The following is a 72089-nucleotide window of genomic DNA, read 5'->3' as shown; positions in this document are numbered from 1 at the left end:
CCACATTATCCAGGAACCAGGTAGAGGCCATCAAGCAGCTCTGGCAGGGGCCTGGAATCGAGGAGTGTTATGACCGGAGGAGGGCACACCAGCTATTGGATTCTGCCAAATATCAGCTGACTGACATTGTCCGAAATGCCATGCCATTGTCTGTGCCAATGCAGCAAGATGTGCTTCATGTCCGAGTGCCCACCACTCACATCATCGAGTATCCTTTTGATTTAGAAAACATCATATTTGGTGTTATCAATGTTTGTGGCCAGCGGTCTGAAAGGTGAAAATGGGTTGATTGCTTTGAAAGTGTCACTTTCATTATTTTTTGGTTGCTCTGCGTGAATATGACCAGATCCTGGCTGAAGGTGACAATGAGAATCTCATGGAAGAAAGCAAGGCCTTATTTAAAACCATTATAACCTATCCCTGGTTTCTGAACTCTTCTGTAATTTTGTTCTTAAGCAGGATATTTAGAAGAAATAATCATGTGCTGTCATCTAATTAGCTATTTCCCAGAATACACAGAACCAGTGCAGATGTCAAACCTGCAAGACACTTTATCCTGAAGCTTTATCAAGACCAGAGTCCTGACAAAGAGAAAATCATCTCTTCCCATTTCACATGTGCCACAGGTACAGAGAATGTGCACTTTGTGTACACAACTCTTCAACGAAACCTGAGGGTATTCAACCTAGTTTAAAAGCTGCTCTGCACTCATCCTTCCCAGTCTGTAATAACAGAAGGCATTACTTACAAACTTTCCTTATCTGAAAATGCTTCTGACATCACCTAGTTTGGCCCATTGTACCAGGTACCAAATGTATGATGCAAACCACAGGGACTGAGAGGGAAGATATTTGAGTTAACCAAAACTTTCTTAAAGCCTTTATTCTCAGACTGTTTTTATAGTTCTTTTATTGACTTCTGGCTGTAAGATTTTGTGTAGTTTTAGAATTTGGGATTTTAGAGAACTTTAAAAAGCTACTGTAATTTATTGTGTATTTTTTTAATTTTAAATATGTTTACTAATAACCATTAAAACTCATATTAACATATTTTACCTGAAGAGGCCTGATAATTTAATGACCATGCCTGAAGATCTCTGGAGGAGTAATTTGGGTGACTTTTTTTTTAAAGGCTGTTCATAGGTTCAAACCTTTTTTGCTAAATCTTGCCATTTAGAGAGACATTTTTATGGTTTTTCTTTCCTCATGTTGAAGTATGACTTCTTAAACATGGCACCAAAATTTTTTGAAAACTTTTTGTCCTCTTGGAATGTTAACCTTGTAAGTCAAATTAACAAATCAGTCTAATTGACTTCTACCAGGTGGGAACCAAAGGTGATATGAATAGGCTGAGATAACATCTGTTATATTGTTGTAAAATGTGTGTGTGTGTGTATTCCAATATATATGACAAGGTCCTGCAAACTTATGAACTGGCTAAAAGACCAAACTGTTTAACAAATGTAAATCCTGCCAAATCTATGGCCACAACCGTTTTTTAACTTGTACTACGTGTGCTCTAAGAGTATGCCATTGCATCATTAAATAAAAGCAATAATTCACCATAATCCACTATGGTTTTTATCGGGAGGGTTGTGTTCTTGTCCTTTGGACTATGATCATCAGGACCCTCGCCCAGGACCTGCTGTCAGTAGCAATTTGGTCAGTATGAGTGTCAATTAGAGAAGACACTCTGTAAGTGCAGTTCTTTTGGAAGCAGTATGAAGAGGAAGCATTACACTGTTTCTGTGATTGAAACTCTCCCAGGCACTCATTATCAGATGATTTCTCACTGACTGCTCAGAGAGAACTCCTGTGCTGAGACTGAGTGGCTCCGAGAGAGATTCCAATAGAGGGAGGGAGTTGATGTGCCTTATGAGGAGATGGACATACACACAGGCTCCTCCCCTGACCCAGGAAACAATCACAGTCCCAGGCCCCACAGCTCTGGTAAAGAAGCCACCTCCCCTGTGTCTGCATTCTCCCCATTCTGAGCTCAGTGTGAGGAAGATAGGGCAACAAAAATTATGTGCTGAGCTGGGCTTTTCTTTTGTCAATGTTCCATAGTAATATTATTGAGAAAGAGGTGATACAGTGTGAATATATGTGTGTGCACATTCGTGTGTATCTGCGTTTATGTGTGTGTGTGTGTGTGTGCGTGTGTGCACAAGTATCCATCAAATTCTAATGCCTGTTCTCAGGTGTCCTGTGTGAAGTGAAGCTGGTGGATTCTGGGGACAACATGGGACAGCTCAGACATTTTCTGCAGCACTGCTGCGCTGCCTTGGGTTTCACTCTTACTGATGTGCCCTGGGTCAGGCAGGACCAGGGAAGGGGATGGAGAGAGTCTATTGTAAGTGGTCATGGAGGTTGCATGTTCTATGCAGACTCTGTGAAGGGCAGATTCCCCAGCTCCTGGGGCAATGCCAAGGACCAGCTGAATCTGCAAATGACCACCATGACACCTGAGGTATCCATGGATTACTGCCTGCAAGACAGAGTTTGGAGAAGGCAGTGCTAACCCAGACATAAACCTTCCAATGGGTTGGTGGTATGGGATGCTCATGACACCTGAGCACAAGGATCAACCTGAAGAGTAGGGGAAGAAAGTAGTTAAGAACAGGTGTCTCACAGGATCTGGGGTTTACTCTCAGGTGAATGGTTTCCCCAGAGAGGATCTCTACATTGATTTTTCTGTTCCTATCACTGATTCCATGAATTAGAAAACTTTGTTGCAATATGTGGAAGCACAGTCATGGGCAAAACCAGCCAGCTCTCCCTTATAAAACATAAATGAATAAGCCAATATTTTCCCAGTGCAGAATTCTCGGTGGCTCAAGGAAACCTGCTGAGTATTTTACATTGACATGGGAGGAAGATAACAGAGTAAGATTATACATTGGAACAATGTTTCAGATTTATATGAGAACCAAGTGATAGGCTATTCTAGGTTCCAGATTTCAGCGGACTTCAACTTGAACTCCTACTTATACAAAAGTGTGTACTTCAGACCTAGGCTTATCTGATTGTCAATTTTCTTTCCCCTAATTGTTCTTATCACATCTCCCTTTGCCCCTACTGTTCCCTGACAATGGATGTCATGGATACTCTCTTCTAAATTCCAAAGATCAAACCCCTTACCTGGCAATCAGGCTGTGGCTCATGCAGTGGCTTCTGCAGACTCCTGGGAAATGCTGAGGGGACATTCTCACCCACCAACTGAATCAGACCCTAAATTCTATCCTCTGAGGACTCATGTGTAAATGCAAATGGCCATTTCAATTCATGCTTATAGTTAATGTGAATATTTTGTCATCAGTAAGTAACAGCTAAAATGCTACATGAAACAAACAATATGTACAGAAAGTTATCCATGTGAATTAATATAACCAAATTCCAAATTTATAGTCAAGGCACCAAATAAGGATAAGGAGAAAGATGTACCCATGAATGATGCATTCTGCCCTTCAGTGCAGTGTGCTCACAATGACAAAATTCACTCTACATTTCGATTTCATTTTCTTTGCTGGCACCTCCCATCACAGCACCTGCATCCAGGGAAATTCTTAATGTCTCATGCATCAGATCCTAATTTTAGAACATGATTTATGATGATGTCCTTTGTCCCTAATTCTTACTAAAACATTTTGTTGATTTTCACATCCAAGCCATGTCCTTTCAACTAATGTTGCTGCATGAACAACTAGGAACAAAGCAAGAGATTATTATCTTCTCATATTTGTTATGTAATCATTTATTAATATTAATGAATAGGAAATTTCCATTTTGCTTTCAATCTATATTTATGAGATGATAAATTACACAGATATATGTAGAGATGAGTGCATCAATCAGTCAATGTTCAGGTGAAGGAATCAAAAGTAAGTGGTTTTGACCAACCCCATGAGGTGTGACATTTCAGGCCAGCACCAGGACAACCAGATTTTGGCAGTGATGGTTGTGAGAGGTGTGGGAACACACCTGTCCTTTCTGATGTCCACGGTGAATTGCCAAAAAATACTGAAAACTTGGTAAAATTTCACATGTAAAGTTACAACAGAAGGGGAGGTACAAGGATAGTTCATGGTAGAATTCTTGCCTTTCATGCTGGAAACCTGGGTTTGATTCCAAGAGCCTAACCATGCAAAAAAAAAGGTTACAACTGAAGAATAATATCAACAAACTCGAGACAGTGGTATCAAGCACACTTCCCTCCACTGATAACCAATACTCACAGGTGATATAATCACACTTTATATTATATATTCTCTATATATGAATATAAATGTATGTAAACACATGTACAAATATGTTCATGTATGCATGTGTGTGTACATATAAATATATATCATTGGGAGTAGGGACGCTGTGACCATATTGTTGATATCATTATTGACCCTTGACCACTTCTATCTCCTCATTCAACACTATTCATGCCTGAAAGTAAAGGGACAATGGAGTATTGAGGGGGCCCTGGTAGAGGACTGTGTTCTCCCAGGCCTCAGCCAGCATCCTCCTCCCAGGTGCCCTAAGAAAAGGACCTCCCCTCATCTGCTTTCCTTTTACATACAGAGTCACCTCCCAAATGCAAATCACCACTTGGGAAAACAGATGAACACAAAACCCACATTTACTTAAATTCAGGTTCCTCCTCAATCTGGACAAGATTCCCTGGGCATCACAGACATCATCAACATGAACATCCATCCTTCATGGTTCTTCTTCTTTCTGGTGGCAGCTCCCAGATGTGAGTGTCTCAGGGACTCAGATATGAAATTAACAGGGTGATGGAAATGAGAATGTGACTCTCTGTATTTCTTATTCTCAGGTGTCCTGTCCCAGGTGCAGTTGCGGGAGTCGGGACCTGGACTGGTGAAGCCATCGCAGACCCTGTCCCTCACCTGCACTACTTCTGGATTCTCTTTAACTGACAATGCTGTGAGCTGGATCCGCCAGGCTCCAGGAAAAGGGCTGGAGTGGGTTGGTACCATAGGTTATAGTGGAAATACATACAAGAACCCAGCTCTTCAGTCCCGACTCAGCATCTCCAGGGACACCTCCAAGAATGAAGTTTCTTTAAAGCTGAACAGCCTGATCCCCGAGGACACGGGCACTTATTATTGTGCGAGAGGCACAGTGAGGGGAAGTCAGTGTGAGCCCAGACACAAACCTCCCCTGCTGGAAGCAGGTGGATGCTGGGCTGCAGGGGTTGCTCGTGACCAGCAGAGGGCAGACAGGAACCATCATGGCTTTGCCTGGTTTTCCGTCTTCTTAACTTCACAGTAGGTAACTCCCACAACAGCTATTGCATCTTTTATAAGCAGTGCTATGATTTATATAACATTCAGACTCAGAAAAGTATTTTTATGTTACCAAATGCATATTTTAATACATATATATCTGATAAAATTTTATATTAATTGTGAGAATTGTCCAATTTTCTGAATGTGACTGAAGATGTGAAAAAAAAACTTGCATTTACTCTCCCCATGAAGTTGTTCCTTTTTACTAACTCACTTTTCTGAAAACGTTCTTCAAATAATCTCCCACCCACCATCATATAGAGCCCAAGAACCTTAGAAGAAGTGAAGAAGATGGGAAAGCCTGGCTCTCCCAAGGAGCAGAGTCAAGTGAGTCCATTTCAGTCTCCCTCTCACGTGGCCTCAAAGACCAGGTCCCTGCACTTATATTAAGACCCTTACATTGTTTGCATTCATTAAATAAAATGTCATCATTGTGTCATGTCACACACACACAGACTCTCAATAGATACCATTTGATTTATCATCAATAAATATCAGGTTCACAGTTTAATAAATACCTCCTAATTTTCATGCCTGTGCCAACTAATAACTTATCACCCACTCTTTTTCCTTAAAATCATCAAATTACTTTCCATAAATATAATATTAAACTCTCTGTGATAGTTTTCTTTGAAGCAGGTAATGTCACCTGAAGGAACATGACACACTGTTTATGGTCCCTGCACGGCCACAGGCTTCTGAAGGCAGATCTTCCCTGAGGTCCTCACAGGGAGGGCAGGTCTACCCTGTGCTTCCTGGGCAGACACACTTGCCTGTAACTCCCTACATATGAATCTGGGAAGCAGATTTCTCATAACTGTGCCTTGTCTTGAAGGAATGAGAATTCCTTTTCTCTACTGTGCAGGCCAAGCACACCTATTGGACCTACCATAAGGGCAGTGGGACCCTTTCAAAACACAGCATTCACCTGGGGCATACCTGGCACCTTGCAAGTTGGACTCAGTGAATCCAAGATTCCTGTGGAGAGGCTGTGATCTGAGCAGGATGGACAGTGGTAGAAACACTACCTGTTTTCTCCTGTCTTTCCTTATGATGCAATGCAAATACCATAGGTTTTTATTTTTTTTTAGCATGGGTATGCACCGGGAATCAAACTCAGGTGTCCTGCATGTAGGTGAGAACTCTGCCTACCCAGCCACCTTGACATGCCCGTACCATTTTTTTTGCACCATTCCTAGGGTAGTGTTATTTTTCCAGGATCTTTCATCCCACGTTGGATTGGATCTACAATATTGTCATCAGCTGCTTATTTCAGAGAACTTCTGCAGGTTGTGGTTGTCATTCTTCAGTGAAGAGAGGGGAGGTAGTTTTGGGCAATCATTCCATGAAGGATTCTGTCTTCTACTTTCAATTGGATCTCACCACTGCCCATAGGATGTTGGTTTTGTTTGCTTTCCCCTGCAGACTGTTTTCTTTTGTGGTGAATCTAGCAAGTTGGTATGAATGAATTTATACAATTCATGCTGATCTTCCCTTCAAGAAGCACAGAGTGATGAACATTTTGTTCTGCATTGTTTGGGATTTTTACATGTGTATGTGTGAGGATTCTACACAATTCGGGAGGAAAACCTAAAAGCTGACTAGATATGGCCTATGTGATATTCCTTCTAGCAACTGTATCAAACTCAGCATTTAGAAATTTATTAACTATAACTATTTAAACTTCTTACCACCTTATTTGGGATCCTACCATAACTGCACCAATTAGGCTTTACTTTTGGCCTTCTTTTTTTGTTGCAACTCTTTGTTTTAAAGATTATCATTTGTACTGCACCTTTATGCATGTAATATGTTGGATGCCTTTTGATAATTTGCAATTTTTCCAGATCTCTTGAATTTGGTGTTCATGTAAGAAAAGAAAATGATTTTTCTCACATGCTACATGTCCCAGATGAGTTGCAGATGGCATTGTAATTCCCAGAAGTTGGAAACAACAAAAACACCCATCAACAAGTTAAAACATACAGAAATTTTGACAAATGGACTTATTCAAATACTGTTTCATATTCATACCAATAGATTTTTTTTATTTGTAAAAGCTTTTGGAATGCGGTGTATAAGAAATGGATTGACTTTTAAAAAGGGGATTTATTGTAATGACCAATTTACAGTTCTTTGAAAGAAAGGCAGTTAGCTTTCATCCTGGTTCTTCAATCAAGCAGGAAGCCACAGGTGATGTCTGCTGGATATCTCTCCTAGCTTCTGGTTTCAAATGCTTTTCCCTGGAAAATTTCTTCTCTGCATCTCCAAACTTCTGCCACTATCATCTCTGAGCTCATTCTTTCTCTTCTGACTTCTCATTATATGCCTCCAGCTGATTTAATTAAATGTCACTTGTTGAGGAAGGTCACTGCAAAAATACTGAAACATAGATGAAAGCATATGCTGATGATATTAGTCCATAGCAACAGAACAACTGGCCACCATCACCTGGCCAAGCTGACACCGGATTCTATCACAGAGCCCACCCCTCAATTTTGCAACTATGCACATCCCCTTGAACCATTTTTAAATTAGAAACAATAACAGAGATATTTTTCACCTAAATATGCTCATCTGGCCTTTGTACAATACACTAAATCTTTCCATATGCAAAATACATTGATCAGAATATCACAAAATCCTTAAAACATTTCAGCAACAATAGAAATTCAATACAAACTTAATACAAAATGCATACAAGTCAACTGTAGGCGTGGTTTTTCTTAAGTCAAAATTCTCCTCTGCCTCTGTATCTGTGAACTTAGCTGTCTGTTTCCAATATGCAAAGATGAAGCAGTCACAGCATAAACATCCCATTGTGGTTGGGAGAACCTTGAAGGTAAACAGTGTCAACAGAACTCAACATTTCAGAAAACCTGCAGGGAAACCTCCATTAGATTTCAATGTCTGACAGTCATTTGTCCTTGTGGCTTTAGAAAGTGGAAGTCCTACCCTTTCCAGGTCCTGCTCTCTACAGACACTGAAAACAAGATTGCAAGATTGGTCAAAACTGGGGAACTGCCTGCATCTAGGCACCACCCTCCTCATGCATGTGAGGGCACACATGCCCTCTGCCATCTCTGGGGCACATACTCAACCCCTTCAGAAAACTTGGGTAGCAGCCAGTTTCCTCCCCCAATTCCTAAGGAATATATTCCTCCCTCTCCAAAGCCTGGGGTAAAAGAACTCTGCCTGAATGTGGGGCAACAGAGCTCTCATGAATATGCAAGAGGAAGGCCCACTTTCTGACTGGTAAACTCAATCCCTGCAGGTGTTTGGGTGGGTCACTTTCCTGGCCCAAGGTTTCTTGACATGAGACTCTAACTTCCATGTTTCTTCCCCTGAGATTATTTTCCTTGAATTTTCTTCTTTTCTGTCCCTTTCAATCCAGCCTTACATTTAATTCATAAGTTCTTGCATAAAAATGGTAGACTTCACATGTAGCATAAAGGATCAAAAGCATCTGATAATAGGACCTTCCTCACATCCTTTCTGGATAGTTCCATCTCCAATCCTGGATTTTCCTGTAATGACTGACTGGGCATATGAGGCATATTTCTCTGGGGTCTCACCTTCTGGAAGCCACAAATTTTTCACCACATGAATTTCTGGTTTCTTTGCATGCAAAAGTTCAGTTCTCAGCTTATCTGTTTTTTGATGCATCGAAGATATAAGTTTGACAGACATATTTAGAGATGAGTGGCTCAAAACCAGTCAATATTCAGAGAAAGGAATCAAGGGTAAGTGGTTTTGACATTCCCTAAGCACAGGTGTGATGTGTCATGGCAGGGCCAGGACAGCTAGTGCTTCTGCAGTAATGGTTGTGAAAGGTGAGGGACACCCATGCCCTTTCTGGTTCCTGTGAGGGATGAGCAAAAAGCACTAACTTACTAAAATTCACCCATGAAGTTAGAACTGAGGAATGATATGCATAACGTGGAGATTGTGGCGTGAAGCACCCTTCCCTCAACTGATAACCAAAAATGATGGGGAATATAACCATATATTATATATATTAAATATTCCATATATATTCACATGAACACATACACAAATGTGTGTATGCATGTATTTGTGTGTATATGTATATCCAAAAGGTTAGGGCCCCTATGACCATATCTTCAGTGTCATTATTGAACCTTGATCTCTTCTAGTTCTCATTGAACACTTTTCCTAACTTGAAGTGAAGGAACAAGGGTTTAGCGTGGGAATCCCAAGGAGAAGAGTTCATTCTCCCAGGCCTCTGCCAGCATTCTGTTCCCAGGGTGCCCTAATTAAAGGACCTCCCCTCATCTGCTTTCATTTTACATACAGAGTCACCTCCCAAATGCAAATTACCCCTTGGGAAAACACATGAACCCAAAGCCCACATTTACTTAAATTCAGGGTCCTTCTCAATCTGGATGAGATTCCCTGGGCATCACGGACATCATTCACATGAACATGGAATGCTTAGGGTTCTTCTTTTTTCTGGTGACAACTTTCAGATGTGAGTATCTCAGGGGTTCAGATATGAAGTTAACGGGGTGATGGAAATGAGAACATGACTTACTGTATTTCTACTTGTTCTCAGGTGTCCTGTCTCAAGTACAGTTGCAGGAGTCAGGAGCTGGACTGGTGATGCCATCGCAGACCCTGTCCCTCACCTTCACAATTTCTGGATTTTCTTTAACTGACTATGGTGTGGACTGGATCCACCAGGCCCCAGGAAAAGGGCTAGAGTGGATTGGTCGCATGGGTTATGATGGAAATGCATACAAGAACTCAGCTCTTCAGTCCCGACTCAGCATCTCCAGGGACACCGCCAAGAATGAAGTTTATTTAGTGTGAACACTGAGGACACGGGCACCTATTACTGTGTGAAAGACACAGAGAGGGGAAGACATTGTGAGCTCAGACACAAACCTCCCGTGCTGGAAACAGGAGGAGGCTTGGCTGCAGGAGGTGCTCGCCACCAGCAGAGGGTGTGCAGGAAATATCGTGGCTTTACCTGGGTTTTGCTCTTCTTGCTTCAGAATAAGTTACTCCCAGAACAGTTATTACATCTTTTGAAAGCAGTGCTATGATATATAAAACATTCAAACTCAGATAAGTTTTTTCTATGTTGCCAAATGTATCTTTTAATACATACATTCATATATATATGAAATTAATGTGTGAAACATATATATGAAATAAATACATATATTCATATATATTCAATACAATTTTATGTGAATTATGGCAATTGTCCAATCTTCGGAATGTGCCTGAAAATGTGAAATAACGTTGCATTTGCCTACCTTGTGAAGTTGTTTGTTTTCATTTAAATCACATTTCTCAAAATGTTCAGGCCAGTAATCCTTCCCCCACCATCATATAGAGCTGCATATCCTCCAGAGAATGAGGAGAAGGTAGGAAAGCCTGGGTCTCCCAAGGAGCAGCATCAAGTGAGTCCATTTGATCCTTCCTCTCACCTGTCATCAAAGACCATGTTCCAGCACTCATATTAATATCCTTACATATCATAAGTCCCTACATAAAATTCCATCACTGCATCACACTCACACACATAAAGGCTCTCAATATATAGTATTTGATTTATAATCTAAAAATAACATATTCACAATAGATACCTTCTAATTTTTATGTCAAAACAATCAATAACTTGTCATTCATTCTTTTTCCCTAAAATCATGAAATTATTTTCTATAAATATAATATTAAACTCTCCTATGATAGTTTCCTTTGAAGCAGGTAATGTCACCTGAAGGAAATTCACACACTGTTTATGGTCCCTGCACAGCCACAGGCTTCTGAAGGCAGATCTTCCCTGAGGTCCTCACAGGGAGGGCAGGTCTACCCTGTGCTTCCTGGGCAGGCACACTTGCCTCTAACTCTCTCCTCCCTGCATCTGAATTTGGGAAGCTGTTTTCTCATAACTGTGTCTTGTCTTTAAGGAATGAAAATTCATGTTCTTTACTGTGCAGGCCAATCACACCTATTGGACCCATGGTAAGTGCAGTGGGCCCCTTTCAAAACATGAACTTCACCTGGGGCATACCTGGCTCCTTGACAATTGGACACTGTAAATGCAAGATTCCTGGGGAAGGCTCGGATATGAGCAGATTGGACAGTGGTGAAAACACCAGCCATCTGCCCCTGTCCTTCCTCATCATGCAATGCATGGTCTACCATGTATTTTTGCACCATTCCTAGGGTAGGGTCATTTTTCCAAACTCTTTCCTCCTGAGATGGATGGGATCTACAATATTGTTATAATCTGCCTAGTTTGGAAAAAGTGTAATGGTTAGGTTCATGGGTCATCTTGGCCAGGTTGTGATTACTGTTTGTCTGATTGGGCAAGTGCTGGTCTGTCTTTTGCCATGAGGACGTTTCTTAGAATTAAATCATGATCACTTTGGCTACAGCCACAGCTGATTTCATTTATAATCAGCCAAGGAAAGTGTCTTCTTTAATGAGTGAAGTTTAACCTTATCACTGGAAGCCTTTTAAGGAAGATTCCAAAGAGGCAAGTTCTCTTCCCCCTTCGGCTGTTGAGATTCTCTTGTGGAGTTCCTCCAGACCTTCCATTGGAATCATCAGCTTCACAGCCCGTGCTACAGATTTTGGACTCTACATTCCCATGGTTACATGAGACACTTTTCTAAATTTTCTATTTATGAATATTGCCTGTTGATTCTGCTTCTCTAGAGAATCCTGACTAATACAACTTGGTACCAGAATTGGCTCTTAAGAAACAGAATCCTAAAAATGGGATTTTATGAATTGTTTTCTACTCTAACTGGACTCAAAGGCACTAAGGACTCTGATTCCCATAATCAGAATGACATTGTCAATCCATGAAAGTGAGTTGGCAAAAGAGATAGTCAAAATATCACCATTTGATTCTTCTAACGCTTGTCTTGTACGAAGCCAGATAATGTTTTTGACACCTTTACAGAGTTTTGTGGAAATAAGAAGTATAGAGATATTGGCTTGTTGTTGTTAGATACACTGTATGCATTAATGAGTGAAAGGCATTGACTAATTCTTCAAGCGAGAAGGTTAAGCACCGTCTGAAAGATGTAGATGTTTCTATGAATGTCTCTGAAGGAAAATATTATTTCCTATAGCCATAGACTTCAGATCTCCTAAAATCAAACTCAGAATCTTCTTGTTAGAGTAACACTTTTGCGACATAAATTGAAATCTTTATCTTGGATGGTGTCTGCCATTAAGGTGAAGGCATTGATTAGAAAGGAATGGGACCTTGAAAAATGCGATGGTGACATATGGATCGATAATGATGTCAGTGGTGAGGTTGAAACCCTAGGTCATGCCAAGTCTTCTCTAGATAACCCTGAGGTCTGCCCTGAGGACATAGCCACCACACTCTCAGTTTGCCTTGACAACTTGGCCACCCAAACACCACTTGAAGCGATTAGCCCTAGAGTGATTACTCCTGTTTAATGAGATGAAACTGAAAATGAATGCCCTGAAGTACATGGCTTGGAAGAGACTTTTAATTATTTTCATGGCCCACCCTCACCACCCATCATTTCTTCCAGACCTATAACTAGACTAAAGTTCCAACAAGCCCTTAAAGGTGAGGTACAGAATATCATACATGAAGAGGTATGATATGCTTCAAAACAACTGAGAGTTGTTTATATAGTCAGAAATCAAAGGAATATGTGTGGCAATGGATTTCAAGGGTGTTGGATAACGATGGGAGGAATATAAGGCTGGATTAGGCTGAATTTATTGATATGGGCCCACTGAGCAGACATTCTTCATTTAATGTTATAGCTCAAGGGGTGAGAAAAGGCATTAACAGTTCCTTTGGATGGGTGGTGGAAACATGGATCAAAAGGTGGTCGATATTACCTGAAGTTGAAATGCCAAAAATGCCCTAGTATAACGTAGATGAGGCAATCCTGAGGCTTAGAGAGATTGGAATGTTAGAGTGGATTTATCACGCAAAGCTTGCTCTTTATTTATTTTTCACATGGGCAGGCAGTGGGAATGGAGCCCAGCTTTCTGGCATGGCAGGTGAGAACTCTGCCTGCTGAGCCACCATTGCCCACCCATAAAGTCTGCTCTTACACCACAGAGGTGCACCTTTTACCAGAACAGTTAGAAATAAATTTATGAGACTAGCAATATCACCCCTGAAGAACTCTGTGGTTGCACATCTCTGTAGGTCAGATATTACTGTAGGAACTGCTGTTACTGAGCTGGAATCCTTAAACACAATGGGGATGACCAGATCCCAAGTTGGCAGAAGTCAGGTGGCTGCACTTAATTGCCAAATACAGGGTGAATGTGGCTATTATAATAGAGAGCAAACTCAAAGCAGGTGTCAAAATAGTCTGACTCTCAGAGATGTGTGGCATTGGCTAGTAAATCATGGGGTACCTAGAAATACAATAGATGGACATTCTACTAAATTCTTGTTTGAGTTGTATAACCAAAAGTGTTCTAGGTCAAGTAAACAGAAGTCTAACTTGAATTACAAAAACACAGAGTCACGGGCCCTTACTCAATTTCTGAACTTGAGACAGTTTACAGACCTAGAGCCCCTTGAATGAAGAGGAGACCAGGTCCTGTTGGGGGAGAACCCTGTTACACTGCCACAAATCTATACTGTTAATCTTCCCCCACACCTTCCCCAAGGAGACTAATGACCTTTTACCAGGGTACCTGTGCACTGGGGAAAAGGAAATGATCAGATATTTCAGGGATTGTTAGATACTGGCTCTGAAGTGACATTAATTCCTGGGAACCCAAAATGTCACTCTGGTCCACCAGTGAGTGGAGACTTATGGAGGTCAAGTGATTGATGGAGTTTTACATCAGGTCCATCTTTCAGTGGTACCAATGTGGACCTGAACCAGTTCTGCAGTTATTTCCCCAGTTCCAGAAGGCATAATTGGAATAGACATACTGAGCGACTGATAGTCGCTCTTAAACTCATGCAGTGAGGGCTATTATGGTGGGGAAAGCCAAGTGGAAGCCATCAGAACTGCCCCTACTTAGCAAAATAGTAAATCAGAAGCAATACCAACATCATTCTTTGTGGAAGGCATTCCGCTTACAAAGCTAAGATGCAGTAAGTCAGAGATAAAATTCACGTGCAACAGAACAACTTGGCTCTATTACCTAGCCAAGCTGACACACAAATCTACTATCACAGTGCTAGATATGCAATAATATAGGAATGAATTACAATAACTATGCTGAGTGAAAGAATCTAGACACATACAAGCACATAGCAGTTGTTTCTTCCAAAGCAGAGCAGGCCAACATCAGGTCCCAACCTAAACAAATACTGTTCATAAGGCTAAGTCTAGATTAGTGGGATCAACAGGTTTTGCTTCATTCTTTTGTTCATACCACACTCATGTAGTTAAGAGACAGTCCTGGCTGTGGTGCCCAGAGATTGTTCCTTTCATGTTCATGAGATTGTGATTGCAAACTAGGAGGGCAAATCTAGAGGACCTCTATCTGTTCCCTCTCATTCACCAAAGACTTAATTCCTGGAGTGGACATGTCTCTCAATATGAGTTTTCATTTTCTCATCCCTACTTTAGGTATCTGATTCAAGAGCTTGGCTAATTTCATTTGAACACCATTGGGAGTAGGTTAAAACTAAAAGAAATTCTCAGAAACAGTAGATATTGTGGTGAAGGGAACTGGAAGAGATTTCTTACATCTTCCAAAGTGTCTAGACTGAATGCCAAATAGTTTATAAGTGGGAAATGGGTACTAAGAGAGCTGGGAAGAGATCTCTTGTGTTAAAGAAAACCACCAATCACTGAACTCATAACTAATTGTGCCAGTTTGAAGCTAGTATGTGCCCCAGCAAATCCATTTCCTTTATTCTCATTCTATATTGCTGGGAGGGACCTTTCTGATTGTTTTCCATGGAGATGTGTCCCATCCAATTGTGGTTGTAACTTTTGAGTAGATGGTTTCCATGGAGATGCATTACCACTTATTCAAGGTGGAGGTTCTTACTGGACCCATTTAAGAAGGAACCCATTTAGAAAAAGCTTTGGAAGCCACAGAACTGACAGAGCCAACACAATGGACAGAGTACCTGGGAAGATGTTGAAGAGGTCTGGAGAGAAAGTTAGCAGGTGTCACCATGTGCCTTTTCAGCTAAGAGAGAAACCCTGAATGTAATCCACCTTCTTTAACAAAGGTATATTTCTCTGAATGCCTTTCATTGGTTATTTTCATAACTTGCTTAAATTTTGACAGTGTAAAGGCCTTAGAACTGTAAACTTGAAACATAGTAAATCCTCATTTTTAAAAGTCATTCCATTTTTTGTATATCACATGCCAGCAACTTCCTAACTAAAACTAATCATCATAAATTTCAATTTTTGATTAAATTAGATCATAGACGCATTTAGGCTTCATGGGAGAGTTATAACAAATAGAGTAATTATCCACCAATTTATTATGATTGACAGTGCAGTGGGGCTGGGGAAAGGTTTGCAGTGAAGATTACCTGTACATTTCTCAGTTCCAGTTTGATGGTGAGAATAATCAAATCTGCAGGACCCTGAGAAAAAGCATCAGAGACTGATGAATGCTTCCCGTAATTATTACACAGGTTCACTATGTCAGTAAGGACACAAAAAAACAAACATGTGGGGGAAGTATGGCAGCATCTTGAGCTGCTAAAACATTCATTATCTGTTATATTATCTGCAGTGTCCAGTTTCTAATGATGAAATATGAGATCAGCAATGAGGAATGAATATATGCCCCATATGCTGGAAAAATTCATGAGACACAAACTGTTTTTGTAAATGTTGCCTGCCATATTTAACAAAAATTCTTTCAAAGCAGCTATTATAAATGTTTTCATAAAACTATAGAAAAGCTAATCAAACCTAAGCTTTAATCAGAATAATAAAAGAAGATATACTGACAACACTGTAAAACATAATATCATATGTAAGAAGGACTTTAAAAAGGGCCAGATGTAAATACTGGAGATGAATAGACTAATAACTGAAATATAAAAAGAAATCACTAGATTGGATCAAATATAGATTTGAAATGCAAAAGTACTTATTAAAATTATAGAGGGATGTTATTCTTACAAATAATGTACAAATAGTAATGCTTATCAGAAAATCTTTGAATAATTGTATGCCAAAAATATAAAACTAAAATGAAATTTAAAAATTGCAAGAAACATAGAAAATGATGAAGCTACATCCACAAATACACTGAATAAACATGCAAAGAATGAAGAGATTGGACCGAAATGTACTATATTATGTATAGACAACATGTCTTTACATAAGAAAAGACAGTAGTAAATAGACTAAGCCACCAGATCTGGGGCAAGAGAAGAAAGATTACCCAGTCAGTGCAGTATTGGGATTAAGATTGAAGAGATTAAGCAACCTGGCATGGGTCAAGAAAGGAAAGATTATCTAAACAGTACAGTATTTTTGTACCCTCTTCTTCCATTCTTTTGCTATGGCATAATATTCTCAGATCAGTAAATTGAGCAGAGTATATGGAACTCATGTTGTGGCCTGAACTTTTTAGTTTCCCATTAAATATTTCCTAATAAGTACAACAACAGGAGAACAAACAACAGAGCAGAATCAAGATGCTGTCATGCCAGCTCATGTTAATAACACCAAATACCAAGGACAAGTGATAGAGTTCCATTATGACTGCGAACGGTCTTGGAAGGGGGTGTGTATGACTTTTACTTCCTCATCTATTTCTTGTAAAGCATTTTTAACAGAATTTTTATTATCAAGGATATATGCGCAGCATTCTACATGTATAACAGCACAAAAGTAACTTTTTGAACAGTTTTTAGACTATGCCAAGTTGAGTTCTGTTCAGTGGTTGGTGTTATTCAGCACAGAAGCCCTTCAGCTGCATCTGTCAGGGATTCAGCAGAGATCCAGCAATGAGAGATGTTCCACACTCAGGGACAGGTACGAGCTCACCATGTCAGACTGACAGTCATCCTTCTGTCAGTTGAAGAGGATAAGCACTGAAGCATCCTTACTCACAAAGAAAGACTTGATGAACAAGCAACATATATATATATATATATTCATTTTTTGCATGGGCAGGCACTGGGAATCAAACTCGGGTCTCTGGCATGGAAGGCGAGAACTCTGCCACTGAGCCACAGTGTCCTGCCAGTGAGTAACATTTTTAATGTATTCGTTCAAGCATAGGTCATTATCACTGTATTATTATTTCCTTTAACCATTGTTTCAATGGCCCCTGGCCTGTCTTGACTGTGTTTCTTTATTCAGACTTTGGAGCTAATTTTGTTAAGTGGCATTAAATCCTCCAACATGAGTTCTTATTTTAGGAGCATGATTTAATTTTTCCCAATTTCATTTTTATAAAGAATAATTATTAATTGCCTTTAAAATGGGAATTATTGTCCCTTCGGAATGGTAAAAGAAGATCCATAATATAATGTAATGGCATCTAAGGTTTTATATGTATTACTTAAGGGTGGCATGCTAGTATGTACAGGCAACAAGCAATCCAGAATAGTGTTTACACTAGTGCATGTGTGCTGATTTTCTCTATTGTGAGGCAATGGTCCAATGAAACAATTTTGCATATGTGAGCAGGGAGTGTTTCTCTTGCCAATCCCCTGTTATTATTTTTGGAATCAATTTTAAAGCATATGTTTTACAAATTTCACATTGATTTAATCTGATTTAAAATAGAAGAAAATAAATTAAACCCTTTGGCTTGTGCCCACCTGTGCACAGCTTGTGGGTTTAAATGTCCAGATTACTAATGCACACAATGTGTGAGAGTGGAATCTTCTTCAGAAATAGCATTTACAGAAATTTCTGCCAAGGCCTCTGTAGTAGCATTATACTCACGTTCAAGTGAATTTAGGGTCGAGTGGGCATCTGCATGAAAAACAGATACATTAGTACAGTGAAAAATTTCCCATATTTTTAATTATGTTTTTCCCCATAATTTCCTTCCATGTATTTCCCAAATATTTTGTTTCCAGATAGGCATCCAAATAGTTAATCCATTAGCCACTGCCCATGAATTACTGAATAGATGACATTCCCTTCCTTTTTTATTAGCTCTTGAAGTACTGTTTTAAGGTCTGTGAGTTGTTTAAATCCTTTTTATTTTATTTTATTTCTCTAAGTAGAACTGAAAAGGTCTGCTTAAAAAATTATTCTATTTTTATCTAATATTACACAAAAAAGATCAATTGCTGTCATAAGGTTAGAAAATGTCTTAATTTCTAGAACATTTCCAAAACATATTTAAAGCAACTTTAAACATATTAAATGAACTTTACTTTTAATCCTTCATTTTTATAAAGTACAGCTGTTTGCAACTGCTTGGAATAAAATGAAATCCTTTAGTTTGTCTTTGGAGAAGAGAAACTTTAAAAGTTGTCAAGTTTGAAACAATATTTGGTTCTTTACTTCGTTAAAGCTGAGGAACAAAAAATCAGCCTTTTTAAACACTGACATGATTCAATTTTCTTACACAGATTGGGGCATGATAAAATTAACATAAATTACAAGAGGTTATTTTGATAAAGCACCGACTCTCTGCTTTTTCCACTGACTACTTAGAAAAGACTTTTATAACTTTTCACTCAAATGGGCCAACAGTTCAAAAATCTTTGTCACTTTAACAGAGAGAAAGCTAAATTTAAGTCTTGCATCAGTATATTATTTGATATTAAAGTTTAATTTAATTGCTGACTTCACAACTTCCTCTTTCAGTTTCTGCATAGAATCTCACAAAGTGCGCAAGGGTCAATCACTTCATGGCCACACACTATTAGTAGGTTATTGTATATTACACCCTTGTGCAGCCAATGCCAGTAATTAGAACTTTCTTTGGTCTCCTGACTCAACTCCTGAAACACAGTCTGTATAAAGGAATTAGTGCTAATTCCTACAAATTGTGTGCTGTTGGCCTAGTCCAGCACCACTCCTCCAGCCCCTGTGTCAGCATTTCTGACCATCCAGGCAATTAATGGCTCACCAGTTTTCTGAGTAAAATAGCTAAGAATGTCAGTTGTTTCTTGAGTAAAATCTGTACTCATTTTGAGAGTAACCTGTTTGCCCTGTTCCTTTTCTTTTTGTCCCTGTATTGGGTGAGCTCCTATTTCAGGTGGATATTTATTCTTCTCTTTCTGACAAAACTTCTCATCTAAAATATTCCAATCTTTTTCATTATCATCATTACCATCATCATCATCATCATCACCATCATCATCATCAACAACTTCATCATCATCATCACCATCACCATCATCATCATCACCATCATCATCATCATCATCATCACCATCATCATCATCATCATCATTATCACTTTCATCATCATTACCATCATAATCATCATCACCATCATCATCATCATCATCACCATCATCATCATCATCATCATCATCTGATCCCACATGCCACATTCCAACTGATGAGGGGCCCCATCAGCAGTGGCAGTGACTATACAGCATGTGTTTTCTTTATTTCACCTTGTTTCTTTTTTATTTTTATTGTTCCAGAAAGACTGAAGCTTTCTCAGCTACTGGCTAATGATTACAAACTTGATTTTCAGAATACATTTTTGACACTGCATCTTGGAAAGTTTTCACTGCAGCTCTGCCAATACTTTTCCATAATTAATCTTTTCAGAAATTGCTTGGTTTCTTTGCTCACAGATTTTTCTATATGCTCTTCACAAAGCCCATCCACTGACACTCCCCAACCATTCTAACGGAATGCTTTCCAGACCAAGAGTAACTTGAATAGACTCTCCCTGTTTAATTCTATACCGAATCATCACAGGGTCCAGAGAACTTTGCCCATTCCTTCACAGGCTAAGAATAAGGTAAATCATTCCACCTCAGGATTTCTTGGTTCTTTGCCTTGGGCTTAGATGACTTTTTTTTAAAAAATCACATTATTTCTCAGTTGATGTCCAAAGCTCATCACCCACTATTAAGTCATTAGCAGAACTTGGACCAAGGGCACAAACTTTTGTGCCAGATATTGCTAAATGCCTCTACCAAATCCTAAACAGTCTTCTCACTAATGTCTGTAACAATGAACACACAGCTAAAAAGATGAAGGAGATGACACATTTTGCTTTTTAAAGAACTTTTGGCCTTCACTAATCTCAAGAAAATTCTTGAAAAGGGGTTACTGAACTACAAAGTCCCAAATGTCTTGTAGCAGTAGACAAGGAAATAAAAAACCAAGGAAATAAAGTATTTAAATCAGAAACAGCATTCTATGGGCAAAAAGAACAAGAATCCTGCAACTTCTAATCTAACAAGAATGGTCCTAATAAAGCATTACAATATTCAGAAGAACATAGCCCATATTCTTTATGCAGATTTTCTAAAGCTTGTCTTATTGATCTTAAACATTATGAAGCAGATTTAAATCCTGCCAACAATCTCAATTTTCTGATATTTGTTGCCATTTAATTTAGAGGCTCAGATTCCTGGACAACACAGATTTTAGTGATATAAAAATAGAATTTATTAGGAAAATATTTAAAAGTGTGCTAAAAATGAGACAGTTACATCACCAGACAAGACAACACCAAAACATGAAGAGGAGTGCTGGAGAATCCTTCAGACAGCATTTATAGGGTCTGACAAGACAAGTCCCAGGCAAAGAATCCTCCTCTCCTCTTGGATAAGATTCTCTCCCTCTCTTCCTCATGAGATTCTTCTCTCAATAGCTCATGAGATTCTCTTCCTCTTCCTTCTTTTTACTGCTTGCATATAGTTTCTATGGATTCTTTATACAATAGTGGCCAAATTCCAATTAGCTTATGTGACTGGGCCCAACTGATTCTCTGAGAACTGGCTAGGGTCCAGAAGGAGCTTTCAGGGACCTAGATAACTTCATCAAATATGTCTCCTTCTGAGAGGATAGCCAGTATTACCAGCTGGAGTGCACATTTTAACAATTTATTGCTAAGGTCATGCAATGGCGACATCAGTTGGACAGAAAAGATCCTATGAATTTAACTTTCCTTTACATACCTACAGGAAGGTGTCTCAAACTTGGCATTATTGACATCTGATCATTCTTTGTGGTGGGCGATGCCTTGTGCTATCCTGACCTTTAATGACTAGATGCCAGTAGCACTCTTTCACCCCAATGTGACAACCATAAAGTTCTCCAGACCTTACCAAATGTCCCCTGTGGGGAGCAGACTCCAAAATGTTTAGATCCATAGCTCTAGATGTTGATGTTTAGTTCAGAAGAATCTGGGGTAGAAATTCCCATGTGGGAGGGCTTAGCTGGGGTCTCTTTCACTTCAGCTTTCAGCTCTTTCTCACCTTGGGAATTGCATCTTCTCTGATAAACAGGCTGTTTTTGCAGCCACTCCTTTCTGGCCCTTCTTCTCTTCCACTTTTCCTTAATCCTATAATGTGTGGCATGCTCTCCCTTTATGTCTCATCAGGTAAAGGAGCCAAGAAATGCATGGAATAAATATCTTCATGTTCAAAGTCAAGGAAACATGTTCTTCCCTGGATACTCCAGAGAAAGTGAGCCCTGGCAAACCTTTGTTCTTGCAACAGTGAAAATAATTTACAATTCTCACTGCCATAAAAAAATTGTAAATGTGTGCTGTAAATTATCATGGTAGTTTCTTACAGCAGTCATGAAAACTACCACACAGTGCTTACTGCATGTCCATAAGTGCTGATTTCCCACATGTTCTCTCACTCAATTAGGAGAATCCATGCTGGAAAATTAAGATATTTCAGTCATCACAATCTAGTTGCAAATGGTATCAGAGTCAAAAGTGTCAGAAAAATCTCACAGTGAGTTCAGTGGCTACCCAGATCCATTCTCTAGTTGTTTCCTAATTTCCAGTATGCATACATGTAATCACCATACTCAGCAACTGCCAGAATCCCCACATTAGTTCTCTTACCCAGAGAGTGAGGGATATTATTTTAGGAAAGGTCAAGTGGAAGCCACTAGAACTGCCCTACCTAGAAAAATATTATATCACAATCAAGACCAAATTTCTGGAGGGATTGTAGAGATTAGTTCCCCTCTTAAGGACTTGAAGGATGCAGGGGTGGTGATTCCCACCACATCCCTATTCAACTCTCCCATTTCACCTGTGAAGAAAACACATGGGTCTTGGAGTATGATGGTGGATTATCATACTCTTAACCAGATGATGACTCCAATTGTAGTTGATGTCCCAGATATGGTATCATTGCTGTGCAAATCAACACACCCCCTGATACCTTATATGTAGGTATTGATCAGACAAACGATTTTTTCTCAAAAGCTGTCAGTAAGCACCACCAGAAACAATTTGAATTCAGCTGCGGAGGCTAGAGGGATACCTTAAGTGTTATGCAATATGGGGTTATAAACCATCCGGTCCTATATTACAGTCTAGTCCTCAGGGAAATTGACCAATTCTTCTTCCCATAAGACATCACACTTGTCCATTATATTGATATACCATGTTGATTGGACCTAGTGAACCAAATTGTCAACTACTCCAGACTTATTGGCAATGCATTTACATGTGAGGGAATGGGAGTTAACCCAGCAGACATAGAGGGGCATCCCAACTCAGTGAAATTTCTAGGTGTCCACTGGTTTGGGCCATGTCAAGATATCCCTTCTTAATTTGAATGATAAGTTGTTGAATATGGTTCCTCCTGCAACAAAAAAAGAGGTTCAATGCCTAGACAGCCTGTATGGGTTTTAGAATAACATATTCTTCATTTGGGTGTGCTGCTTTGATCCATTCACTAAGTGACCAGAAAAGCTGCTGGTTTTGAGTGGGGACTCAGAAAAAAGGGAGTCTCTGTGACATGTCTAGGCTGCTGTGCAAGATGCTCTGCCATTTAGGCTGTATGATCCAGCAGATTCAAAGTTGCTGCGAGTGTCAGTGGCAAATAGGGATGTCATCTGGAGCCTTTGACAGGGCCCTAGAGGAGAATCAGAACACAGAGCCTTAGAATTTTGTAGCAAGCCTTACCATCCACTGCAGATAACTACTCTCCTTTTGAGAAACAGCTTTTGGCCTGCTGCTGGGCCTTAGTAGAAACTGAATGTTTAGCAATAAGCCATCAAGTTACCTACCAAGGGACTTAAGTTGCTTATCATGACCTCAGTGTTTTCTGACCCACCAAGCCATAAAGTTAGGCATGCATAACAGTGCTCCATCATAAAATTGAAATGGAATTGAAGAGATAGGGCTTGTGCGTGTCCTGAAAGCACAAGTAAATAACACAAGGAAGTGGCCCAACTGCTTATGTCCCCTATATATGCCATGTTACCTACTATTTCTCAGACCAGAGCTATGGCCTCTTGGGGAGTTCCTTAGAGTCAACTGACTAAGGAAAAAAAATGTGGGCCTAATTTATAGGTACTTCTGCATGATATGCCATGATCACCCATAAGTTCACAGCTGTTGTACTACTATCTCATTCTGGGATGTAAAGAGAGTAAGTAGTGAGGGGAAATTCTCCTAGTGGGCAGAAATTTGAGCAGTGCACATGGTTGTTCATTTTCCATGGAAGGAGTCCTTTGCAGAGGTGCATTTGTATACTGACTCACGACTGTTGCTAGTGATATGGCTCGATGGTCAGGGAACTAGAAGGAGCATGATTGGAAAATTGGTGAAAAAGCGGTCTGGGGAAGAGTTATGTGGATAGACCATTTTAAGGGGGCAAAGAACATGAAGATATTTCTGTCACATATGTTTGCTCACCACAGAGTGATTTCAGCAGAGGAAGGTTTGAATATTCATGTGCATAAGATGACTTGTCTTGTGGATGCACCTTATCTTCTTTTTTCAGTCATGCCTGCCGTGCCGAATAGGCTCATTAACAAAGTAGGCATGGTGGTAGGAATGGAGGTTATTTCTGGGCTCACCAACATGGACTTCCACTCACAAAGGCTGACCTGGCTGAAGCCACTGCTGTGTGACCTATCTGACAGAAGGGCATGTATTGTTCATGTTACAATAAGGCATGTATTGTTCATGTTACATTATTTAAATCATAAGCCATGGAGTTTAAGAGGGAATGTTACCTTAGGACTTGCACCCTATTCTGGAGAGATGTAGTGCATTTTCTGTTGTACACAGGCAGTTGATTACTGTTAGGTGAAACATATGTCTGATTTGTGTTCTATTTGGAAATTAATTCTGTTTCAAGGTGATATGTATAGCTGTCAATTTGAAAAGGAGGAACGGTGATGATTATGGTCTGGTGTCAGCTTGGCCAGTGATGATGCTCTGCTTTCTGGTTAGGGAAGCACTGGCCTGACCATTGCTGCAAGGATATTTTGTGGCTGGTTGATGAACTGTAACTCTGGTGTACTAAATCATCAGTCAATTGATTGCAACTGCGGCTGATTACAAATTTAATGAACTAAGGCATGTCTCCCACCAATGAGAGAATACAATCAGTTGAAAGTATTTAAAGAAGACAGACTTTTTCATTGCTTCTTTATTCACTGATGCTCTCTTGCAGAGTTCATCCAGACACTTCATCAGAGCTGCCAGCTTCAAAGCATGCACTACAGATTTTGAACTCTTCTACCCCCTTGGTTGCATGAGACAGCTTTATAAATTTCATATTTATAGAAATTGCCAATTGGTTCTGTTTCCTTAGAGAATTCTTCCTAATACAGACATTTCCAACAAATTGACAGCTAGTATCATTCTAAAACACTGGATTGTTTTTCCTTAAGATCAGTAACAAGAGAGGGATGCCTCTTCTGGCCACTTCTATACAACATTGTACTAAAGATTATAGGCAGTGATATAAGCCAAGATCATAAATATAATAAATTCAGATTGAAAAGAATTAAAGTGACCTCCTAAGTTTACATAATATTTTCTTTACAGAAAATGCTCAGACATCTGCCACAATGAGAACTAGTAAGTTTGCCAAGGAAGTTTATAAGAAATAAGATCTAAATGCAAAAATCAATTGGATTTCAATACAATGATAATGATCACCCCAAAGCTAAATTTAAATACTTCAGTTTAAAATAGCATCAAAGAACAATGATCAACACTTAAGAATAAATTTAATAAAGGTGCTATATTTATGCATTGGCAGATAGAGAAGCTTATTCAAAAAATCCAATCATAAGTTTTTTTTTTTCTTTGTAGGCTGTATGGTTGGGATCACATTTCATTCTTTTTCCATGTAAGTGTCCTCTTTTGCAGCACAATTTGTTGAATTTTTGTTTGTTTGGGAAATGAATGGGCTGGGGAACAAACCCAAGGGTCCCACATGGCAGGTGTCAGTTCGACCCCTGAACTAACCTTGCACCCGATCTCCAGTCATGATTTAAATGAGTAGTAAAATATTTAATGTTCATGTATCAGAATATTTTACATTAAGATAATACTAATCCCAAATAATCTACAAATTCAGTACAATCCTTACAATATTTCCAGCTTATTTATTTTTGCAATAAATAAAGTGATCTTCTAAATTTACATGATATTTTCTTTACAGAAAATGCTCAGACATCTGAGCATTTATTTATTGCAAAAATAAATAAGCAATCTTATTCAAAATTACATTGTGGCAAAGACACAAATATAAAAATATGTGGTAAATATGCAGTAGGATATCTCATACACACTATTTGCAAAACCTAGTAGAATTCAATATGAAGAAAATGTGGTGCAGCAAAAAGGATAAACATACAGATTAAATAAAGGTTAGATTTAAGAAATAAATGCATGCATCTATGATAAATTTATTTTGTAAGGGTTTCAAAACCTTTCACTAGATAGAAACATATTAGCTTTTCTACAAATTATGCAATAATAAAAATGAAGCCATATAGGATAGAATGCATTTGGAACCATAACACTATTCAAAAAAATTATCTCAAAGTCACTCATAGCCTCAAGTACAACAGCAAAATATCTATGACTTTTAGAAGAAAAGAATAGGACATGTTTTTGAGGTCATCAATTTATCACAGGATACTTACTCTTGAAAATAAAATTTCATTGGTAAAAAAAGAGATAGATAAATTTGACTGCATCAAAATTAATATCTTCTGATTCGAGGGATTCACCACTAAGAGTGTGAAGGAACTACACATCCAATAGGCAAAAACATTTGCAAATGACTTGCTAATACAGGGTTGTATTTAGAATAAGTCAATAATTTACTTCAAAAACAATAAAACAGCACACAAAAAATAAAACAACACAAAGAATGTATACAAATGGTTAGTAAGTACATGAATAATAACATCACAGAAATTGTCCTTGGAGAAATATAAATCAAAGCTCTAATGTGATAGAACTTCACACTCACTATAATTGCTAGGATAAAAAACATCAGGGTTTCAACAATATTGTAAGAATATTGATAAGCAGAAAGCTTGTCATACTGACTATAGGGATCATAAATGATCAAACCCCTTCAGAAAAGCAAGTTCAGTTCTTCAAATATTAAATGCAATATTACCATACAACCCTGAAATTCCACTGATTTGTATATACCCTAAAATATTGAAAACTGAGATTCAAACATACTTTTATACAAAAATTCATCACAATATTTTCCACAATAGCCAATGAGTGAAAGCAATCCAAGTGTCCAGCTGATGAATGGCTATGCAAATATGACATATATCCAAGAAGGATTATTATTCAGCTGTATAAAGAGATGAAGTTTGGGGGCATGATACAACACAGATGAATCTTGGAATGTGTTGTTGAGTTACACAAGTCAAAAACCAAAGGTAAATATTTGCTATGATTTCACTTATACTAAATGACTACGAAAAGCAAATGCATAGACACAGGAAGTCAGTCAGAGGTTACAGACTCAGGGTCTGATTTGGAGGTGATACTTAATGGTTATAGTATTTTGTTTGAGATGAACAAATCTTGGCAATCTTTTGGGTGGTTGTAGCACAAAATAAAGATTAATATTACCCAATTGTATATACGAAAGTGGGTAAAGTGAGAAATTTTGAGTTGTATGTATTTAGCAAGGGTAATATATTGAAAAATAAAAGTAAAATGAATTATTGATACTTGATACTGCATTAATGTCCCTTGAGAACATTATGGTAAGTGAAAGAAGCCCATCACAGATGACCAACTAACTTGTGAGTATTTCAGGTTAACACAGGTAATGGAACTTTCTCCGCAGCTGTTTCCTCAGGGAGCATCTCTAAATTTCTTTCTCTGTGCCTAAAAGTGATGCCATGAATTAGAAAAGTTTAGGTTCAATGAGTGGAGCCCAATCATGTGCAAAAATAGCCAATTGCCCCTCTTGAAAATGGAAATGACTTTGCCAGGATTTTCCTGGTTCAGGATCCTGAAGAGCCGAATGCAACTTGGTGATCATTTCCCAATGAAATGGAAGGCAAATTAACCAATAACATGCCCTTAATGCAATCTTTGGTATTCACATTTTCCATCAAGAGAATGGTTATTTCAGTTTCTAGATTTTTATGCATTTCCAACTCTGCTCCTACAAGCACAGAAGGGTGTACGTCAATCTCAGCACTGATCTTTTTTTTGTGGGGGGATTCGGGTGCATTACCAGGTCTCCCACATGAAAGGTGAGCATTCTACCACAGAACAACTCATGCACCTTTAGCACTGCTCTTATCTTATCGTCTGATTATCCATTTCCTTTCACACAGTCATTTTTCTCACATCTCCTTTCTCTCATTTTCTCCCTCACTATGGATGATGTGAGTCTTGTGGTCTGATTTCTAAATCTCAGATTCTTTACTGGGATATGAGGTTGCAGTGCTGCATTTGGCTCATGTCCATATCTGTGAAATGCTGAGATGATATTCTCACTCACCACTGATTGGGATCTTAACTCTGATTTCTGATATGTGGACTCATAGAAAATGCAAATTATTATTTATGCCTATGCAGGTAATGGTCTTTGGACAAAATGGGATATGAATATATGTCCTTCATAAATGAAAGGTATAATGTTACATGACACAAAAGATATAAAAGGAAGTTCATCCACATGCATTAAGGCAACCAAATGACAATCTCACAATCAATGCAACAAATAACAGATGTGAATATATGTCACCATGAAAAATGCACTTTGAACCTTAACACAGTGATCTCATTCTGACAAATTCATTCCACATGCGGATTTCATTTTCCTGTCTGCTACCTGCAATGCCCCTCCCTGCACCAGAGCCCCTCCATCCATGGAATTTCTGAATGCCTCATGTACAAAGCCCTAACCTTGGAACATTTCTTAGGATGTTCTCCTTTATCCATATTTACTGCAAAAATCATTGGTGACTACAAATTTCAAGCAATATTCTCTTCACCTCAAATTTCTGCCTTACCAACATGAAAGTGGACTACAGATAAATTTCTTGGCATATTTGTTATTAATCTTTAACTGATATTATTGAGTAGCAAGATTGTAATATTCTGCTTTCAATTCCATTCATTATATGATAGGTTCAAAAGGCACTTTCAGCCAAGTTTGGATCAAAACAGGTCAAGTTCATAGATAAGTGGTGTTGGCTTCCTCCCCTTGCACAGGTGTGACATGTCAGTGCAGGATGAGGACACATGGTGGTGGACAACTTTGGTGGTGAGAGATGAGAGCACACAGACTTCTGTGCTGGATACCACCATGGATAACACCACTAATGGTAGTAAGGGAAACATCTGTCAATGCAGAAAACTCATTACAATTTCACACCTGATGTTACAACTGAGGAATTATATCAACAAGGTGGAGAAACCACCAAAAATCAATCCCTCAGTGATATCTCAAAAATCAACCATACCTCTCTCTCAGCCAACACAACAAGAAAACTCACTGCCCTCCCCCTCTCTACGTGGGACATAACTCCCAGGGTGGGGCCTCCCTGGCAATGTGGGACAGAAATAATAGAATGAGCTGGAAATCAACATTAAGGGATTGAGTAAACCTTCTCAACCAAAAGTGGGAAGAGTGAAATGAGGCAAAATAAGTGTCAATGTCTGAGATATTACAAACAGAGTTGATAGGTTATCTTGGAGGTTACTCTTATGCATTAAATGGATATCACCTGTTTAGTTAAGGTATAATGGAGAGGCTGGAGGAAAATGCCTGAAAATGTTTTTCTGTGCTGCAGTAGCCATGTTTCTTGAATATGACTGTTTAATGATACAGCTTTCACAATGTGACTGTGTGGTTGGAAAAACCTTGTGTCTGATACTCCCTTTATCTACCTTATCAACAGATGAGTAGAGCATAAGGATTAAAAATAAAGAAATAATAGGGGAACAAATGTTAAAATAAATTTAGTAGATTGAAATGTTAGTAATCAGTGAAAGGTAGGGGTAAGAGGTATGGTATATAAGAATTTTTTTCTGTTTCCCTTTTATTTCTTCTTCTGCATTGATGCAAATGTTCTGCAAAATGACCTTGATGATGAATATACAACTATGTGATGATTTTGTGGGTTATTGATTATATAACAAGAATGGAATGATCACATGGAAAGAATGTTTCTGTTTGTATGTGATTATGTTTCATTAAAAATGATTATGGTGAAGAATACAGAGCTATGTCATGATATTGTGAGCCATCAATTGTATACCATGTACAGACTGTATGTTTGTGAAGATTTGTCAATAAAAATATTTTTTTAAAAATTAAGGTATCACAAAAACAATAAAAGTTGTATGTATGGGTAATGTTTCCATGGACTTTCTATTCATCATTGAATGTTGAACCCTGGAGCAATTGGCTCCAGGGATGATGCAGGTCCTGGGCCTCCTGGAGCTCTCTGCACCAAGCTAAGCAACCAGGATGGTTGCCACTGAGTGGTTTGGCTGTGAGCAGCCCCTTTGGAGGATGCCCTACTACAGATATTTCATGAAAACCCCCAGATAATCTGAGAAGTGGAAGTATACAAGGTTTCCACATTATCCAGGAACTAGGTAGAGGCCATCAAGCATCTCTGGCAGGATTCCTGGAATCCAGGAGTGTTATGACTGGAGGAGGGAATACCAGCTATTGGACTCTGCCAAATATTAACTGACATTGACCAAACTGCCATACCATTGTCCGTGCCAGTGCAGTAAGATGTGCTTCATATCTGAGTGCCCACCACTAGCATCATTGTGTATTCTTTTGATTTAGAAAACATCATCTTTCAGGATATAGATGCTGTTGGTCAGTGGTCTGAAAGGCAGAAATGGGTTCACTGCTTTGAAAGTGTCACTTCCATCATTTTTTCGGTTGCTCTGAGTGAATATAACCAGGTCCTGGCTGATGTGCCTTAGAAGGAGATGGACATACACAAGGGCTCTTCCTCCTGGCCCAGGAGACAATTGCAGTCCCAGTCCCCACAGCTCTGGTAAAGAAGCCACCTCCCCTGTGTCTGCATTCTCCCCATTCTGAGCTCAGTGTGAGGAAGATAAGACAGCATAAAGTATGTGCTGAGGTGAGCTTTTCTTTCATCAATGTTCCATAGTAATATTTATTGAGAAAGAGGTGATTCAGTGTGAAAATATGCATGTGTACATGTGTGTATTTTGTGTTTATGCATTTGTGTGTGTATACATCCATCAAATTCTAATGCCTTTTTTCAGGTGTCCTGTGTCAAGTGCAGCTGATAGTGTCTGGGAACAATATGGGACAGCTCAGATATTTTCTGCAGCACTGCTGCACTGCCTTGGGTTTCACTCTTACTGAAGTGCCCTGGGTCAGGCAGGACCAGGGAAGCAGATGAAGAGGGTCTATTCTAAGTGCTCATGGTGGTTGCATGTACTATGCAGGCTCTGTGAAGGGAAGTTTTCCCCAAATCCAGGGGCAATGCCAAGGGTCAGGTGAATCTGCAAATAACCACCATGACACCTGAGGTATCCACAGATTACTGCGTGAGAGACACAGTGAGAAGAAGGCAGTGCTAACCCAGACATGAACCTCCCCATGGGGTGGTGGCAGGGGATGCTCATGACCCCTGAGCCTAAGGATCAGCCTGAAGAGCAGGGGAGGGAGGAGCTTAAGGGCTGTTGTATTGCAGGGACTGGGATTTACTCTCAGGTGAATGGTTTCCCCAGAGAGCATCTCTACATTGATGTTTCTGTTCCTATCACTGATATATGAATTAGAAATTTTGCTGCCATATGTGGAAGCACAGGGACAGCAAAATCAGCCAGCTCTTCCTCATGAAAGCACAAATGAGTCTGCCTATATTTTCCCAGTTCAGAATTCTGAGTAGTACAAGGCAAACTGGTGAGTCTTTTACACTGAGATGGAAGGAAGATAATGGAGTAAGAATATGCATTGCAACAGTCTTTCAGACTTATGTGAGAACCTAGGCTATTCTAGGTTCCAGATTTTAGCGGACTTCAACCTGCACTCCTACTCATACAAAAGTGTGTACTTCATACCTAAGCTTATCTGATTCTCTATCTTTTCCCACTAATTGTTCTTATCACATCTTCCTTTGCCCTTTTGTTCCCTGACAATGGATGACATGGATACTCTCTTCTAAATTCCAAAGATCAGCACCCTTACCTGGCAATCAGGTTGTGGCTCAGGCAGTAGCTTCTGCAGGCTCCTGGGAAATGCTGAGGGGCCATCCTCACTTGTCAACTGAATTAGACCCTAAATTCTGTCCTCTGAGGACTCATGTGTAAATGCAAATGGCCATTTCAATTCATGCTGATAATTAATGTGAATATTTTGTCATGAGTAGATAACAGGTAAAATGCTACATGAAACAAACAATATGTAAAGGAAGTCATCCACATGAATTAATTTAAGCAAATACCAAATTTATAGTTAATGATAAAACTATATGTAGAGATGAGTACACCGATCAGTCAATGTTCTGGTGAAGGAATCAAAAGTAAGAGGCTTTGATCAACCCCGTGATGTGTGATGTTTCAGGGCAGTGCTGGAACAACTAGATTTTTGGCAGTGATGGTTGTGAAAGGTGTGGGAACCCACAGGTCCTTTCTGGCTCCCATGGTGGATTGGCAAAAAGCACTGATAATTTGCTAAAATTTCACATATAAAGCTAAAACTGAAGGGGAGGTGCAAGGATAGTTCATGGTAGAATTCTTGCCTTCCATGCTGCAAACCTGGGTTTGATTCCCAGAGCCTGCCCATGCAAAAAAAAAAAAAAAAAACTGTTACAACTGCAGAATAAAATCAACAAACTGAAGACAGTGGCATCAAGCACCCTTCCCTCCACTGATAACCAATACTCACAGGTAATACAATCACATTCTGTATTATATGTTCCATATGTATGAACATATAGTATGTAAACATGTGCACAAATATGTTCATGTGTGCATGTGTGTGTACATATAAATATATATCATTGGGAGTACGGACGCTGTGACCATATTCCCAATATTATTATATTTGGGAATATTATACCCCTTCTATCTCCTCATTCAACACTATTCATGCCTGAAAGTAAAGGAACAAGGGAGTAGTGAGGAGGCCCCCGGCAGAGGACTGGTTGCTCCCAGGTCTCAGACTGCATCCTTCTCCCAAGTGCCCTAAAAAACGGACCCCCCTCATCTGCTTTCATTTTACATACAGAGTCACCTCCTAAATGCAAATCACCACTTCAGAAGCAAGATGAAAACAAAGGCCACATTTACTTAAATTCAGGTTCCTCCTCTGTCTGGATAATATTCCCACAGCATCAAGGACTTCATAAACACGAACATGCAACCCTTGTGGTTCTTCTTCTTTTTGGTTGCAGCTTCAAGATGTGAGTGTCTCAGGGACTCAGATATGAAGGTAATGGGGTGATGGAAATGTGAACATGACTCACTGTGGTTCTTCTTGTTCCCAGGTGTCCTGTCTGAGACACAGTTGCGGGAGTCGGGACCTGGACTAGTGAAACCATCGCAGACCCTGTCCCTCACCTGCACTGTTTCTGGAGGCTCTTTAAATAGCGATAACTTTGGCTGGATCCGCCAGGCTCCAGGAAAAGGGCTGGAGTGGGTTGGTGGTATTGATTATGATGGTGATACATACAAGAACCCAGCTCTTCAGTCCCGACTCAGCATCTCCAGGGACACCTCCAAAAATGAAGTTTATTTGAAGCTGAACAGCCTGAGCACCGAGGACACAGGCACCTATTACTGTGCAAGAGACACAGTGAGAGGAAGTCAGTGTGAACCCAGACACAAACCTCCCCTACAGGAAAGAGGAGGTTTGGATGCAGGAGGTGCTCTTGACCAGCAGAGGGCGTGCAGGGACCATCGCGGCTTTTCCTGTGTTTCCCTCTTCTTGCTTCCCAATAAGAACTCCCACTACACTCATTGCATCTTTTATAAGCAGTGTTATCATTTATATAATGGTCAGACACAGAATTTTTTTTCTTTGCTACCAAATGCATGTTTAATACATGCATACACTTTAAATAAAATTTCAAGTAAACTTTGGGAATTGACCCATCTTCTGAATGTGCCTGAACAGGTGGACAAAACTTACATATCTCCTTACTGTGAGGTGATTTCTTTCAACTTGACTCACATTTCTGAAAATGTGTAGGACAATAACCCCCAACCCACCATCATAACAGTCCCGTATCCTCAGGGGAATGAAGATGAAAGGAAAGCCTGGCCCTTCCAAAGAGCAGCTTCCAAGTGCCTCCATTCGATCCCTCCCTGACATGTGGCATCAAAGTCCAGGTCCCTGAACTTAAATTAAAACCCTTATATGAGTCCATTACATGAAATCGCATCATTGTCTCACACTGACACACACTGCCTTTCATTATATATTATTTGATTTATAACCAACAATATCAGGTTCTCAAGGTAACAAGGCACAATTTATCAATGTAATCTAATTATTATTCCTCATACCATTTATATTTAATAAATAAATTCTAATTTTTCTATCTGTTCCATCAAAAATGAGTCACATTTTTTCCTAAAATCATCAAATTATTTTCCATGCATATATTATTAAACTCTCTGTAATAGTTTTCTTTGAAGTAGGTAATGTCACCTGATATAAACTGACACACTGTTTATGGTCCCTGAACAGCCATAGGCTTCTGAAGGCAGATCTTCCCTGAGGCCCTCACAGGGAGGGCAGGTCTACCCTGTGCTTCCTGGGAAGACACACTTGCCTCTGCCTCCCTTCTCCCTGAATCTGAATCTGGGAAGCTGTTTTCACATAACTGTGACTTGTCTGTAAGGAATGAGAATTCCTGTTCCCTACAGTGCAGGCCCAAGCCCATCTATTGGACCTCTCATAAGGGCAGTAGGACCCTATCAAAACACAGCATTCACCTGGGGTATACCTGGCTTCTTGCAAGTTGGACTCTGTGAATCCAATTTCTGGGAAGTGGCTGTGATCTTAACAGGACAGACAGTGGTGGAAACACTACGTATATACTCCTGTCCTTTCTTATGATGCAACGCATGGCCTACCATAGGTTTTTATTATTTTTTTTAGTATTCATTGGCACAAGGAATCAATCTCAGGTATTGATTCCTGCATATAGATGAGAACTTTGCCTGTGCAGCCACTGTGGTATGCCCCCTACCATGTATTTTTGTACCATTCCTAATGTAGTGTCATTTTTCCAAAATGTGTCCTCCCAAAATGGATTGGATCTACAGTATTGTCATCAGCTGCCTATTTCAGTGAACTTCTGCAGGCTATGGATGTTATTCTTCAGTGAAGAGATGGGAGATGGTTTTGGACAAACATTCCATGAAGGATTCTGTCTTCTACTTTCAATTGGATCTCACCACTGCCCATAAGATGTTGGTTTTGTTTGCTTTCCCCTGCAGACTGTTTTCTTTTGTGGTGAATCTAGCAAGTTGGCATGAATGAATTTGTACAATTCTTGCTATTCTTCTCTGCAAGTAGCACAGAATGATGAACATTTTGTTCTGTACTGCTTTGGTTTTTTTTTTTTTTTGTGTGTGTGTGTGTGTGTGTGTGTGTGTGTGGTTTCTACAAATTTCTGGTGGAAAACCTAAAACTGACTAGATATGGCCTATGTGATATTCCCTCTATCAATTTTATCAAACTTAAAATTTGGAACTTTATTAACTATAACTATTTAAAATTTTTACCACCTTATTTGGGACCCTGCCATAACTGCACCAATTAGGCTTTACTTTTGGCCCTATTTTTTATAGCAACTCTTTTTTTTAAGATTTTTGTTTGCACTTTACCTGTATGTATATAATATGTTGGATGCCTTTTGATAATTTGCAGTTTTTCCAGATCTCTTGAATGTGGTGTTCATGTAAGGAAATAAAATGATTTTTATCACATGCTACATGTCCGAGATGAGTTGCAGAGGGCATTTTAATGCCCATAAATTGGCAACTGCAAAAACACCCGTCAACAAGTTAAAACATAAACAAATTTTGACAAATGGACTTATTCAAATTGTGTTTCATATTCATACCAATGATCTGTTTTTTTACTTATGAAAACTTTTGCAATGCAATGTATAGGAAATGGATTCACTTTTTAAAAGGGGATTTATTTTAATGACCAATTTACAGTTCTTTGAAAGAAAGGCAGTTAGCTTTCATCCAGGTTCCTCAGTCAAGCAAGGAGACACAGGTGATGTCTGCTGGATTTCTCTCCTGGATCCTGGTTTCAAATTCTTTGACCTGGAAAATTTCCTCTGTGCATCTCCAAACTTCTGGCACCATGTCAGCTGTGAGCTCATTCTTTCTCTTCTGACTTCTCAGTATAAGCCTCCAGCTGATTTAATTAAATGTCACTCACTGAGGAAGGCAACTGCAGAAATAATGAAACGTGCTGATGATTTTAGTTGGCAGCAGCAGAACAATCGACCACCATCACCTGACCAAATTGACACCTGATTCTATCACAGTGGCCACCCCTCAATTTGGCAACTGTGCACATCTCCTTGAATGATCTCTAAATTAGAAACAATAACAGAGATATTTTCACATAACTATGCTCATCTGGCCTTTGTACAACACATTAAATCTTTCCACATGCAAAATACATTGATCAGAATATCACAAAATCCCTAAAACATTTCAATAACATAGTAATCCAAAACAAACTCAATACAAATCTCATAGAAGTCAATTGTAGGCATGGTTTGTCCTATGGCAAAATTCTCCTCTGCCTCTGTATCTGTGAACTTAGAGCAAGTTATCTGTTTCCAATATGCAAGGATGGAACAGTTACAGCATAAACATCCCATTGAGGTTGGGAGACCCTTTAAGGAAGGAAAACAGGGTCAAAAGAACTCTGTAATTCAGAAAACCTGCAGGGAAACCTCCATTATATTTCAATGTCTGACAGTCATTTGTCCTCGTGGCTTTAGAAAGTGGAAGTCTACCTTTTCCAAGCCCTGTTCTCTACAGACACTGAAAAGAGGATTGCAAGATTTGGCAAAATTCAGGAATAGCCAGTATCTAGGCTCTGCTCTCCTCATGAATCTGAGGGGCACACACATCCTCTGCTATCTCTGGGGCACATACTCAACACCTACAGATAACTTGCGTAGAATCCAGTTTCCTCCCCCAATCTCTAAGGAAAAATTTCCTCCCTCTCCCAAACCTGGGGTGAAAGAACTCTGTCTTAATGTGGGGCAACAGAGCTCTCCATGAGCATGCAAGAGAAAGGTCCCCTCTCTGACTCTGGTAAACTCACTCCCTGCAGGTGTTTGGGCCTGTCACTCTCCTGGCCCACGGTTTCTTGACATGAGACCCTACCTTCTATGTTTCTGCCTCTGAGATTATTTTCCTTGTATTTTCTTCTCTTCTGTCCCCTTCAGTCCAGCCTGGCATTTAATTCATAAGTTCTTGCATAAAAATGGTAGACTCCACATGAAGCATAAAGGATCAAACCCATCTGATAATAGTAACTTCTTCACATTCTTTCTGGATAGTTTCATCTCCAATCCTGACCTATCCTGTAATGACTTACTGGTCATATGGGGCATATTTCTCTTGGGCCTCACTCTCTGGAAGCCATGACTTTTTCACAACATGAATTTCTCGTTTCTTTGTACACAAAAGTTCAGTTCTCAGCTTATCTGTTTCTTGATGCATCCAAGATATAAGTTAGACAGACATATTTAGATATGAGAGCTCAAAACCAGTCAATGCTCAGATGAAGAAATCAAGGGTAAGTGGTTTTGACCTTCCCCATGCACAGGCGTGTTATGTCAGGGCAGGGACAATACAGCTAGTGCTTCTGCAATGATGGTTTTGAGAGGTGAGGGAACACCGATGTCCTTTCTGGCTCCTATGGGGCATGAGCAAAAAGCACTGACAACTTAATAAAATTCACACATGCAGCTACACCTGAAGAACGATATCAATAAAGTGGAGATTATGGCGTGAAACACCCTTCCCTCGACTGATAACCATAAATGATGGGGAATATAACCATATATTATATATATTATATATTCCATATATATTCAAATGGACACACACACAAATGTGTGTATTTGTGTATTTGTGTGTATATGTATATCCTAGGGGTTTGGGGCCCTATGACTATATTTTCAGCACCATTATTGACACCTTGGTCTCTTCTAAGTTCTCATTGAGCACTTTTCCTAACTTGAAGTAAAGGAACAAGGGTTTAGTGTGGGAGCCCCAAGGAGAAGGGTTCACTCTCCCAGGACTCAGTCAGCATCCTGCTCCCAGGTGCCCTAATAAAAGGACCTTCCCTCATTTGCTTTCATTTTACATACAGAGTTACCTCTCTAATGCAAAATACCCCTTGGAAAAACAGATGAGCACAAAACTCACACTTACTTAAATTCAGGTTCCTCCTCAATCTGAATAAGATTCCCTGGGCGTCACAGACATCATCAACATGAACATGGAATACTTAGGGTTCTTCTTCTTCCTGGTGGCAGCTCCCAGATGTGAGTGTCTCAGGAGTTCAGATATGTAGTTAATGGGGTGATGGAAATTAGAACATGACTTACTGTGTTTCTTCTTGTTTCCAGGTGTTCTATGTCAAGTACAGTTGCAGGAGTCAGGAGCTGGACTTGTGAAGCCATCGCAGACCCTGTCCCTCACCTGCACTACTTCTGGATTCCCTTTAACTCGCTATAGTATGGACTGGAACTGCCAGGCTCCAGGAAAAGGGCTGGAGTGGGTAGGTCGCATGGGTTATGATGGAAATACAAACAAGAACCCAGCCCTTCAATCCCGACTCAGCATCTCCAGGGACACCTCCAAGAATGAAGTTTATTTAAAACTGAACAGCCTGAGCACCGAGGACACGGGCACCTATTACTGTGCAAGATTCACAGCGAGGGGAAGTCAGTGTGAGCCCAGACAGAAACCTCCCCTGCAGGAAACAAGAAGAGGCTGGGTTGCAGGAGGAGCTCATCATCACTAGAGGCCATGCAGAGACCGTCGTGACTTTGCCTGGGTTTCCCTCTTTTTGCTTCAGAATAAGTTACTCCCAGAATAGCTATTAAATCTTTTATAAGCAGTGCTATGATATAAAAAACATTCAAACTAAGATAATCTTTTTCTATATTGCCAAATCTATCTTTTAATACATATAGGCATATATATATAGAATTAATATATGAAACATACATTTGAAATAAATGCATATATTCGCATACATTACATACAATTTTATGTAAATTATGGCAATGGTCCAATCTACAGAATTTGCCTGAAAATATGGAATAAAGTTGCATTTTCCCACCCTGTGAAGTTGTTTGTTTTAATTTAAATCACATTTCTCAAAATGTTCAGGCCAGCAATTCCTCACCCACCATCATATAGAGTTGCATATCTTCCAGAGAATGAAGAGAAAGTGGGAAATCCTGGGTCTCCCAAGGAGCAGCATCAAGTGAGTCCATTTGATCCTCCCTCTCATGTGGCAACAAAGACCAGGTCCCTGCACTTGTATTCGTATCTTTACATATCATAAGCCCTTACATAGAATTCCATCACTGTATCACACTCACACACATATAGGCTCTCAGTATATAGTATTTGATTTATAATCTAAAAATATCAGATTCACAATTAATAAACACCTAATTTTATGTCTATAACAATCAATAACTTGTCATGTATTCTTTTTCCTTAAAATCATCAACTTATTTTCTATAAATATAATATTAAACTCTCTGTGATAGTTTCCATTGAAGCAGGTAAGGTCACCTGAAGGAACTTGACACAGTTTATGATACCTGCAGAGCCAGAGCTTCTGAATGTAGATCTTCCCTGAGGTCTTCACAGGGAGGGCAGGTCTACCCTGTGCTTCCTGGGCAGACACACTTGCTTCTAACTCCCTCCTCCCTGCATCTGAATCTGGGAAGCAGTTTTCTCGCAACTGTGACTTGCCTTTAAGGAATGAGAATTCCTGTTCTCTACCATGCAGGCCCAACAAGCACACCTATTGAACCCACTGTAAGGGCAGGGGGACCCTTTCAAAACACAACCTTCACCTGGGGCATACCTGGTTCATTGACAATTGGACTCTGTGAATTCGAGATTCCTGGTGAGAGCCTCAGATATGAGCAGATTGGACAGTGGTGAAAATACCACCCATGCGCCCCTGTCCTTCCTCATGATGCAATGCATGGCCTACCATGTATTTTTTAACCATTTCTAGGGTAGGGTCATTTTTCCAAACTCTTTCTTCCTGAGATGGATGGGATCTACACTATTGTCATAAGCTGCCTAGTTCAGAGAACATGTCATGGTTAGGTTCATGGGTCAACTTGGCTAGGTGTTGGTACCTGTTTGTCTGATTGGGCAAGTGCTGGCCTGTCTTTTGCTATGAGGACATTTCATAGAATTAAATCATCATCACTTTGGCTACAGCCACAGCTGATTCCATTTGTAATCAGCCAAGGAGAGTGTCTTTGTTAATGAGTGAGGCTTAATCTAATCACTGGAAGCCTTTTAAGGAGGATTCCAAAGAGAAAAGTTCTCTTCATACTTCGGCCAGTGAGCCTCTCCTGTGGAGTTCATCCAGATCCTCCAGCAGAATCATCAGCTTCACAGCCTGCCCTACAGATTTTGGATTCTGTGTTCCCATGGTTACCTGAGACACTTTTCTAAGTTTTCTATTTACGAATATTGCCTGCTGATTCTGTTTCTCTAGAGAACCCTGACTAATACAACTTGGTACCAGGAGTGGCTCTTAAGAAACAGAATTCTAAAAATGGGCTTTTATGAATCATTTTCTACTCTTACTGGGCTCAAAGGTACTAAGGTCTCTGATTCCCATAATCAGAATGACATTGTCAATCCATGGAGTGAGTTGGCAAAAGAGATACTCAAAATATCACTGTTCGATTCTTCTAACGCTTTGCTTGTATGAAGCTAGGTTCTGGCAGATAATGTTTTTGACACCTTCTCAGAATTTTGTGGAAATAGGAAGTATAGAGATGTTGGCTTGTTGTTGTTAGATACACCGCATACATTAATGAGTGAAAGGGATGGACTTAAGGCTTCAAGTGAGAAGCTTAAGTACCGTCTGAAAGATGTAGACTTTTCTGTGAGTGTCTCTGAAGGATAATCTTATTTCTTGTAACCAAAGATTTGAGATCTCCAAAAATCAGACTCAGAATCTTACTGTTAGAGTAGCAATTTTACAACATAAACTGAAATCTCTATCTTGGATGATGTCAGCCGTTAAGGTGAGGGCATTGGTTGGAAAGGAGTGGGATCTTGAAAAATGGAATGGTGACATATGGATCAATAATGAAGTCGATGGTGAGGTTGAAACCCTAGTTATGCTGAGTCTTCTCTAGATAACCCTGAGGTCTGTCCTGAGGACATAGCTGTCCCATTTCCAGCTTGCCTTGAAAATATGGCCACTCAAACTCCACCTGAAGGGATTAGTCCTAGAGTGATTAAACCTGCTTCATCAGATGAAACTGCAAATGAATGCCCTGAAGTAAATGGCTTGGAAAAGACTTTTAATTATTTTCATGACCCACCCTCACCACCCCTATTTTCTTCCAGACCTATAACTAGACTAAAGTTCCAACAGACCCTTAAAGGTGAGGTACAGAGTATCATATATGAGGAGGTATGATATTATCCAAAAGAACTGTGAATTTTCCAATTTATATAGACAGAAATCAGGAATATGTGTGGCAATGGATTTTAAGGGTGTTGGATAATGGTGGGAGGAATATAAGGCTGGATCAGGCTGTATTTATTGATATGGGCCCACTAAGCAGAGATTCTGCATTTAACATTATAGCTCAAGGGGTTAGAAAAAGAATTAACAGTTCGTTTGTGTGGGTGGCTGAAACATGTATCCAAAGGTGGCTAACATTACCTGAAGTTGAAATGCTAGAACTGCCCTGGCATAATGTAGATGAGGGGATCCTGAGGCTTAGAGAGATTGGAATGTTAGGGTGGATTTATCATGCAAAGCCTCCTCTTTTTTTTTTTTTTTTTTGCATGGACGTGCACTGGAAATCAAACCCAGGTTTCTGGCATGGCAGGTGATAATTCTGCCTGCTGAACCACCATGGCCCACCCACAACACCCACAAAGCCATTTCTTACACCCCAGGAATGTGCAGAGGTGCAACTTTTACCAGAAGAGTGAGAAATGCATGTGTGAGACTAGCATTATCATATTTGAAGAGCTCTATATTTGCACTTCTCTGTAGGTCAGTAGGAACTGCTGTCACTGAGCTGGAATTCTTAAACACAATGTGGATGACCAGATCCCAAGTCGGCAAACGTCAGGTGGTTTCACTTAATTGTCGAAGACAAAGTGGATGTGGCCATTATAATAGACAGCAAACTCAAAATAGGTGTCAAAATAATCTGATTCTCAGAGATTTGTGGCGTTGGCTAGTAAATCATGGGGTACCTAGAAATACAATAGATGGACATTCTACTAAATTCTCGTTTGAGCTGTATAAACAAAAGAGTTCTATATCAAATGAACAGAAGTCTAACTTGAATTACAAAGACATAGAGTCACAACCCCTTACTCAATTTCCAAACTTGAGACAGTTTACAGACCCTTAGCTCATGAATGAAGAGGAGGCCTGGTCCCCTTGGGGAAGAACCCTGTTACACTGCCACGAATCTATACTGTTAATATTCCCCAATGCCTTCCCCAATGAGACCAATGGCCTTTTACCAGGGTAACTGCATTGGGGAAAAGGAAATGATCAGATATTTCAGGGATTATTAGATAGTGGTTCAGAAGTGACATTAATTCCAGGGAACCCAAAATGTCACTCCGGTCCACCTGTGAGAATTGGGGTTATGCGGGTCAAGTGATTGATGGAGTTTTAGCTCAGGTGCATCTCTCAGTGGATCCGGTGGGGCCTTGGACCCTTTCTGTAGTTATTTCCCCAGTTCCAGAATGCATAATTGGAATAGACATACTGAGTGACTGACAGAATCCCCACATTGGCTCTTCAACTCATGCAGCAAAGGCTATTATGGTGGTAAAAGCCAAGTGCAAGCCATCAAAACTGCCACTATCTATCAAAATAGTAAATCAGAAGCAATACTGGATTCCTGCAGGGATTGCAGAGATTATTGCCATTCTTAAGGACCTGAAGGATGCAAGGGTGGTGATTCCCACCACATCCCCATTCAACTCTCCTATTTGGCCTGCACAGAAAATAGATGGCTCTTGGAGGATGACAGTGGGTTATCATAAGCTCAGCCAGTTAGTAACTCCAATTTCAGCTGCTGTTCCAGATGTGGTATCATTGCTTGAGCAAGTCAGTACACTCTCTGGTACCTGGTATGCAGTTATTGATCTAGGAAATGCTTTTTATCTCAATAGCTATTTGTAAGGACCACCAGAGACAATTTGCTTTCAGCTGGCAAGGTCAGCAATATACTTTCACTGCCCTACCTTAGGGGTATAACAACTCTCCAGCCTTATGTCATAATCTTGTCCACAGGGACCTTGATCATTTTTCCCTCCCACAACAGATCACACGGGTCCATTACATTGGTGATATCATGTTGATTGGACCTAGTGAGCAAGAAGTAACTACTACTCTAGACTTACCAGTAAGGTATTTATGTGTCAGAGCATAGGAGATAAATACAACAAAAATATAGGGGCCTTCCCCTTCAGTGAAATTTGTAAGTGTACTGCAGTGTGGGGTATGTGGAGGTATCCCTTCTAAGGTGAAGGATAAGTTGATGCATCTGGCCACACCTACAACCAAATAAGAGGCACAATGCCTAGTTTGTCTCTTTGGATTTTGGTGACAGCGTATTTCTCATTTGGGTGTTCTACTCTCACCCATTTATTGAGTGACCAGGAAAGCTGCTAATTTTGAGTGGGGACCTGAACAAGAGGAGGCTCTGTGACTGGTCCAGGTTGCTGTGCAAGCTGCTCTGCCACTTGGACCATATGATCCAGCAGATCCAATGGTGCTGGAAGTGTCAGCAGAAAATAGGGATGCTTTTTGGGGGGCCTTTGGCAGACCCCTATAGGAGAATCACAGTGCAGACCTTTAGGATTTTGGTGCAAAGTCTTATATTCTGATACACATAACTTCTCTTCTTTTGAGAAACAGCTTTTGGCCTGCTACTGGGCCTTAGTAGAGACTTAATGCTTAACATTGGGACACCAAGTTACCATGGGAGCTGAGTTGTCTATCATGAGCTGGGTGTTGACTGATGCACCAAGCCATAAAGTCGGGCATATGTAGCAGCATTCCATCATAAAATGGAATTGGTATATATGAGATAGGGCCAGAGCATGTCCAGAAGGCACAAGTAAGTTACATGAGGAAGTGGATCAAATGCCTATGGTCTCCACTCCTGCCATATTACCTTCTGTTTCCCAGATCAGAGCTATGGCCCCTTGGGGAGTTCCTTACAGGGAATTGAATGAGGAAGCAAACCGTGGCCTGTTTTACAGATGCTTCAGCAATATATGCAGGTACCACCCGAAAGTGGACAGCTGCCACACTACAACCACTTTCTGGTGTGTCTTTGAAGGACAGTGGTGAGGGGATATCTTCAGAGCTTCGAGCTGTGCACCTGGTTGTTCATTTTCCTTGGAAGGATAACTGGCCAGAGGGGCATTTTTATACTGACTCATGGACTGTTCTTAATGGTTTTCTGGGATTGTCAGAGACTTGGAAAGAACATAGTTGGGAAATTAGTGACAAAAAGTTCTGGGGAAGAGTTATGTGGATAGACCTTTCTGAGTGGGATAAAAGCATGAAGATATTTGTGTCCCATGTGAATGCACACAAGAGGATGACTCCAGCAAAAGAAAGTTTCAATAATCAAGTGAATATGATGACCCATTCTGTGGATACAAGCCAGCCTCTTTTCCCAGCAACTCCTGTGATTGCCCAATGGGTTCATGAACAAAGTGGTAGGGATGGAGGCTATGTATGGGCTCAGCAACATGGACTTCCACTCACCAAGGCTGACATGGTTACAGTCATAAAACTGAGTGCCCATTCTGCCAAAAGCAAAGACCCACACTCAGTCCCTGATATGACACCATTCCCTGCTACGTGGAGGCATGTTGATTACATTGGACCACTCCCTTCATGGACTGCCACCTGGTCACTTTGGGCTACTCATGCTCCTGGATGAACAAGCCAAGAAGGGGATCACATTAGTGGCTGGGGTGATTGACCCTGACTAGCAGGAGGAAACAGGACTGCAACTACATAACGGAGGTGAAAAGCAGTTTTCCTGGAACATAGGGGATCCCCTATGGTGTCGTTTAGTACTACCATGCCCTATGATTAAAATCAATGGAAACTGCAATAACCCAATCCTGGCAGGACTACCAGTGGCTCTCAAACTTCATGAATGAAGGTTTTGGTCACCGTACCAGGCAAAGAACCACGGCCAATTGAAATGCTTGCTGAGGGTAGAGGGAACATGAAATGGGCAGTGGAAGAAGGAACTGATAAATATGAACTACAACCACATGATCAGCTAGAGAAATGAGCACTGTAATGCTGTTTTGTTCATAGTTATAGTATAAATAGTTAATAGTTATACTATTCAAATTTTAAGATATTAAGTTTAAGAATGAATATTTTGCAAAGACTTGCACCCTATTCTGGAGATATTTCATGTGTTCCTGATTATATGCAGGCCAGTTGAGTATTGTTAGGTGAAAAAAATGTGTCATTCTTTTCTATTTAGAAATTAGGTATGGTTTAAGGTGATGTGTATAGTTACCAAGTTGACAAGGAATGGACTGTCATGGTCAGGTTCATGTGTCAACTTGGCCAGGTGGTGGTACCTGTTTGTCTGGTTTGTCAAGTGCTGGCCTGTCTTTTGCTATGAGGACATTTCATGGAATTAAATGATGATCACATTAGCTACATCCACCACTGATTCTACTTGTATTCAGTCAATGAGAGTGTCTTCTTTAATGAGTGATTCTTAATCTAATCACTGGAAGCTTTTAAGGAGGATTCAGAAGAGACAGGTTCTCTTTCTGCTTCAGCTGGTGACCCTGTCCTGTGGAGTTCATCCAGACCCTCCATTGGAATCATAGTTTCAGATCCTGCCTTACAGATTTTGGACTCTACATTCCTACAGTTATGTGAGACACTTTTTAAAATTTTATATTTACTAATATTGCCAGTTGATTCTGTTTCCCTAGAGAACCATAACTAATACAGAATATCTTCAGGTTATGGATGTTATTCCTCAATGAAGAGAAAAAAGGTGGTTTTGGACAAACATTACATGAAAGACTCTGTCTTCTACTCTCAACTGGATCTCACCACTGCCCATAGGATGTTGGCTTTGTTCACTTTCCCCTGCAGATTGTTTTCTTTTGTGGTGCATCTAGGTAGTTGGTTGAGAATAAATTTATATGATTTGTGCTGTTGTTCTCTCCAAGCAGCACTGAGTGATGAACATTTTGTTCTGTACTGTTTAGTTTTTTTGTGTGTGTGTGGATTCTACATAATTCTGGAGGGAAACCTAAAACCTGACTAGATATCACCTATGTGATATTTCCTCTCATGACTTAATCAAACTCAGAGTTTAGAAACTTATTAACTAGAACTATTTAAACTTCTTACTACCTTATTTGGAATCCTGTCATAACTATACCAATTAGAGTTTACTTTTGATCCTATTTTTATAGCAACTCTTTGTCTAGATTTTAAGGTTTTATTTGCAGTGCAACACTTGTATGTAATGTTTTTCTAGTGCCATTTGACAATTTGCAAGTTTTCCAGATCTCTCAATTTTGTTGTTTATATAAGGAAAGAGCAAGATTTTTCTCACACACTACATGCCCAAGATGAGTTGCAGATTGTTGTGGGGTGCACCAAACGAGAGACTACATAATTCAAAACTTCAAGCTAATTTGGAGTCTTTATGAGCTGGTCGACAACTGCCTAAGATACTTTCAAGAAGTAAGATTCAGAGAGCAGCCCCCAGAGGTTTTCAAGCTGTGCTTTTAAAGGCTAAAATCATGTGGTGGTTTTGCAGTTGCTAGCAAGCAAGCATATCATAGAAGCAGAAAAATACTGTTAGCTATTGCTAAAACACATCATATTCTCTCAGTTTCATAACATAGATTATTGTTTAATATATGGGGACATTCTGCCCCAATGTTGTGGGGACTTCTCCTGCTTGGGCCTGATCGATTGTTCCTGCTTGGGCCTGGTTGATTACTCCTGGCCCTCCATGCAGATAGCATCGTAATGGCCATAATTGGAAACAATAAAAATACCGATCAACAAGTTAAAACATAAGCAAACTTAAGCAAAAGGATTTATTCAAACATTACTTCATATTCAATCAAAGATCCTTTTTTTAATTTTGTTAAAGCTGTTGGAATGCAAGCATAAGAAACAGATTGATCTTTTAAAAGGGAATTTATTTTAATGACAAATTTACAGATCTTTTAAAGACAGGCTGTTAGCTTTCATCTGGGTTCCTTTGTCAAATGTGAAGGCATCAGATGATGTCTACTGTATTACTCTCTTGGCTACTGGTTTCAGACAGCATTCCCCCAGACATTTCCTCTCTGCTTTTCCAAACATCTGAAGCAATGTCAGCTCTGAGATCATTGCTTCACTTCTGACTTCTCATTTTAAGCCTTGAGCTGATTTAATTCAAAGCCACTCATTTAGGGAGGCAACTGCAGATGTCATCAACCATAGATCAAATCCACATGCTGATGATTTTAGTCCACATCAACAGAAAAAGAAGCCACCATCACATGGCCAAGATAACACCTGATTCTAACAATCACAGTATCCACCCTTCAACTTGGCAACAATGCATATCCCCTTAGGCCATCTCTAAATCAGAAACAATAACAGACATGGTTTTCACCTTACAATGATCATCTGACTTTGTGCAGCATACTAAATCTTTCCATATTCAAAACACACTCATGTAATCACTATATCACAAAAACCTTAAAGTATTTCAGTATTAATAGAAATCAACACAAACTCAAAAACAGTACAAATCTCATACAAGACAATTATAGGCATGGTCTGTCCTAAGGCAAAGTTCTCTTCTGGGTCTGGAGTTGTAAACTTAGAGTGTTAAATGCTTCTCACATGAAACGAAGTAAAACCCTTAGGATATATAATCCCACTGCTGTAAGGAGAGATTGGAAAGAAAACAGGGGTCACCAGACTTAAATATTTCAGGAAACCTTCAGGGAAATCCTACTGGATTTCAAAGTCCTGCAGTGATTTATCCTTGAAGCTTCAGAAAGCAGAAATTCCACCCTTTCCATGGACCTTTGCGGGAACCCTGTTCACTACAAACATTGGGATAAGGATTGCAAGATTGGAAAAATGGTAAAACCACCTGTTTAGCACACTGCTCATGCATCAGAGTGGCACAAGGATTCTTGTCATCTCTGAGACACATGCTCAAGCCCTTCAGATAAATGGGGTAGCACCCAATTTCCTCCCCCATTCCCCATGGAATATGCTCCACCATCTCCAAAGCCTGGGGCAAAATAACTCTTTCTGAATATCCAGGAGGAAGACCCACTCCCCGACTGTTCTACTTTGCTAGCTGCCAGAATGCAATATACCAGAAACAGAATGGCTTTTAAAAAGAGGGAATTTAATGAGTTGCTAGTTTACAGTTCTAAGGCCGAGAAAATGTCTCAATTAAACAATTCTATAGAGATGTCCAATCTAAGGCATCCAGGGAAAGATACCTTGGTTCAAGAAGACCATTGATGTTCAGAGTTTTTCTCTCAAGTGAGATGGCATGTGGTGAACACAGTCAGGGCTTCTCTCTTGGCTGGAAGAGCACATGGCATGCAAGGCATCATCTACTATTTTCTCTCCTGGCTTCCTGTTTCATGAAGCTCCCTGGGAGGCATTTCCCTTCTTCATCTCCAGGGCCATCGACTGGTGGACTTCAGCTTCTCATGACTATGTCGTTCTGCTCTGCCTTCTCTAAATCTCTCATTCTCCAAAACACTTCCTCTTTTATAGGACTCCAATAAACCAATCAAGACCCTTCCAAATGGGTGGAGACATGTCGTCCCTTAATCCAGTTTAACAACCACTCTTAACTAAATCACATCACCCAGGGAGATGATCTGATTACAGTTTCAAACATACAGTATTGAATAGAGATTATTCTACCTTTATGAAATGATATTTTCATTAAAACATGGCTTTTCTAGGGAGCATACTTCCTTTCAAACCAGCACACTGACTTTGGGTAAACTCACTGCCTGTGTGTGTTTGGGTGGGTCACACTCCTGGCCCATGGTTTCTTGACTTCAAACTCTAGCTTTCAAGTTCCTGCCTATGATTTTTTTCCTTTTATTTCAATTTTTTTTCTGTCCCTTTGAATCCAGCCTGACAGTGGTTCATTAGATTTTGCAAAAAAAAAAAAAAAGTAGACTCGGCATGTAGCATAAAGGGGATCAGGCTATCTGATAATAGGGTTTTCCTCAAATCCTTTCTGGATAACTCCATCTCCAACCTTGGCTTGCCATATAATGAGTGACAGTTCAGTGTTTGGTTAAATCCAAATGTGCATTATTATTCTCTGGGGTCTAACTTTCTGAAAACCCAGAATTTTTCAGAACATGATTATCTGTTTCCTTTTACACAAAATTTCATTTCTTAGCATACTCATTTCTTGTTGCATTCAAGATATGAAATAGTCAGACATATTTGGAGATTAATGATTAAACCTAGTTAATATTCAGGTGAAGGAATCAAGGGTAAATATTTTTGACCTACCCTAGTTGCATAGGTATGAGGTGTCAGGTCGGGGTGAGGACAACTGATGCAAAATTGCCTCTTTCACCTGTTATTGGGCAAAGCTCAGTCAAATTATTTGGAGCTCTACCAGCCAAGATAATCCCGTCTTTTACTATGCCTCTAAGATTTCACTTTGAAACACAATGTTCTGTTTCAGTTATTTTGCATTCCTCTTTCAAGAAAATATGCAAGAGCAACAACATTTCTCACCCCAAGGGGTTCAACTAGATGTAGCTTCACTATCTGTGGATCAAGAAGTTCTATTAAAGTTAAAACTGAAATTGAATAAAAGCTAAAATTCCTGCACCAAGAAATTTTGGAAACATTTGCAGGAAAGGCTTTGAACATCACACATCTCCAATATTTAGCCCTGCTAACCCAGAAACTCAATATAAGACTGCTTGGCCCACCCTGGAGAAAGAGTGCCATGGACACGGTAAGAACATGCCTACAGCATTACAAATGTTCCTAAGACATATACGGCATACTGCAAATAGAGACTGGAGTTCATGACAGCAGCTGGAATAAGATTTTAGTGTCTGGTTTTGCTGTAGCAAATGATTTTGTAGTTGAGAAGATGGAGTCAAGGACCCTTGAATGCACTACTGCAGATTGGCATGATATAACTGAAGAATATTAAACAGTATATCAATCAAGCAGTGACTGGGGAACTGTCTTTAACTTTGAGTCAGACAAGGAAAAATAAAACACGGATTCATTGCAGAAGAGAGTAATGACATTTATATCCTACCAACAGCGATTCCCCTGTGCAAGCCTGTTCCCTGAGTCTCCAACTGTGACCACTTCTTGGCACACAGAGAACTTACCAATGTCTCTTGGTCCTGAGGCCTGGTAGAAGACTACAATGGATCCCAAAGAGGTCCAAAGCTTTCATAGCAATGGAACTTGAGATAAAAGGAGAAAACTCTTCTAATTCTGACATTGCACATGTGGACAATGAAGAAATGCTTGAGGGCATGGAAGAGGCTGCTGAGGCTTTTATAATCCTGCCAAAGAGTGAGCCACTGGAGGCATTCCCTGAAACTATAGCTCCCTTGCTTCAACAAATCACTGGCACTTCCTTTATGGAGATGAGTGAACCTGATGTAGAAATGGTGAAAAATTCAGCACTACCACATCTTTGTATAACATGATGAAGAGGAGGTAAAAGCAGCAACAAGTGAGTCTTGAACTTGAAGAGGTGGTGACCTGCACTGTAACCCACAAAACCACTGCTGAGTGAAGGGGAGATAAGTGTAAAGAAAAGGAATCTTATGGAAAAACCCTCACTTTCCTGATAAAAGAAAGTCACCCTCTTGTCTGAGGGCAAATTAATTTTGATGATTTGAGTGGCTGCTGCTGTTTCTACCTCAATAGTATCAATGAGGGTGACACTGCATCTGAGAAAGAAATAGCAATTTTCTCAGAAGAGAATGAAGATAAAAATGATCTCAGGTTTTAGTGATATTGGCTGGAAATTGAACCACCAACAGCAGATTTGGCATTTGTAGAATATTCTGAGATCACCGGGGATTTCAGTAAGGATAGATCCATACATTAGAGCTTGAGGTGGAAGGAGTTCCCATTTGTCTGATTATAATTCAAAGGTCTAGGCTCACAGTAGAGCCAGAAACTTATGAATAAAGCCCTCTCCCTACAGGAAGGTTTCTCAGCCTTGTCATTATTGACATTTGAGTATTCTTTGTTGTGGGGATTGTCCTTTGCCATCCATCACCTCTACCCACTAGAGGGCAGTAGCATTCTCTCACCCTAAGTGTGATAACCAAAATGGTCTGCAGACATTGCCAAATGTCCCCTGGGGTGGGGGGAGCAGACACTCCAAAGTTTAGAGCCATTACTCTAGAGGTTGAGGTTTAGTTCAGAGAATCTGGGCTAGAAATTCCCAGGCAAGAGGTCATCAGCTGTGGGCTCTTTACCATCAGGTTTTCACCTATTTTTCCCCTTGGAATTTCATTTTTTCTTATGAGCAGGCTGTGTTTTGTAGCCATTTTTTGGCTCTTCTTCTCTTCCTCTTTCTTAATACTATAATATATAACATGCTCTTCCTTTATATCTCATCTACCTTTTTGGTACTACAATGTTTCTCTTCACATTAGGCTATGTATCATGTCCCACTTCAGAGGACAGGCTCTGTACTATTGCTCAGATACATCAAGTCCCTGAAACTTCGGAGAGCCTCAACTTTTAAAAATGCTGCTTTTAGCAATCTTTTAAAAAATTAAGTATAAAATAAAATAAAATGATCTATCATTCCATACCTCTGATTTCAAGTTCATGTACCCTATGGTATTTAGAGGCAGTAAGATAGTCTATGTGACCTTGGGGTCTCCTCCAGTCCTTTAGGTCTATGGTTGTCTTCCTCACCTTATGGTGGCTTGACATCAGTGTCTCTGTTTTGGATGGATGCCTATTAGTACCTCTGGCTGATATGTCTTTTGCATACATAGCCTCATTCTGACTATTAGGCACACAGCTCCTATGCAGATATCTTGCCATATGTTAATGATTTTAATACTTGGGCTAACAAATTGAATCACAACCTTTAATACATACTGAAAGTCTACTAAATTGCATTGAAATAAAAAAATGGGAAGAGGCTTGAATTTCAAGACTGAGGCTACCCTGGAGATTATAGAGATCTCTTACAGAGATCAAGGAATGAGGCTTATTCATCCAAACACTTCACAAAGATAAACCAACATGATCCCAACCAATATACGCTAGCTGTATGAGCAAAATTTCCTGTCACTTGTCTTTATCCCATTCCAAAAAGAATGGGAGAACTATGTACTTTTATACCTAAGTATCATAGCGTCACTAGGCACAACACATGCTTGTTAAAAAATTCACTTCAGATTTATCTTACTGTATGTAACAATTTAGGTTTTACATAATGAAATTTGTAATAAAATTACTTTACCTACATTGTTCACATAAATAAATAAATAAATAAATAAATACATAAATAAAATGAGGAAACAAAATGTATACTTAGGAATGCATATAATGAAAAGTGCTAACATGCATTCTCTGCCTGATTGAGTGCATTGTTCAATGATTTCAGTAATGAGCTAAATGAATAGTAAAATATTTCATGTTTATGTTTCAGAATACTTAATCATAAGATAATACTATGCCAAAAGTGATCTACAATTTAAACATTACTCTTACAATATTTCCAGCAAATTTATTTGTACAAACTGACAGACTGGTCCTAAAAATCATGTATTTGCAAGAGCAATATGAGACAAAAATTATATAAATACCTACTAGATATATTTCCCCATCTCAAAACTTGCTAAAATTCAGTGGTATTTAGGTATATGTGGTGCAGAAAAAAGGATAAACATACAGATCAATTAAATTAAGAATTCAGAGTCAAGAAATAAACCCATGAATCTATGACCAAATTCTTTTGACAAGGGTGGCAAAATCTTTCAATGGATAAAAATAGGCATTTCAGCAAATGGTGCTGAACAATGAGGAAGCCAGATAGAAAAGGACGAATTCATAGTGCTACCTAACACTATTCACAAAAGTCAACTCAAAATATTTCACAGCTTTAAATGCAAGGACAAAAAATGCTACATCTCATAGAAGAGAACATAGGGCAAATTTTCATGACCATCAATTTTACTGTCTATTTAGCATGAAATCATATGTGTGAGGAACAAAAAAGCAATACATAGGGGGATGCAAGTGTTGTTCTGTAATAGAATGCTTTTCTGACATGCTGGAGACCCAGGTTTGATTCTAAGTCCATACACTGGTCCCACAAACAAACAAGCCCATTAGAACCTCAGGTTGGTATGTTTTTCAGATACCTAGACTCATTCTGTCTATTAGTCACACAGCTTATAAGAAAACAAAAACCAAAAAAACAGACAAAAATTCAACAAATGGTGCTCCAATCACAGGATACTCACATGGAAAAATAAGGAAATGTGACCCCACTATGTAGCATAAAAAAAGTAATAGATAAATGGGGTTTCATCAAAATTATGTGTCATTCAAGTTAGACACCATTAGTATGTAAATACAAAATTAGAATGGGGAAAAACATTTCTAAATGGCTTTTGGTTTGCTAAAACTACTGGAATGTAATAAACAATAAATGGATTGACTTTCTCAATGAGGATTTATTAGGATACAAATTTACAGTTGTAAGGCCATGGAAATACGCAAACTACGGTAGTAAGATGAAGATACCTTCTTTGAGGAAATGCTGTTGGCACCTGGGTTACTCTGTCACAATGAAAGGCACATGGCAATGTTTATTGGTCCTTTTTCTTATTGAGCTTCCTCCGAAATGGCTCTGGGCATTTTTCTCCTGGTATAGGCTTCAGTGGCTGTATCCAAATGTGTCTGGGCGTTTTCCCCTAAGTTCTTTGGGCTCCTACTATCTTTTATCCTCCCACGAGGGACTGTAGTATAGCATTAAGATCTACCTTGCATTGTGTGGGTCACAACTCCATGAAAACTATCTAAGAAAAAGGTCCCACCCACAACAGTTCTTCACCCATTGGGATATATTAAAATGATATAGTCTTCTGTAGGGCACATAACAGATTCAAACCAATACACAAAAAGCATATAACTAATCATGGGCTTATATTTAAACTATGCAATCTTCATTGTTAACATAAAAAGATGGAAATAAGATATTCAAATTCTTAAAAAATATATGAAAAATAGTGTGGAATGATTTGCCTTCTTCTTTGCTCACTGCCTTCTTGTTTTGATTACATTGATTCTGATGAGAATTTGACACTAAATAAAATTGCAGCTTCCCTGTACCTAAAAGTTGCTTTTCACTGCAGACTTCAGAATTCTCACCTTTGCATTTGGTAGTGGAATCCATATATAATGGTTGCAATGTTCTCCATCTTCTGAGCTTGTTCTGAGTTTGTTCTGAGCTTCTTGGAAGTGCTTATTCATGTATTCTTCTAAGTTTGAGAAGTTCTCTACCATTATCTCTTTGACCATTCTTTCTCCCCCTTTCTATTTTTCTTCTCCTCAGATTATAATGTGCATAATGATGTGCTTGATGGTGTCCTATAGTTGCCTTAGGTGATTTTTGTTTTCGTTTTACTTTTTTTTTCTTTTTGTCACAAAGCCTGATTGATTAAAAATGTTTTTCTTCCAGTTAACAGATTCTACATTCTGTCAGCTCTGCTGTGTATGCTCTTCAATCTCTCCTGGGCAATTTCATTTCACTCTTATGATCTACAACTCCAGTAGTTGTATTCGGTTCCTTTTTGAAATTTCTGTCTCTTTACATATATATTCATATTGCTCACTCATTGTTTCCTGATATTCTTTACTTCTTTCTGCATACATTTCTTCACCACCTGAGCATTTTTAAGTAAATTTAAAAAATAATCTGTTGTTTTCTACATCCATATTCTTCTGCCTTGGTATTTTCTATATTTTATCCTTTTCCTTTTAATGTGTCATCCTGTCCTTTTCTTTGTGTTTTGTACTTTTAGGTTGCACACTGTACATTTTAATATTTTACATGTTATTTATAAGATTTATTCCACGAGATGTCTGTTTCTGGGTTTTATAACTAGCTGAGGATAAGGTAGAGATTTTCTGTAAGTTCACCCATCCTAGCAGGAACATTGGCCCAAAAAATGCAGTATGAATGGTTTCTCTGTCTTTCTTCCTGACTGCTACCTCTATACTTTTCACCCTCATTTCATTGTCGCACTGTGGTATTGACAGGGATGCCACTTCTTGGAGGAGTGTCAAGTGAGGGAGGATGTTCCTAAGTTAGCCTTTCCCAGTAAAAACAAGGTTAGAGACCAATGAAAAGGGTGAAGACCAGGGTCAGCATGCCCTGAGGAAGTGATGAGGAAGGACTCTAAAACATTCTGTGATGGTTTCCCAAGGCTGAACTTTCTGAGCCTGCCCAGTCAATGCAGCCATCAGCTAACTGTCCTTTGCAGTGCTAGGAAGTGCTGCATCTTTATAATGAATTCACTCAATCTGTGAGGGTTGAAACAATTTATGCCACCACCTTTGTTGGAGTGGTGTTCAAGCAATGGCTGTTGCTCCCTTTTTGGTGTGGAGTTGACAATAGCTGTCCTTAGGTCTTGGAACCAGTGAAAAAAATTCACTGATAATAAGCTGTGGAAAGTGATAAATATTCTTTGGGGTCTAGAATTTCAAAATAATCGTTTGAGAATACTTCTGCCTTCTGGTATCTCAGAGGAGAAGATGAGGGGAAGGGGGCAGAAGGAATATCTGATGAAATAATGGCTGGGGATTTTCAAAGTCTTATGAAAGCCATTTTTACCCATGTCAAAGAATCACAATATACCCCAAACCAAATAAAACTGAATAGACCTACTCCAAGACACATACTAATATAAATGTTGAAAGTAAAGAGATAATTTTGAAAGCAGCAAGAGAAACATGATGCATTATACAAGGGGAGGCCAATAAAACCAAGCCCTGATTTATCATCAGAAACTATGCATATGAGAAGACCCTGGTATGATATACACAAGATAATGAAAGAGAAAACCTGCAGACATGTCTATATCTGGCAAAACTCTACTTTCAGAATGAAGGAGGTTTTAAGATATTCACAGATAAGCAGAAGCTGAGAGGGTTTGTTAACAAGAGGCTCATCCAACAAGAAATACTAAAGGTAGTCTTTCAGCTGAAGGGGAAAGATAGGAGACAGAGTCTTGGAATAGTGTGCAGAAAGGAAGAGCACCAGTAAAGATAAATAAAGAGCAAAAATAGAGACAAAAATAAGAAATGACTTAAACTCAGATTGGCAGAATGGATAAAAAATATATAAGCCATATATACGTATATATGTATTGTACAGAAACCACAACTTAGACCCCAGGATACAAATAGGTAGAAAGTAAAAAGCAAGAGAAAGATATTTACGGCAAACAGTGCATAAAAAAGCTGAGGTAGCTACATTAATATCAATCAAAATTTTATTTTAAATAAAAAGTTACACTGAGACAAATGGCATTGCATCTTAAATATATCAAGAAGAAATAAGAATTGTCAATATATGCACATTTCCAGGGTGCTCCATAACACATATGGCAAACATTGACAAAACTGAAGGAAGAATTAGACGTACCTAATTTTTAGAGACTTTGTTACACCACTGACATCAATAGATAAAACATTTTGCAAAAGAATCAATAAGGAAACAGAGAACTTGAGTAATTTGCTAAACGAATTAGACCTCATAGACATATACAAACAGTGCACGTCAAAAGAGCAGGATATACTTTCTTCTCAAATTCACATGGATCATTTTCCAGGATAGATCACATATTGCATCACAAAGAAGTCTCAAAAAATACTAAAAGATTGAAATTATAAATGATGTTTTTTCTGCTCATAACAGAATGAAGTTGAAAGTCAATAACAGGTAGAGAAGTAGAATATGCATACATTTTAGGGAGGATAATAAATATACTCTTTTTTTTTTTGACATGGGCAGGCACCTGAAAGCAACCCTGGGTTTTTGTCATGGCAGGAAAAAACTCTGCCACTGTGCCACCATTACCCAACAAATACACTCTTAAACAAACACAGGGTCAATGAAATGATGGGAGAAATCAGTAAATATTTTGAGATAAATTAAAATGAACACAGCACAGCAAAATTCATGCAATGTACCAAAGCCAGTGCCGACAGGGAAATTTATAGCCCTCAGTAAAGCATTAAAAATGTAGAAATGTGCAATCAATGGCTCACAATTTGGATGTTTACATGTTTTGTGAAAATATAATATTTATCAACAAAAATCAATAGAGAATAAAGCTAAGACTCGAACCCTAGGAAAAAAAGTAGAAAGACATAATAAAAAATCTGAACTGCAAATATGGAGGAAATAGGAAAAGAACAGCTAATTAATCCTAAAACAAGGAGAAAAAAACACATAACAAATGTTTGAGGAAAACAAATGAAATAAAAATAATAATAAAATAGAAAAAATCAAGGAAACTGAAAGCTGTTTCTTTTAGAAAGTCAACAAAATATTCAAGCCCTTTAGAAGATTGACCCAGAAAAAAAACTACATGTTAATAAATAAAATAGAAATGAGCAAGGTGGCAATTGATGCTCTCCAAATGGAAATAAAAGAGATAATAAGAGGGTATTTTGTACAATTGTATACAAATACACAAGACATCTCAGATGAAATGGACAAGTTTCTCGAAACACTCAAAGAACATACACAAAGCTGAGAAGAAATAGAAGACCTCAACAAACCAATCATAAATGCAGAGGCTGAAATAATCATCAAATAGTTCCCAAAAAGAAAGTCCAGAACAAGACAGATTCACAGGTGAATTATGCTAATTTTGCAAGAAGAATTAATACCAATCCTGATCAAAATCTTCTAAATAATTGAATGTTACCTGGGTCATTCTATGAAGGCAAAATCACTCGAATGTAAAAGCCAGATAAATATGTTACTAGAAAGGAAAGGTAGAGACCAATCTCTCTACTGATTGTAGATGCAAAAACCCTCAACAAAATACTTGCAAATAGAGTCTCACGGAACATTTAGAAAATTACATGCAATTATGAACTGGGTTTTATTCTCAGGTATGCAAAGCGGTTCAAAACACACAAGCAATTAATGTAATGCACCATAACAACAAATCAAAAAGAAGATCCCCGTGATCATTGCAATCAATACTGAAAAGATATTTGACACAATCTAGCATCCTTTCTTCATAAAAATGCTTTGATAGACAGAAACAGAAGTAAGTTTTATCAACATGATAGAGAAAGGGAAGTGAAGGTATATCTACAGAGCTCCTATTTGGAATGATAGAGTTCTGTTAATTGAGGGTGGCAGGTGTAGCTCAAATTTTTTAACAAAATTAACAGTACTGAAATATCTATCTGAATATGATTGAAAGAGGAAATGTTAGAATGTATATAACAATAATAATAGAGTGAAATTGCAGAAATAATACACGCAATTACCCTACATAGGGAACCCTAAGTTTTATACCTAGCAGTGAACTGCCAGACCATATGGCAGTACTGTATGTAGCTTCCTGAGGAACTGCCAAACTGTCTTGCACAGTGGTTGAGCTATTCTACATTTCACCCACAGTGATACATGTTCCTATTTCTATGATCTCCACCTCCTGTTACTTAAGGTATTTTATAATCAACTTATCTTTGGTTATGGTCAGGACCTATGAATTTCTTTTAAGCAATTGAAAATGTGATTGTACATTGTTTTGGTTTGGAATCAAAAGATTTAACAGGGGCAGTGAGACTGTGTTTGCATGTCCCTGGGGTGAGCCTTGACTAATCCTCAATGGACAAAATATTATTTCATGTACTTGGATATGCAGTATTTTGTCTCATATATCTAATATGAGTAAGATGTCAGAACCATGATTATTATGAGTAATAAAAAGGCATATGTCATAATTATAAAGGTGTCAATTAATCAGTAAGAAAAATATGTACCAAATATATATGGCTCCAATAGTGGAGATTTTAGATAAATGAAAGAAAAAAGTGACAGAGCTACAACAAGGAGTGATATACACAATTATATTAGAACTTCCAACATTTTCTCCAAAATCAAGAGAACATTATACAAAAATAAATGCAATTATATAAGTCTTACACAACCTTTATAACAAACTTGGTCTCTTTGGCCTTGTGGAAATGAATGATGAACACCCAAAGGGTAACAATCCCTGGCTATTTATTCAGACCTTGTCACCTGTAGTCAGCCAGCAATGCTTGGATTGGTGTATGTTTCTTCTATCAATTCAGCTAAATTAGAATCTGATGCTGTAATTTATAATATCCATTGAATTAATACTTAATATTTTATTAACATTGAAGTGATTACTATAAGAGTCACAATAACATTTTTCAATAAGCTCATTCTGTCCTTTATATGCTCTATCACTTTATGTGTGTACAAGGACATGAGAACAGCATATTTCAAATCCCTACCTTTGATCCTTTGGGTCTATGTTTTCTTTTGATATTTTTAACACATGCTAGAAATGGAAAAATGCTTATAATTATTTTTGCTATAAATAGTTATTTCTTAAAGCAATAAAAATGAAGAAAATATTAAATATCACCTCCACTAATTTAAGCTGTACATTCTGCTTATGTATATTCACATTTCTGACATTGCATCATTTTTACATTTCCTAAAAAAACTCCTGTACCTATTTCTCAAACTTTAGGTATGCTAGAAATTAGTTCTCTCACATTTTGCCTCTCTGAGATATTTCAATTTAAAAACTTGTTTCACTGAATGTAGGAATATGGATTGACTTATTTTTTCTATCATCACTAAAAGTATCACCCCATTATCATCTTGATTCCATGGTTTTCATTATAAATGTGTTGTAATTAGGTTTTCTGTTAATCTGTTTGGAGTGCATCATCCAACACTTTTGGTTGCCTTAAAGGTTTTCTTTTTGTATTTTACAAACTGTGTAATACTATTCTTCTCTCTCTCTCTCTCCATCTCCTTCACTCCCTCTCTGTGTAAGTTTGTTCATTTTGTTTGTGTATGTGTGTATTTATCATGTTTGTGGTTATATTAGATTCTTGACTCAGTAATTTATCATCTATCACTAATTTTATAAAAATTGTTACCTATGTTTCTTGAAGAGTTTCTCGTCTCTTCTCTGTCCACTTTCCCCTATATAAATGAATGCCTATATTTAATTCTGTGATATTCAATTAGGATTCTAGGATCTTACATTCTTTTTTCCTCAACCATTATTTTACTCTTGACTTTTCATTTTGAGTAACATATATTGACCTAAGTTCACTGTATATTTTCACAGATGCACTAAATGTGCTGAGGAAGTCATTTTCCATTTTCTTCTGAGGTTTTTTATATGTCTTTTATATGAATTTTATTTGTTTAAATAATTCCCATATTTCTATTTATGCTGTTTAGCTAGCTTTGCAATCAGTTTACATTTTCCTTTGGGAATTTAAAATATTAATAAAAATTCCTTTAATTTCTTTGTTTCATTCTTTGGTTCCAATATCTAGGTCATATTTTAATCTCATTCTAGTAATATCCATTAAACTACACTCGTGGTCTTCAATTTTCCCTAAAATATTTGTTAAAGTCTAGACATGTTCCCTAAGATAGTGCACATTGATTTAATATTTCATTCTCTTTATCATTAAATTTGATAATAAATCTTTTTCTCCTCTTTGAATAAGCTCACACCAAACCTTCACCTAGATCTTTATTGTGGGAATTTGACTGAGTCTTGTTAGAACTGATTTAGAGTTTCTTTGGCCCATGATACCGAAAGTTAAACTTTGTCTGCTCTGGGTTACAGATATGTCAACTTCTTTTAATGATGACTTCTTTATTTGTCTCTTCTTTGTTTGGGATATGGGTACTGTTTCTTCCTTCCTTCTAGTTCTCCAAGATGAATTCCATCATCATGTTAACTTGTTCATTGTCAATGTGGTGGGGGAGGCTGGACTAAGGGGCATTCTCTGATCTTGAGACTGAGACTTATTGTTTGAAAGATATTGTAAATGTGGGTCAGGGGTGTCACGGTCCATGAGTTCCTGTTGATCCTCTTCCAAGGCAGTTTTGTAAAAACAAGCATGAATTTATGAATTGCATCTCCTAAGGGTATTGTGTTGTTTTTTTCCCATTTGTTCCATCCTACAGCTGTAATACTTTTTATTTTCACTCATGTCCTTTAGGAATTTAAAATATTAATTTTAAATTATGAATTTAAACTCATGAATGAAAGATAACGCTTTCATTCTCAAGTGAAGACAGAGTAGTTGGTGTGAAAGATTTGGTGTTGGAGTGTTTTATTTAACCATGTTCTTTGGAGTTTCATCTGTGCTTATAGGACATAAGTTGGTGATTTTTTTTCATTAAACATTAAAACTGTAGTGGAACATGGGAAAGCATGTCTAGGTGCATTTTAGTAGTGGTTGCTCTTCTTCTCCCACAGACAACACCGCCACAGCAGGTAAAATTCTTTCTATGGGTTCTCCAATATCCTGTAACAAAATCCTGCAGAAAGGTTAAGAGTCTGTCTACACATTCTGCCTTTGGGAGCTTCACAGTATTTTGCCTCAACCACACCCAGTCTTAGGAAATTGATTAGTATTTTATTTTGATAATTTAGTAGGGTAAATCCTGCCTCCACCATGTAAGCTAATGTTTGGGTCCTGTTCCTCCCTGAGGCATCTGTCACTCTGCAGCTGTTAATATGATGCTTGTCATGTGACCCCCAGTATTGGAATGTTGAAGTCAATTAGTTAATTTGTAGTTGTTCCGTTTCTTTTTTTGATATTTGTATTATTGGTGTAGGAATAACCGTGACCTATTCCTCAACACCCAACATTTTAAATCTGAGTATCACTCTTTTTTCTAATATTCAGAAACTAGAAGCAATACAAGTGTATATTAGCAGGTGAATAGATAAATGTATTGAGGTATATGCACATATTGAGAAACAGTTCAGCATTAGAATAATGCTCATGTCTCTGAACAGTATAGATGGATTACAGTAATTTACACTGAGGGAAAATACGTACTCCATGACTCTATTTATATGAATTCTAGAAGCTTCAAAGTGACATTAAGAAGATCGGTAGTTGGTAGGTCAGGGCTGGTGCCTATGAGTTGAGGAAGGGAGAAATAACAAAGATCAAGAGAAAATTGCAAGTTGCTAGATTTCTCATTACCGTAAGGGTAGTGCTGACTGCATGGGTGCACACATATATCAGTAGTTCTTGAACTGTACACTTTAAATATGTTCATTTTATCATATATCAATTCTACCTCAGTGAAGCTATTACAATATAAAATAGACAGGCTAGTAAGGAGAGATAAAGGCAGGAATAATGCCATGTGATGGATCAAAGATTCCTGAAAAGATTCTCTTGAATCCTGGTCCTATTCACTCTACCTGGGTAAACACTAGAATGCACTAATATACTCAAAATTTATGTTCTCCATAAAATTCCTTTAAAATTGCGATAAGGAAAACATAGTCCAAACTCCATGACCAGTCTTCTCTTGTCACTCCTTGTCATAGAATTGGAACACCTGGGGATCCCTGAACTAGAATGCATTCTAAACACTAGAATGCAGCAAGATTACACTGGGTTTTCATTACACAAAGAGAGCACCGTGGGGGATTAAACCTCACAGTCTTCTCCCGCTCTGCCTTGAAGCTATTTCAGAGTTGAAATTGGGCCCAGGGGTGAGAAGTGCAGGTCCAGACATGAGTGAGCATTGACTAGCTATGTGCTCATGTTTATATCACACATTCTCTCTATTATTCTGTTTGTGGTTTTTCATTTATGGAATGGAAATAACAATAATACTTTCTTACCAAAATTTTATTGCCTGGTTTTAATAAAATAAGATGAGGGGTATTAGTGTTTTGGCTGACACAATCACATAATAAGAAATCACATTTTCCTGAATGCTATCATTGCCAATGAACATTGTCATGGTGTCACACATCTGCTCTGGGCAGTGTCGCCTCTGAAGACTTCCAACCACAGATCTTGTAACATGATACAAGAAATAAAAAAAGAAGGCCCTTCTCTTTGCTAATTAAAACTATCCCAAAGCTGATCCTAAGAGGGAAACCCTAGTTCAGGGATCCCCAGGTGTTCCAATTCTATGACAAGGAGGGACCAGAGAAGACTGGTCATGGGGTTTGGACTGTGTTTTCCTTATTGCAATTTTAAAGGAATTTTATAAAAAGCACAAATTTTGAGTATATGAGTGCACATGGTTAAGAGAATGATTGGTTATGTCTGGCATTTCCCTGACCTGTATGTATTTCCCTGACCTGTAGATGTCCAGTGTGAGATATAGATTGTATTGTGTGTGGGAGATTTGTTGAAGTATGGGTCGTTCCGACCTTCTCTTGGATGGTCTCTGAACTCACATTTATTCGGTACTGGATGGGCTGGCACTACAGTATACAAGGATGTATATGGGCTTATAGAATTAACAACCATCACACAGAGTCTCTGAAGTCTCAGCTCACTAAAGAGATAACACCCAAAGCAGTTGTGACTGATGTAGAAAGTCTGAAAGCCAAGGACATGACCATGTATTATAGACTGAGACACAGCACAGTTACTGTCAGCCCAGCCAGTCCCAAGTCTATCCTGCAGAGTGGCCCCCAGTGGGGACACTGCACCCACAGCTTCTGGATCATGTGCAAAAAGAGGCAGGAGAGGGTGTTTTTTCATCTGGAGTTTCCTCTAATGGTTTGTGTTTCCACTTATCTCCCTGTGAAGAATTGTTCTGAGCTTGGATCAGTGTTCCTGAAGATGTATGGACAGTCCAGCAGTTGAGAGCAGAGAGAGCAGCTTTGATGTGCACAGGTTCTTTTGGAACCAAAGGGAGCCTAGAAATGGGCCACAGATGTTGAGCTACAACAGGCATACTGAGTACATCTGTAGCTCACCTACCCATGGCCACAGTGCCTGCCAAGGACCATTCCAGCTGCCACACAGCCAACAACCTGAATGCTCAGGACAAGACACGGTATGTTATTTGGTATCACAGTGTATGGAAGGAGAAGGAAGCCCAGGACCTTTTCTTCTTGAAAGGCCAGAACCTCAGTATAGAATACTCTAATGATGACAGAGCACAGGGGCCTGGATCAAGAAGAGGGACAGGAGGAACCAGGACCAGGCCAGTTTCAGAGGAAGGATAAAGATACTTCTTTTCAGATTCCTGGGTTTCTCCTCATGACTTATCTGTTCATCTTATAGAAAGGAACAGATACCCTGGTCTTATCTCTCCTACATGGCTTATGATGGAATGGGCTCAGTGGGATTTCATTAAATAGCTAACTTTTATAAATTTCATTGATAAATGAAAATCTATGAAGTTATGTGAAAGAAACAATATGCACAATACTTCTTTCACCTGAATTCATGTGACCAAAAACCCATCATTGCATTGAATGTGTCCATTGAAGAGTTACAGAAAAATGTCACCAATTAAACAGACAGCTTGACGTTCAGCATAGTGTCATACCAGTGACAAAATTTACTCAACTTGTCGATTTGATTTTCCTGCCTGCACCTCCCCACACAGCACTTGCACTTTCTGATTGCCTCATGACCCAGGACCTGAACCTTAGTGCATGCCAGATGGTATTCTTATCCCCAAACTCCTGCCACAGTCTGGTGATTTAAATGTTCAGGCTGAGATTATTTGACCTCATATTGTGCTTCACCAGCCTGGAACCAGGCTACAGTGCCTTATTTATTTACTCATTCATTCATTTTTTATTTATTTATGTTCTTGTATGCTGCATGGTGGGGTCACATTTCATTATTTTTCCACGTGAGAATTCCATTATTGCAGCACCATTTTTGTTTGTTGCATTTTGTTTGTTTGTTTTGCTCATTTGTTTACTTTTTGGGAAGTGCATGGAGTGGGATTTGTACTGGGGAATTCTCCCACTGAACTACCCTTGCACCTGCCATATTTATTTTTTAGTCTCTAATTAATGTTACTGAATTGCCAGGTTGCAATATGCTACATTCAGGGGCTGTTCTTGCTATGAAAAGTAGAAAGTGATATTAAGAGATGAGTAGATCAAAATAGGCCAATATTCAGGTGAAAGTCTGGGGCTGAAGGTTGCTGCTCTGCCCCAGTTGCACTGGTGTGATATGCAGAATAAGGGCAGATATCCCCTGGGCGATCATTGTGATCTGAGCTGAGGGTACATACAGGCAATTTATAGCTCCCGTTGGATATTGTTTCATTTAAACAACAGCATTTAAAATAGCTAACAGTACTGACAACTTAATAAAATTACATAAATGAGATTACAATTGAAGAATGACATCAGCAGTATGGAAAAAGTGGCCCAAATATCCTTCCCTCCCTTGATACTTCAAAAATCAGTGAGAACCCATTAACACAAACTTCTCATGGAATTTATACATACTATATAATACATATGTGTATTATACATTTCATATATATTGAACAAATATGTACAGAAATATACACATGTATATATATAATATACATACATATATTCACACACATATTTACACAAATAATCCATTGTAGTTGGGGCTATGCATACATATAATCCCTTGTAGTTGAAAATGATGACTATATTCTCAGAGCCATTCATTAAACATGGCCCCATTGATCTCTTCATCCTACACAGTTCCTAATTGAAAGTAAACGAATCGGGAAATGGTGAAGGAGCATCCAGGGAGAAGGCTGTTCTGCTGGGGCTCAGCCAGCATCCTCCTCCTAGGGTAACCCTAAGACAGGGACCTCCCCTCTTTCCCATTTATTTTACATTCATTTGCCTCATAAATGCAAATCACCACATGGGGAAATGGACGAAACTACAGCACATGTTTACTTAAATTCAGGTTCTTCGTTAATCTGGATAATATTTCCTGGGCATCATGGACCTCACCTACAAGAACATGAAAGCCTTGTGGTTCTTATTCTTTCTGGTGGCAGCTTCCAGATGTGAGTGTCTCAGGGATTCAGAAGTGAAAATAATGAGGATGATGTATCTAAGCTTATGACTCAAGGCTGTTCTCCTTATTCCTAGGTGTTTTGTCCCAGATACAGCTGAAGGAGTCAGGCCCAGCAGTGGTGAAGCCCTCTGAGACCCTGTCCCTCGCCTGCACTGTCTCTGGATTTTCCTTCACAAGCAGTGGTTACTGCTGGCATTGGATCCGCCAGCCCCTGGGGAAGGGGCTGCAGTGGTTGTCAGATATATGCTACGAAGGTGACACTTACTACAATCCATCACTCAAGAGTCGACTCTCCATCTCTAGAGACACTTCCAAGAATCAGTTCTCTGTTCAGCTGAGTTCTGTGAGTGATGAGGACACAGCTGTGTACTACTGTGCGAGAGACACAGTGAGAGGAAGTCAGGGTGAGCCCAGACACAAACCTCCCCATGCGGGAGTTAGCTGAGCTGCAGGGGGCTCTCAGGATCCACCAGAAAAGGGATAAACCCAAGACCCAGTCAGGCTCAAGGAATATGTGTGGAAGCAGGGGTTCCTGCAATAATAGAGGTCTCCCTTTCCTACTTAAAAGCATTTAATTCTGGGTATTCTGCAGTACATTTTTTCTAAATAATGACATATTGTATCCAAGTTCCCAATACATAAAATGTATGTGCAATACCACTTTATACAATATGGAATTAGGTACACACACACCCATTAATTAGTTTTCTTCATTTTGTTCTCCTGGGTAAGACTATAAATGTGAACAAATTTCCATTCAACTAACACTCTGAATCTGTGCAGTAAATTCTCTGTAATTATTTCTTCATCCTGACTCTGCCTAGGCAAATATAAAAACATAAAAAATAATATTAGTAATAATAAACATTGCATTTGCATGACTGTTTTATCACAATAAGGACAGATTATTTTTTTCTTCCTTTTTTTGGGGGGGCGGTTGCATGGTTCAGAAATCGAACCTGGGTCTCTCACATTAAGGCAAACATTCTATCACTGAACCACCTGTGCACCCAGACAGATTATTTTATTGCAGAATAACTTCATTTGAATTGAAGATTAAAGCCCCAATAGCCTTTTTTTTTGACATGGGCAGGCACTGGGAATCGAACCTGGGTCTCTGGCATGGCAGGCGAGAACTCTGCCTGCTGAGCCACTGTGGTCTGTCCCCCAATAGCCTTTAATTTTTTTTATTTTTTACTTTTGTATTGTATAATATAACATATATGAAGCAAAGAAAACAAAAAGCAATAGTTCACAAAGCACTCTTCAACAAGTACTTATAGGACAGATCCCAGAGTTTGTCGTGGGCTACCATATGATCTCATGTTTTTCCACCAAACTGCTCCAGAACATAGGAGGCTAGAAGGAATACATATTGTTTTTATCATCACAATTGACTTTATTTTTTTGTGTGAAAAATGACATGTACAAAAAAGTAATAAATTTCAATGACAGCATCACAATTAGTTTTAGAACAGATTTTAGACTTTGGCATGGATTACAATTCCACAATATTAGGTTTTTACTCCTAAATGTTCTAAGAGACTGAAAACTAAAAGAGACATCCATTATTTATTTGTCAAGTGCTATGTTCTCCGTATAACTCCACTAACACCTTTGATCTTTCTATCACTCTCTTTAGGGAATTTGGGCTATGGCCATTCTAACTTTTTCATGTTGGAAGGGGTTGACAATAATATGGATTAGGGAGATGGAATTTGCTGATGTTCTGGAGAAACTGTGCCCTCTAGGTTTTTGGACTTATCTTGTCCGGGGACCCATTTGCAGGTTGTAGGATTCTAGAAAGTTACTCTAGTGCATGAAACTTTTGTAGAATCTTCTGTATTGTGCTAGGTATTCTTTAGGATTGGCTGGAATATTTTATCTGGGGTTTGGCAAGTTATGATAAGTAGCAATGTCTAACTGAAGCTTGCATAACAGCAACATTCAGTGTAGACTTTCGACTCTATTTGAACTCTCACTGCAACTGAAGCTTTATTAGTTACACTTGTTTTTCCCTTTTCATCAGGATGGAGTTGTTGATCCCGTGGTCCCAGGGCCAGACTCATCTGGGAGCCATCTGCCATGCTGCTAGGAGACATTCACCTCTGGATGTCAGGTCCCATGCAGAGAGGAGGGCAATGATTTCACTTGCAAAGTTAGGCTTAGAGTGAAGCCACATCTGAGCAACAGAAAGACGTCCTCCAGAAGTAATTCTTAGGTATACCTGTAGGTAAGCAAAGCTTCTCCACCACCTACATAAACTTCACAAGTGTAAACCTCAAATCTAGGGCTTGATCTATTGATTTGGGTGTCCCTAAAATTTGACATAGTATCAGGGAATTCTATGACAAAATAAACCTTTCTTCCTTTCATCTCAAAGAGTATATGTGTTTCTAAAATATAGACATGTCTTCCTTACCCTTAGGTTCTTAATTATTTTAACCCCAATCTTATCAGCTTCATTCTTATATCTAAATACCAGGCAATATATATATGCCTTCCAAAATCCAGAAATAATAATTAGCACCCAGGACTAAATGCATCTCATATAAGAGCTTACAATCTAGGCCCCTGTTTTCTTATAAGCATTTTTTAAATTTTTCTTTCCTTTCTGGGTTATTTGCCTCACCAAAAGTCCCACAGGTTCATTCACATCATTGCATGCCTCACAACTTCGTTCCTTTTTGTAGCAGCAAAATATTTTATTATATGTATCCACCATCATTCACCAATCTACTTATCAATAAGTGCATTCTTCGGCCACCTGCATTCAGTAAGCATCACATATAATGCCCCAAATCCACAGTTCATTAACACTCTCAATTATAGATAATTTCATCTTTCCCAAGAGAAAGATAATAAGCATACCCCCACCAAAAAGGAAATCTAAACCTCCTTTTAACTCTTGTTCCTCCCACCTTTATTTACCTCTACTGTTGCTGTGGAAGTGCTGATGTTTTCCTGTTAAACATAGCACATAGCATGCAATAGCAGTTTTCCCACTTTACCCTGGACATGACCACTCTTTGTACATGAATCATACCTTTCAAGTAGTTCTCACAAGAACTAATTTATATTTCTAGTGTTAATCAGTAAGACACTGATTAGTGTGTACTGAACGCTTGGCTTTTAATATCATCTCTTTGCCTTATGGTTTTCAACAAGCAGTTATATTAATTTAATACATTAAATATAAGAGCCCCAATGACAACAATAGTAAATGACAAAAAAACAATATTTCAGGTGAGCCTGGGGATTCCTGGGGCTGGAAGGAGTACTGGGAATGCTGAGGACCTTCATGAGCTCCTATGAAAGCCAGAAAATTCAGATGTATGGTGAAGTTCAAACCTGCATTGGGAGTAGGAAAAGATACTTAAAAACTGACTTCATACCTAGTGTATTAGTTAGGGGTCTCTAGAGAAACACAATCAACTGGGAACTCTCACAAATATAAAATTTATAAAAGTGTCTCACATGACTGCAGGAATGCAGAATTCAAAATCTGCAGGGCAGACCATGAAGCCAATGATTCTGATGGAGGATGTGGACAAACTCCACAGGAGAGTCTCAGTGACAGCAGTTTCCATACTAATATCTGAACTACTGAGAAAAATGACTAGAGAGCTTTTCAGTAATTACAGATTTAGTCTTACAAATTTATTCCTCAAAGTCCTGGTAAAAGGTGTGTCCTCTGGACATTCCTGGGTTATGTAAGCATATCTTCTATGATAAATCCGTGCTAGTGTTCCAATATCTCTAAGCCTTTAGATACCTCAACCTACGTTATACCACGAAAGTTCTCACATTTGACCTCAGGTGATTTCAACCACCTTTTGAGTGATGTTTCCATCAACCACACAAATCAACTGTTAACATAATTTCTAACTGCTCGAGCTATAATACTGAATGCAGAATGTCTGCTTAGTGGGAGTATGTCAATCAATTCAGCCCCATCCATCATTATATTTCTTTCACTTTATCCCACACCCTTAATATCTATTCCCACACATTGTCTCCTGATTTTTGTTTATATAAGTTGGAAAATTCACGCAGTTCTTTTGGAGTATAGTATACTTCCTTGTGGGTCACACTTTTCATGTCCCCATTTGGGTGCTGTTGTGACTTTATTTTAGTTATAGGATTGGATGAAAAGTGGGGTAATGCTGGGTAGGTCATGATACAAATTAGAAATGTCTTACAAGCAAATTCCTCAGGGAATTCCATGCCAGCATCATTTGATGAAACTGGACGAACCTGTCTGGATTAGTGAGAACTGACTCCCCAGGGGTGATAGTTACAGGTTTAGCAGGCAATGCAGTGCTAATCTTTTTATGTGGCTATTAGATTGAAGACTCCTCAGAGAAGACTGGAGGTCAGGAAGCTGCTTCCTCAAGGATGGGTGGAGATTGGGTAGCTCTCTACTCTGGGCAGGCTGGAGATTTGGTCACCATTTCCTCATCAAAGACCATTACAGATTTATCTAAGAAAGGCTCAGCAGAATCCATGGTTTCAATGTCCCCATTGTCATCATAATGAACCAATATGCTCCCATTCAAAATTTCGGGATTCTAATCTTTCCCAACTAATGTGTTTACTGTAACAGCAGACATCCTGCAAGGTTAGAATGTGTTTTATTTTGTAAATCTGTTACTCACACAATGAGAGTCTGGGCCTAATTTTCAGAGATTGCAAGTCTGTGACCACAAGAAATAGGATATTCTTTCAGGACACACATGGAAACTTTTACATTTTTATTATGTCATTGACATTGCAAAATTGAAGGCTTCAGGTAATCCCTTTCTTTCATAACTTTCATACGCAGTGTCTCCAAGAACACCAGCCAACATTATTATACTTCTTCATGCCAGAAAACAGTTAATGTATCAAAACACTGTCACCCAGAGCCTTGCTTCATATAAGCAGTACAGAGATTCTTCATATGGGCCTGTCAGAAGAGAAATAAGACTCATGACTTGAAGAGAAGAATACACTCGACTTTCAATCTCAGTCCATCTCAATAAAAAATATCAGCAATAAATTGATAAAAATAAACTGTATTATAATTAGAATTTAAACCTGGAAAACAGAATAAAGGATCAAAATGAATATAAAAGACCTGTGTCATGCCACCACCCAAAAGTTATTCTTAGAAATAATATGTCCTCAGTCATCTATGTATGAATATACTTGTGTGCATGTCTGTGCATGTAGGCTTGCCATATTGTGGATTTTTGCCTGAGTGCTTATCAATTGACTGTGACAAGCCAGAGCAAAACAAAAAAATAATAATAGAATATATCTATACTAGCCACTTCTACCTAGTTAAATATCCTTTGTAGGAAAGAATATACTTTTAACTATTGTTAGTGTGATTTTGTTTTAGTTATTGAATTATCTTACTTTGCAGCTGTGGCAGAATTAAAAAAAATGTATCACGTATCTCCTTTCAAGGAATTTTTAATTAATTATATATATTTATAAAACATTAAGTAGATTCCCTGCACTGACATTTTTGGTTATTTTTGAAGATGGTATCTGATCATCTTCTGAAAATAAGACCTTAATATTGATGTTCTGACTTATTAAATACTTTTAGAATTTACTTATAAATACAATATTTTACCTGTCCTTGCTTCTGCACATCACCATTTCTATTTAAACATGCATTTGAAAAAGTGGTATCACTATTTCAGTGCTTTACAGACAGTCAAATTTTCAAAGCAGCACAAAAGAAGATATATAATATAAAAGTAAATTTCAGTCTCAAAATAGATCTATTCTCCTGTATAAACTTTTCAGTAAGCAAAAAATTCTGTGTAAGTGGCTACAAATTGTTTTGTATTTTGATAACTTGCTATTGTTTACTCTAAAAAATCTACAAATGGTTTCTTTGTTAAAATTTATTTCTATGAAATAATCTGTGCAGTTTCAATATTTTTTACCCATGCTCAATAAATATTTTTTGTTTTCTGCTTTAATTATTTTCTGAATATAAACAGAGGGACATGAAACCAATAT

At 38.8% G+C, this 72089-nt stretch overlaps 2 pseudogenes; both read left to right on the top strand.

Annotated features, from left to right (window-relative positions):
- Positions 1-694, top strand: part of LOC143675587 (guanine nucleotide-binding protein subunit alpha-14 pseudogene) — a 2681-nt pseudogene extending 1987 nt beyond the window's left edge.
- Positions 695-38447: 37753 nt separating this feature from the next.
- LOC143675586 (bcl-2-like protein 13 pseudogene) lies at positions 38448-50812 on the top strand (annotated as a pseudogene).
- The last annotated feature ends 21277 nt before the right edge of the window (positions 50813-72089 follow it).

The sequence above is a fragment of the Tamandua tetradactyla genome, chromosome 3 (genome assembly GCF_023851605.1).
Source record: "Tamandua tetradactyla isolate mTamTet1 chromosome 3, mTamTet1.pri, whole genome shotgun sequence".
NCBI lineage: Eukaryota > Metazoa > Chordata > Mammalia > Pilosa > Myrmecophagidae > Tamandua > Tamandua tetradactyla.
This window is presented reverse-complemented; position numbering and strand designations above follow the sequence as displayed.